Genomic DNA, 72089 nt, shown 5'->3' on the forward strand with positions numbered 1-72089 from the left:
GATGGGGGTGGGCTATATGCTGCAGTTAAGCCACCCCTGGAACACTCACATGCCATATCAGAGGACTAGTTCAAGCCCCAGAGGTTTAAGTCTTGTATGGTTCCTGCCAATACATCCTAGGAGGCAGTAGATGATAACCCAGTAATTGAGTTTCTGCCACAAAGGGAGACCTATATAGAGTCCAGGCCCCTGACTTCAGCCTCTCCCAGTCCTAACTGTTTTGGGCATTTGGGCTGTGAAGCAGAAGGTATAAGATCTTTCCCTAAATCAGCATCTCTTATTCTCTGTCTCTGTTTTTCAAGTAGATGAAAATAAACAAGCATTTGCTTTCCCATGCCATTGGCATGGAGCTGGATTTGAAGTGGAACAGCTCGGATTAGATCTGCCACCCATATGGGATGACAGCAAAGCAAGCAGAGACTTAACCTACTACACCACAGGGCAGTCTCCAATAAATCTTGAAAAACATTCAAACCTAAGTAGCTGTTGCAAATAGTCCATGGATTGTGTGCACTAAGGACCCCTGAACCTATGCCAAGGCATGACCTCCATTTTGTTTCATCATTACCACTTTAATTTTCCAGGCTTCGTTTAACTTTCAGGCACGCTTCTGCATATTTTTTTCTGTTCTTTCTCTACCCTTGCTAGCAGGTCAGTGTGAACCATTAAATTTTAACCCAGTCTCTTAAATTAATTTGGTACCTTTTTTAAAAAAGAGGACCAATATATGTTCCACATCTGAGTGCTGTTATTTCTTCTACTGGCTTTAGGCCAGACCTTCGTTGTTTTATCCTAATATGCTTCTTTATAATTTTCTCTGTAAGTTCTTTGTAAGACACCAACATGATGATTCCAAGCCTAACAGCCTAGTCATTGTTTTACAATTCACACTGACTCCCACTTTCTATTTATGGTTTTACATCAGTAGATATCCTCCCAGTGTCGAGTTAGGGTCTGAGAAGCGTTCCTTCCTGTCATAGTCATGTAGCTCCTTCCTTCAGCAGAGGTAGACAATGTTTAGCCCGCTGGCCTTATCGGGTCTGCCAAATCATTTCATTTGGCTCTGACAAGATTTTATTGAAATTCAATAAATCTGTAGCAGGCTAACTTTTACGTTGATAATTTGGTGTGTCTAGTACTGATGTTCTAAATATTCAAATGACTCTCGCCAGAAAAGAGCACCCACTTCAGCTTCATCTTCCTTTACAAAACAAACTCTTCTTCCAGTTACACATATTCACAGCCTATAAATCTGAAGCCCCTCTAACTGCAGACACTATGGCACTATCTCTCCAATCCTCCAGGACTCATCCATCAAATCATTTCACATCTTATGTAATCACCAATTACAGCTGCCCAAATGATATAGGGAAGGGCCCTCAATTTCTCTTATCATTGACATTCACTCTAGCAGTTTCAGAGTGCATGTCTTGACTGATTATCGTGAGGCAGCTTTCCTTGGCTTCGGAAGCTAGTCTCATCACTGAGATCTTGGCTTTGTTGAATAATGTCGTATCTCAATAGCCCCTTTGACCTACTGATATCTACAATATCCACTGTCTTCTAGATCTGTGTTTAGCAACATATAGATTGTTTTTATATATTTCTTTCATGTATTGCTAGCCACAAACTTTCTAACTTTTATCCTAAGGAAACACAAATTTCCTTCAATCTTTTCCCTACCAAATTTCTATGTTTAGTTCTTGTTATTTTAATTTCTTATTCTATTATCTGACTGCTTGTATTTTCGTTGGTTTTTGAGAGTACACTCCCATTCTATCTAAACAAACATTTTGCCCTGAGACACATTTTCCAGGCACAAATCTTTTTAATGATATATTTGCCTTTGGACTTATCATAGTATCACTGCTTTTTTTGTCTCTTAAAATAATGATAGGGCTGGCGCCGAGCTCACTAGGCTAATCCTCCGCCTAGCGGCGCCGGCACACCGGTTTCTAGTCCCAGTTGGGGTGCCGGATTCTGTCCCGGTTGCTCCTCTTCCAGGCCAGCTCTCTGCTGTGGCCAGGGAGTGCAGTGGAGGATGGCCCAGGTGCTTGGGCCCTGCACCCCATGGGAGACCAGGAAAAGCACCTGGCTCCTGGCTCCTGCCATCGGATCAGTGCGGTGCGCCGGCCGAAGCGCGCCGGCCGCGGCGGCCATTGGAGGGTGAACCAACAGCAAAGGAAGACCTTTCTCTCTGTCTCTCTCTCTCACTGTCCACTCTGCCTGTCAAAAAATAAAAAAAAAAAAAAAATGATAGCACATCACGTATATTCTGTCTACAGAAACCCCTATGTTTACTTATAATTTTATTTACAAAATTTACCTCCATTTTGAAAATCAACTTGCTATCTCAGTCCTTAAATTATAATCCCACAGTCAAAGTACTCATAACTAGGAATTTAGAATCTATTTCAGAGTCGGAGAGGAAGAGAGTAGGAAAGAGAAAAAGGGAATAATCCAAGAATCTGTCATTGGACACACAATCATAAATTCAGTCCCACCATGATTTTCAACTGGCTCAAGATGCAGTTAAAATTATGATAAGAGAAACAGATTTAACACAGAAACTCTGCTGTTTCCTACTTTGTGAGACTCATGACAGGTTACACAGAGAGAGGAGTGAGGGAGTCTGTCAGAGAGCTCTCATCTGAGCATCATTACCAAGTGCCCACAAGGGCTGAGGCTGGTCTGAGCCAAAGCCAGGAACCCAACTCCAGCTTCCCATGTGATTGGTAGGAGCTCATTTCTTTGAGCATTAATTGTAGACTCTCAGAAATATCTATATTTGTATATCTTTATCTATAGCATATATGAGGGAACTTCACAAAGCTCGTGAAAAAATTTAATTAAAAGAACTATATTTGGCTGAAAAAATGTTTTCAAATCCTTTCATAAATGTTTCATTATATATAATATATATGTATATACATACATATAGATTTAAGGATCCTATGCATGGTTTTCGAAATGCTTTGCACCAAAATAAACTTATCATTTGATTCTATTTGCCACAAACTCTTTGAAGTACCCTTGAATACACACACTTATATATGTAATCTCATGTATTTCACCCATATATATATTTGCATATATGTATTATTATGTATATTTCACTTGTATCTGTGCTGTTTACTGCAACTTAATGTTCCAATGATAGAATGGTAACTGTGACTATTTCTCCGCTGCTGGAGCCAAAGCGAAATCAAGTGTCTGCAGAATATCGACTTTGAAAATTATCATGATCTGACAGCCTAGATTTCAGCTGAAACAAAAACCAAAATTGTCATAGTTTCTTGCGTGTATTTGTCTCCCATGCTCTGAATAAATTCAGACTCTCTGCTATGTCCCATGGCTTCCAAACTGATACAAATACTCACCACTGTTTCAACGAATGATTTTGTATTGCACAGGATGGCATAGCAGCAGTTTAAGTTGCCACTTGCATCACTGAATTTCAAATCAGAGAACTGGTTCATGTCAGCATCTGTTTCCAATTCAGCTCCCGGTTAATGCTCTGGGGAAAGCACTGGATAATGGTCCCACTACTGGGGTCCCTCCCCCATGCATGGAAGACCCAGATGGTGTTCTAGAATCCTAGCTTCAGTCTGGCCCAGCTCCAGCATTGTGGTCATTTGAGAAGTGCACCAGAGAATAGAAGACCTCTCTCTCTCTCTCTCTCTCTCTCTGTCACTCTGCCTGCCACTCTGCCTTTCAAATAAAGAAATATTTAGAAAAAACATATTTTTAAAGATGTATTTATTTGAGAGTCAGAGTTACACAGAAAGAGAGAAGGAGATGCAGAGAGAGAGAGAGAGAGAAAGGTCTTCTTTCCTCCCTAATTGGCCACAACAGCAGGAACTATTGCCAATCTGAAGCCAGGAACTAGTAGCTTTTTCCAGGACTCCCACTCAGGACTAAATAATAGAATAAAACCTGAGAATTATCTCACTGAGTATGTGAGATTATTGAGTCATATTATCTGATACACTACGCAAGATCTATACTACTATAAGGCTTAATTTGAGATGGGAAAGAGAACAGAATGTAAATTTATCCTCAAAATCTATATGATATCTTTAGAATTAATGTATGTCCTTATTTGATCCATTTCAGTGGTTCTTATGTTCAACCTGTTAATTATTCATTTATGGTCTTATACTATTCCTTAAAGTTTAACATATACTACTTTCCTGTAAATCTTTGATTCAGATTCGTTATGTCTGAGAGGGGTTTGGGTTTCTGCATTTTTAAGGAACTTCATATCCTTAGACCACTGTGACTACCATAGCCTTAGAGTGCATAGGATACTGACAGGAACTATGCTACTGACTTAAAATAATGGAGAGCAAGATGTAACCCATATGCTACAGATTACTTTCCCTTCATGGCAGCCACTTCTTTTTTTAAGTTCATCGCTTTAAATTTTAATTATTTATTGTATTTATTTGAAAGTCAGAGAGAGAGAAAGAAATATCCCCTCCATCGGTTCACTCTTCAAATGCCCACAGCAGCTGGGACTGGTCCAGGACAAAGCCAAGAACTGGGAACTCAATCCAGGTTTCCCACGTGTGTGACAGGGATTGACACACTAGAACGAACACCTTGTTCCTCTTATGATGAGCATTGGAAGTAACCTGGAATCAGATTCAGACAGGGGCAGGGGGCAACCCAAATGGTGTCTTAGCTGCTCTAACAAATGACAACCCAGTCCCTGACTTTTGAGTTCCATGAGAAAAAGTGTAAAAATACTAGAAATTGAAAGAAGACTACAGTCCATACCATGGAGTTAAATTTATAGACAAGAGGAAAATTCAAGCTATCCTGCATAACAGTAAAATTTGGAGAACATGTTAATTCCACAATGTTTCTTTTCATCTCTTCCTGACAGGAAGAGTTGTCTATCTAGTTGGTCAGAGGACAAGACATTAATTCATTGGACTACACTTTGAGAATTGGAAGATTTTTATTTTGTTTCATTTTGCCTTAGGAAACCATGCCCATGTTCAACCTTCTGCCTTTTATGTAAAAAACCATACTTTTTGTTCTACTCTTCTTTTTAGTATTAGAGGGGAAGCTCCCTGTTACTTCTCTCAAACACTTAGGAAAATTTTATTGGTAGAAGCAGATTCACCCCTTACCTGAAAATTGACTAACTTTCCAGATAGAACAAAGTGTAGAAGATAGAGAAAACAGACTGTGTTTTCCTCTGGAAGGCATTACTTTGCAGGAAGGACCACTCTTCAATCTAAACAAACACCATCTTCTCTTTACACATAATAGAAAATTTCTGTTTTTGTTTATGAATATGTTTATGTAGGAGAATGCAGGCAAAAGAAGCCATCTCTTCATTATTGTCTTAACTGAAATGAAATCTCTGAAAAAAAAGAGGTGTTATAATTCAGGAACTGAAATACCTCAAAAAACACCTAACAGTTCTTTCTCACAATTTTGTCTGTGGCGGTCAAACTACCTCAGTTGTTTCTTATACATTCTCCATATAACTGGATTGAATTGATTTCTGCCAAATAATCCTCATAATCCATTTATTAGTTATATAATACTGTAGTTTATAATCCTATTTCAGCTCTTGATAATGTAATTTGGATTCACATATTGGCTGACTTGGTGAAATCTTTACATAAATTAGTAAGGAAAGGAACATAAGTAAGATGCTTTCTGGGTCACTATAGACTTGAAATTTTTGCTTCAGTCAAAGAATTGTCTAAAAATCGAGAAAGATGTTTACCTTTGCTTTCCTTTTTATGTGATGTAAAATAATAAAGGAATAACATGTATTAACCTGAGAACCATTGTTGTTCTGCATTTTGGATGCCTACATCCCTCCATCTGGATAGTGTTGTGATTTTTTTTTCGTTCTTGAAATATAATATAGACATATGGTGAAGGTATAGTTCAATTTGTATCACAGAAGTCATATTGAAAAACTTCATGGCAAATTATGCTAAAAAATCTATGCATGAGCTTCAAAAGTATCTTGAACCAAATAAAACTTGTCTTTTACTTTTATTTCCTATGAACTTTTCAAAGTATTAGCATTGTTTTCAGAAAAAGAATTACTTATTTTGTTTTGTAGAATCATGTATTACTTTATGTTGATGATGTTTACCTTGATTGGCTATTAACACTTGTCACTCTTATAATTACTATTTTTATCATTATTTTCTGATGGCCTGGTTTGTGTATTTGAAGAAAGACTACATATCCGCTAGACCTGAAAGCGTATCCATTGACCTTATTTGTTTGATACAATGCCATTTATCCTTTTGGTAGCTTCAAGTTCACTCTCAATATACCTAGTTGCACTATTGTATTTTAAATTAAATTATTTTTAAACACTGAGACATCATTTTTCATAATGTTCCTTGGTTTACTGTCCCACATCTCTTGATTTCATGAATTTATCCTTTTTAAAAAAGCAGTTTTGAGTATGAAATATAATTTGGGTATAAAATGTAACCCTCTAAAATCCTGTTGAAGAGTGAACCTCCAAATGCCCAGTATCTCCCCACTGATAAAATCTACTTGCATTTTTTGTATTCTCTCTCTCTCTCTTTCTCTCTCTATTTATCTAAAATATATCTGTAATAATTAAATCACTATATTACACATACACACACACACACATATATATATATACATACACATATTTACATTTGGGGTTACTTCATAACTTTTGTGGAAAGTGGAATGGAAGAATAAGTTTATTTCAGTGCAAAGATTTAGAAATTCCTGCTTCATTTTTTGGAGGATCGCTTGTATAAATGAATTTTAATTTTTGTTGCACTGAAATAAACTTATCTTTGATGCCATTTTCCATGAACTCTTATGTCCATACACACACGCACACACACACACACACATATATGTGTTTAAAATTATCGTTAATATGAAGTATTCCTCACATCAGCCAGCCTGTTTTGTGTGGGGTTTGACCTAGCAGTTAAAACGTCAATTGAGATGCTTGCACCTGTGTCTATTGTAGCACCTGGATTTGATGCCTGACTCTGGCTCCAGACTACAATTTCCTGTTTGTTCAAATCCTCAGAAACGGAACCCATGGGCCAGCATTGTGGCTCACTTGGTTAATCCTCTGCCTGCGGTGCCGGCATCCCATATGAGTACCGGGTTCTGGTCCCGGTCACTCCTCTTCTAGCCCAGCTCTCTGCTGTGGCCCAGGAAAGCAATGAAGGATGGCCCAGGTGCTTGGGCCCTGCAACCACATGGGAGACCAGGAGGAAGTACCTGGCTCCTGGCTCCTGGCTTCGGTTCGGCACAGCACCGGCCGTAGCAGCCATTTGGGGGGTAAACCAACGGAAGGAAGACCTTTCTCTCTGTCTCTCTCTCACTGTCTAACTCTGTCTGTCAAATAAAAAATAAAAAAATAAAAGAAAGAAACAGCACCCATGTCTCAACTGACTGGGATCTTGGCACCCCTGAAGGGAGGTTACTGATGCCATAAACAGGAGTGTCAATTTGTAAAGTCAACAACAGGAGTCACTGTGCACTTACTCCTCATGTAGGATGTCTGTCCTTAATGTGTTGTACATTGAGATTTAATGCTATAACGAGTACTCAAACAGTATATTTCACTTTGTGTTTCTATGGGGGTGCAAACTGTTGAAATCTTTACTTAATGTATACTAAACTGATCTTCTGTAAAAAAAAAAATTATCAATTCCCAACTTGACTCTCACTGGGATTAAACATGACAATAGGTCTGATCTGATTTCATCATCATTTAAAAAATCATCTATTATTTTTCACTTTATGTTTCTGTGTGTGAGCAAACTGTTGAAATCTTTACTTAATGTATGCTAAACTGATCTTCTGTATATAAAGAGAATCGAAAATGAATCTTGATGTGAACAGAAGGGAAGAGGGAGTTGGAAAGGGGAGGGTTGCGGGTGGGAGGCACGTTATTGGGGGGAAGCCATTGTAATCCATAAGCTGTACTTTGGAAATTTATATTCATTAAATAAAAGTTAAAAAAATAAAAAATCCAATAAAGAAAGTCTATATCAATTTCAATTTTTAAAATCTACATTTTATTATCTTTAATTACTGACTTTCTATTTTTTGTTTGATCTTACAGTTTTATCAAACTCTATGTTTGTAGATCAATTATTTCAACTCATGTTCAAACATTCTAGCTAGTCATTGTGTAGCAGTCAGTCTCAGTTTTATAATTCCTAAATTGAAGGCTATGACAATTAAAGCACATTGAAAGCATAGTCTGTGTAAGATAGTGTGCTTAGAACTTCATTAGATTTCACCATTTAAATGTTTTCTTCCCTTAATAGTTCTTAGTGTTAAATAAAACACATTTTCATGGGCAATGTTCTGCATTATAGCTAATGATAAATTATTAAAAGGAAAGTTTCTCATGCATCATAACCAAGAATCCCGTTTACTAGTGTTACAGGATTACAACATAGTGAGCCAGTTTTCTTTCATACTGGATCTCAGATCATTCATACTGAAATAAATTTATATTTTAAGAAACTATATAAATATAAGAGTGGGAATAAGAGAGGGAGGAGATGTACAATTTGGGACATGCTCAATCGGACTTGCCCCAAATGGTGGAGTTAATAACGTGCCAGGGGATTGAAATACAATCCCATCAAGGTGGCATGTACCAATTCCATCTCGCTAGTCCAAGGGATCAATTTCAGTTCACAATTGATCACACTGATAGGTCTAAGAGTCAAAGGGATCACACAAACAAGACTAGTATCTGCTAATACTAACTGATAGAATCAAAAAGCGAGAGAACAATCCAACATGGGAAGCAGGATACACAGCAGACTCATAGAATGGCAGATGTCCTAAACAGCACTCTGGCCTCAGAATCAGCCCTTAAGGCATTTGGATCTGGCTGAAAAGCCCATGAGAGTATTTTAGGCATGGAAAACCAAGACACTCTGGCAAAAATAAAAAAAGACCTAAATGAAAGATCTCTACGAGTGAGATCCCAGTGGAAAGAACGGGCCATCAAAGAAGGAGGTAGTTTACTCTGAAGGGAGGAGAGAACTTCCACTTTGACTAAGACCCTGTTGGAATAAGATCGAAGTCAGCAAACTCAAAAGGCTTCCATAGCCTTGGCAACTCATGACTAGAGCCTAGGTCGATTACTGACACTATAAACAAGAGTGTCAATTTGTAAAGTCAACAACAGGAGTCACTGTGTACTTACTCCTCATGTGAGATCTGTCCTTAGTGTGTTGTCTAATGTGAGGTAATGCTATAACTATTACTGAAACAGTATTTTACACTTTGTGTTTCTGTGTTGGTGCAAACTGATGAAATCTTTACTTAATATATACTGAATCGATCTTCTGTATATAAAGAGAATGGAAAATGAATCTTGATGTGAATGGAATGGGAGAGGGAGTGGGAGATGGGAGGGGTGCGAGTGGGAGGGGAGTTATGGGGGGGGAGCCATTGTAATCCATAAACTGTACTTTGGAAATTTATATTTACTAAATAAAAGCTAAAAAAAGAAACTATATAAAAGGAACAGGAAAAATATTAAATAAAAAAGTAAAGTTGGCACATGAAGAAACTCATCCTCTGGCTAAAGACTTAAGGTAAAGGGAAATTGTAAATAAGATAAAAAATGCAGGCTACATCACCCATTTATAATTACTCAGGCTTCTTAACAGAAAGAGACAATGAAAGTATAGGGACAGCATTGGAAAATAAGAAATCTGTCTACAGAGCTCTCTTGGTGTTCACACAGGAAAATTAAACTGGAGAGAAAGCAGGGAGAATGGCGAATGGCAGGGGAGCAGCCTCTTTGTGCTACAAGACCAATGTTAGAAGACAAATGTACCTGGATTAAGTTCTGATTCAATGAGTAGTGTGGTGAACTGAGAAATTTTATTTTGAAAAAAATTGTAATAATTTATCATATTTTTATTTGCAATGCAGAGTTATGGGGAGAGAGAGAGACAGAGAATAGAGAGAATGAATCTTCTATCCACTGGTTTACTCCTCAAATGTCTGCAACAAACAGGGCAGGTTAGGCCAAGCTGAAGCCAGGAGCCAGGAGCTTCAGCTGGGTCCTCGACTTGGGTTTAGGAGCCCAAGGACTTGGGCCATCATCCGCTGCTTTCCCAGGCACATTAGCAGGGAGCTGCATAGGAAATGGAGTGTCTGCGACATGAAGCAGTGCTGGCACCACTGAAGGTGCTACCAAACAGTGTCAGACCTGAAAACTCATCTTTCTAGAGATGTAAAAACCTGGTGATAGCATTGTGGTGAGTCCTGGCTGCTATACTTAACAGTCCAGCTCCTTGCTAATTCATCCAGGGAGAGCATCAGTACTTGGAGTCCCTGCCAATCATGTGAGAGACCCAGGTGGAGTTCCTTGCTCTTGGTTTTGGCCATGGCCAAGCCTTGGTTGTTGTGGCCATTTGAGGAGTGAGCCAGCAGACAGAAGGTCTCTCTCTAACTCTCTCTCTCTTCATATATATATGTATATATTTTATATATACATATATAAAACTGCATTTCAAATATATATAGAAATAATATATATAATAAAATAAAATAAAATATATAAATCTTTAAAACTGTAGAGAAGTAAAAGCTAAGAAAGGAAATGTGTAATAATTAAATTACAAAGTTTGCTAGAAGAACTGACTAGAAGGATAATTACCACAAATGAATGAATGAACGAATGTGGCATGGACATTGGCAGTGGTGACTTTTTGCTTTGTTTGCCGTTAGTCCATCCCTCCTTTGATCAAAATACTCTGAATTTCCTCTACCAATCTCAGACTTTGTGACTCAGATAAAAGTCTAGTCTTGCAGAGACCTGACTATTCCTTTATCAAGCCATTCGTCATTTGTGTTTTTTTTTTTTGCGGCATAATTGACCCAAAGTGAATATAGACAAATGAAAGCCTTCCCTCCTTCCTCACATCCTTGCCTCTTCAAATGAGTCACACAGGGGAAGTCAGAGTGAAGGGAGTAATTCTGTAATGAAATCAGTTCAGTTTCTATGAGCTTTTCCATTGGTGAATCAATAAAATTCATTTTGTATCAAATTTTCTGCCCCTTGCAATGTAGTGAATCACTACAGAACTCAAGATACTATATCTCAAGAAGCTGTGCAAGAGAGGCTGGAGGGGGTGGGTGTTATAGTGCAGCAAGTTAGGCTGTTCCATGTGACAACCTGCCTGATAGTAAGTCCTGCCTTTGCTTCCAATCCAGTGTTTGTTAATGTGTACACTGGGAAACAGCAGATGATGACACAAGTACCTGGATCCCTGCCACACACATGGGAAACCCACATAAAGTTTCTGGATTCTACTTGTGTTAGTCCCGACTGTTGCAGGCATTTGGGGAGTGAATCTGTGGATGGAAAAATCTCTATCTCTCTAACTCTGCCTTTTTGTCTCTGCTGCTCAAAAATATAAAACACAGAAACTTTAAAAAAAGAAACTGTGCATTACGAGAGTGTAGTAATCCAGTTACTGTGGGAAGAAATAGCTACATCCTGTGCAAACGGGTGCTCTCAGAAGCTCGGATCCCTTGGTCAGCTCTGGTTCTGTTTCTTCTGTTTTTCTCATGTTGCAACCCTGAGAATGTATCTGGAGATTTACTTCCAAACAGAAGACATATTTCTCTTCTCTCAACAATCTAAAAATTTAGTCTTGCTGTTTTGGCTTCAAATGCATAAAATCCATCATTTTTTCAAAGGTTGTACTATTATGATTAGTAAGATTGAACTTATAATTAATCAGCATCACACAATTCAAATGACTTTCCAATAAGTCTTCAGTTGAGGAGGAATGATTCAGAAGAAAAATAAATGTCATTAAAAATAAGAAGGAATAGAGACTAGACAAAAATAAAGTTAAATGAACCCAGAAACAACATCTCCTATGCCCAACTTCTGTGTATATCCTCTTTCTCTATGGAAACATTTTCAAAAATGGCATCACTAATATGCAGTTGCACTGTGCTCAGCCAAAAATGTATTCACCATATACAAAAAAAAGCATGGCAGAGTATCATCTAGTAAACATACCCTATACTAAGGTTAGGTATTGTATAATATAAGTGCCATAGGGAGAAGATTTGATGTGACTTATCCCAAGACAGAAATATAAGGCTTTGTTAAGTATTCTTAGATGCCACCATTGTAATGTATAGACACATGAAGAGGACATCCAAATAAAATGAAAACTATCCGCACATCTAAAGAAAGAGAAATGATCTTTAGCAAGATACAGAAGGGCATAAAGTCCATTAGTTTAAAAAAATGGCGTATTTTTCATAAAACAAAATAAGCATCATACTCCAGCAATGTTTGATGCCACTGAGTATTTCTTCCCAAACTTTCAACCTTCCCCACAGAACCCCATGGCTTTTGATTGCTTGCTTGTTTGTTTTCAGATTTCCTCCTCCTTTCCAGGCCCCTCCTGGTTTCCTGTGCTTTACATCTGCCACACTGTCGCTCCCCGTCTTCGTAGAGGAGCGACACTAAACCCTGCCTAGGCTTCATATCCGAGTCACGGCACCATTATGTCGCTCCCCCCCGTCTTCGTGGAGGAACGACACAGGACCCTGCGTTGTTCTTCTGTCTGCTCGGCCTTCCCCGGGTTTGCTGCTGGTTCTTCCCGGGTTGGCTACCGTCCCTTCCACCTCCGTGGAAGGGCGGTTCCCCCTGCCACATTCCCCACTTCCGCGGGGGAGCGGCACACCGCCGGCCGGCTCTCTCGGGGGCTGCACAGGTGTTCCTTCAGATAGATGTTCCCCTTAGATGTTCCTGGTGCATGTTTTCTCTCTCCTCCTTTATAGTCCTCTTCCACCAATCCCAACTCGGCTGCCCACACGCCGAGTACGCTGCCCTCCTCCAATCAGGAGCAGGATCAGCTCCTGGAGGTCATCACTCAAGTTGGCAAGAGGCAGCTGCGTAGAAGCTGTTTTCTCCTCTCCTAACGCCATATTGTGGGAGAGCAGATGCATAGAATAAGTCTTAATTCCAGTAACTTAGTCTAGTCCGAGTTGCTCCCAGTTGCTCCCCACACACACTCCATATCTTAGTAGTAAAGTCCCTCAAGCTAAATCTTTTCTCCAAAATATATTGGATCTAAGAATGAATGGTGAATCCTTAAAATATTTACATCAAAATCAGAATAAGGAAGATAAACTCAGTCTTTACAACTACACATATTAGGCATCCTAGCAATCAAATAAATCACAGAATAAAAATGAAACATAAATACTAAAACTACAATTTTTGAAAATTTCATTTTTAAAATTTATTTATTTAAATGTGCATGTTTATTTATAAAATTATACATATATTTACAATTACAAATATAAGCTATAAATACAGTTTTTAACTTTTTTTAACTTTTATTTAATGAATATAAATTTCCAAAGTACAGCTTATGGATTACAATGGCTTTCCCCCCCATATTTTCCCTCCCACCCCCAACCCTCCCCTGCCCCTCTCCCTCCCCCCTTCCATTCACATCAAGGTTCATTTTCGATTCTCTTTATATACAGAAGATCAGTTTAGCATATATTCAGTAAAGATTTCAACAGTTTGCACCCACACAGAAACACAAAGTGCAAAATACTGTTTGAGTACAGGTTATAGCATTAAATCACATTGTACAGCACATTAAGGACAGAGATCCTACATGAGGAGTAAGTGCACAGTGACTCCTGTTGTTGACTTAACAATTTGACACTCTTGCTTATGGCGTCAGTAATCTCCCTAGGCTCTAGTCATGAGTTGCCAAGGCTATGGAAGCCTTTTGAGTTCGCCGACTTCGATCTTACTCCGACAGGGTCATAGTCAAAGTGGAAGTTCTCTCCTCCCTTCAGAGAAAGGTACCTCCTTCTTTGATGACCTGTTCTTTTCACTGGGAACTCACTCGCGGAGATCTTTCATTTAGGTGGTTTTTTTTTTTTTTTTTTTTTGCCAGAGTGTTTTGGCTTTCCATGCCTGTAATACTCTCATGGGCTTTTCAGCCAGATCCGCGTGCCTTAAGGGCTGCAGACTTTCCCCAAAATCCCAAAACACAAGCTGAAAAAGTCATTAAAAATAATAAGCAAGCTAAAAACTGTAGAAGTCAGGACTGTGGGTTAAGCACCTATTGCATGCCATGCCTGGGCCAGGCCAAAGCCAGAAGACCTGCATGGTTTCTGTGGCCATTAGGAAAGTGGAGCAGCAGATTGGAAAATCTCCCTCTCTTTTTGTAACTCCATCTTTCAAATTAATAAATAAATCTTTTTTAAAAAATTTAGAATTTATTTTTTTTGTCTTAAGAAAGGGACTTTATTGGCTCATAAAACGTTAAAGTCCCGAACTAGGAAAAGCTTAGGCACAGCTGGATTGAGTGCCGCCAGAAAAAATGACATCAGAACTTAGTTCTTGTTCTACTTCTGCTGGCTTCCAAGTCTCTTCTCAGACAGATTCTCTATAGCTGGTACAAATTCAGGCTTACAAGGTCCTTGATTCTTGGAGTCTCCATAAAGCCCGTTTAATAGTAGTTCCAGAACTTCTGTTGAGGGCTCTCCTTAGCCTGGCTAAAGTCAGAAGCCCATTCATCAATTGTTGTGGCTTGGAAGCTGCAGGACTTAGGAGGCTGAGCCTGGTCATGGTTTCACCTAAGCCACAGGGAATGGGTTCCCCTCAAAAAATAAGAGATCTGTTTCCACAAGATGGGGAAAGATGCTGAACAAAGAGAAACAACAGATATCCATACGTAACCCAACAGAAAAGCCAGTAAAGGATACAAACGATCTCTAGTAAAATTATAAATGACCAACAAACATCAAAATAACCCAAAATTCATCATTAATCAAGTAAATGTAAAATAAAGGATTCTTTTTTCTTTTTTGTCCAACAGATAGAGACTATCAAGTATAGAAAAAGCTATATGGGGAAATCAGCACTTTCTACACACATTTTAATTTGAAAATAAAACTTATGAAGGCCTTTGGGACAGTGAACATGGGTCTATCAGGGAGCAAACCCCAGGACTCCAACCTACAGATACACACATGAACAAAGATCCCCATCAAGACGTTTACACTGGCAATGTAAGAGCAAGAGGAAAAACGGAGGAGGAACACTTAAATAATAGCATTTTCAACGTATCCAACCACCAAAGAAATTTAAAGACCTCACTATCTGTCCCTCTCCCCAAAAGAACAAGCTGCAGAAAAATTCATAATCTTATTTACGTAAAATCATGTATAAGTATATGCTTTCTAATATGGAAATGCCTGAAAAGGAACTAAATGGACATAAACTAAATTATCAGAAATGGGCTGCAGTTGGAAGCCCTGGGGAAAACAGTCTCTTTGCTCTTAACTTGTGTATCAACCAGTTTAAGTTTTGTTCTCATTTCATAATTTAAATAAAATTGCAAAAGCAACTCACAACAGGAAATGCACATGACACGACTATGAGAAATGTTCCTTGTAATAATTAGTGAAAAGATGGTAAATTTTCCCATTCCGATTGGCAAATATTTTTAAGGATTCAACCTTGGTGAAGAATATAGGTAAACAGGCACTTTTACTCTCTATGGAGTTGTAAATTATTACAACATTTTTTGATAGCATTTCTCAATGTCAAATGTATACTCACTGGGCCAGCTCTGTGGTGCAGATTAATCCTCTGCCTGTGGTGCCAGCATTCCATATGGCACAGGTTCTAGTCTCGGCTGCTTCTCTTCCTATCCAGTTTTCTGCTGATGACCTGAGAAAGCAATAGAGATCCAAAAGAGACTTCTGGCTCCTCGCTTCAGGTCAGCCTAGCCCCGGCCATTGCGGCTATTTGGAGAGTGAACCGTGGATGGAAGACCTCTCTCTCTCTGTCTCTCCCTCTCACTGTCTATAACTCTACCTCTTAAATAAATAGTCTTTTTAAAAATGTATATCCTCTGACCTAATAGATACATTTCTAGCTATGCATTCTACAAAAATACCCATAGAGGCAGAAAAATATGTACATAGGAATGTTAACTATAGGTTTATCCAGAAAAACCTTAATTATCTACCAATATAGGGATGCTTAGAATATATTCATGTGATGGAATACTACACAACCATGAAAAACAATGTGTATCTCAATGTATGGTTAGAAGGCAAACCCCAGTGCAGTACTTGTAAAATGGGGATATATATCTATCTCATATGATGGCTGAGGAATAAGAGTAAATCCATGGTAAAAACAACAACAACAACAACAACAACAACAATAACAAAACTTCAAACAGTGCCTGTATACAGCAACCAAGAGAGTCAGAAGTAATAAATTAGATAGATAGATAGATAGATAGATAGATGCCTAAATCTGGAAGAACAAATCAAATTCAAACCTTTGGATAGAACTTTTTCATTTATTTCTGTACTCTAAAAAATTCAAGTGAACATATTTGAAAGCTTACATTCTTAACCATAAAAAGGACAAATTTACTAGCCAAAGTTTAAGAGCCATCACTCATGGCATAGTTTAAAAAACAAACAAAAACTATCTCTGGAGTCCATAGAACTACATTTGGGTTTTAACTCTTGCTGGACAAATGCAAGTCACATGGTTTCTCAATGTTGCTTCCTAGTCTACAAATTCTAAGTGAGATAGGTATAGCTGTATAATCCTAATTTGGACGTGCATTTTAATTTCAATACATGTAACCTTCCCCTCAATTTACACAAATGTGACATACTGCTAAATGACCAAATGCCAACCAGGTGTTAATGTGGAGAGCTTAAATTCCAAAAACTAAAACAATAATAATAATAATTTAGTAGCCACCAGCAAAATGCTCAGTGGCTACTGGGAAGGTATCAGCAGCCTGCACATCCAAGGTAAGTGCTATTGCTTGGCAACTGCAACAGTACCACTTTATCAAAATTTCTTGTTATCAGAAAATATAAAACTTGGGAGTGAAAATTAAATTTTCATGAGAAAAAATGTTTGCAGAACATATCAGAAAATTTATCTATTTGTCTATCCAACTATTTACTTATCCATTATTATGTATGCACTTTTGCCAAATATATAATAATCCAGGTATTCAATAGAAAAATTGAAATAATATTTGATGGATGCAGCATAGACAATATTCAAATTGACTGGAAGATCAGGAAAGTTACTCAAATTCAATAGCTTTTAGGCAATGGAAGTTAAAATTGCTATGTCAGGCCACTATATGTCAACAAATGGACTAAACATAAAAATAAACAAATAAACCAACAAAATAAAGATACATCACATAATTGCTGAGGCTGTGAAATGATTTAAACAGCCATATGCAATAGAATGTGAGTAAATAAAATATGGTTACTTTGGAATTCTAACATGCTACATCCCTAGAACAGACCATACGCGTAACTTCTAATCCAGGAATTCTACCAGTTTTTATGTATATAATTGATTTAATACCCCCTTAGTCTTTAGCTGTGTATCCACTTTGTATATTTTGTCTTCTTGTTATTTAATAATAAATACACATCAAACTATAAATTTGCTCAAGCACACAGTCTAGCTGCATCTTACATATCTATCCATCACTGTTTGAACTTACTTTATGAAAAATTGGTCCTCACAGAATGCAGCAGATTTTTAGGACATAACACCATCTTGTAGGGTACTATAGGAAATGACAGACACAGGATCTTTGGCCTTTGTTCAAACACACAGAATGTACAACACCAAGAATAAACTCTAACATAAAATATTTACTCTGGGTGATGATGTGTCGATGTAAGTTCATCAGCTGTGGCAAATGTATTATCCTGTAGAAGATGCTGACAGGGAGGTTTGGCAAGTATGGAAGCAGGGGTATATGCCATAACTTGATGTCCCTCTTAGTGTTGCTAAAAACCTAAAAATAAATAAAGTCTGTATAGTAACACACATGCTCGCACAAGAGCAAAATGTATGAAGCCAGTTCAACAGTTATCTTTCCTTCATTTTATGTATTTTAACCTTGTCCTTTGCTCAGTATGTTTAATTGCTTTTCTATTAAATGCATGATGCAGACTGCTATACTTTCATTTGAGAGAGCATCTTTCCAAATTGTCTTTGCTGATGTTTATAACTAAATTATAATTATTTAGTATTGCAAATAGCCACTCAGGACACCCACACACCATACTAAAATGGCTGGGGTTGAGTTCTACTTCTTGGTTTTTTTTTTTAAAGATTTATTTATTTACTTGAAAATCAGAGTTACACAGAGAGAAGGAGAGGCAGAGAGAGAGAGAGAGAGAGAAAGAGAGAGAGAGAGGGAGAGGTCTTCCATCCTCTAGTTCACTCTGGCCGCAATGGCCTGAGCCGTGCCAATTCAAAGCCAGGAGCCAGGAGCTTTCTCTGGGTCTTCCCATGTGGGTACAGGGGTCCAAGGACTTTAGGCCATCTTCTGCTTTTCCAGACCATAGCAGAGAGCTGGATTGGAAGAGCAGCAGCCGGGACTCAAACTTGCGCCCATATGGGATGCCAGCACTGCAGACGGCGGCTTTACCCTCTTGTCACAGCGCCAGCCCTGAGTTTCATTTCTGACTCTCCTTGCTTCCTGTTAATGCACCTGAGAAGAAGCACATCATGGCTCAAGTACTTGGGTCTCTGCTCTAAATGAGGGAAACTCAGAGGGAGCTCCTGGATCCAGGTTTTAGCCTGGCCTAGAGCTGGCTTTGCAAGCATCTGGAGAGTAAAGCAGCAGATGGAAGACACCCTTCTATTTCTCTCTCTCTCTTTCTCTCTCTCTCTCTCTCTCTCTCTCTCTCTCTCTCTCTCTCCACCCTTCTCTTTCTCAGTCTCATTCTGCCTTTCAAATAGATTAAAAATAATGAAATGAAAAAATACTTTAATGTTAGTATTTTCATTTCCTTCCTTATGGTTTAAAATTATCAAAATAATTTAGCAGTCATTTATTATTAATCTTTTCATGCCACTTTAAAAAAAAAACGGGGAATTGCTTTTTATTTTAGAATAATAACAGTTCCCGCTAAATAAATATCCTCAAGGAGCAACAATTTTTGAAAGTTTTTATTGTGGTTAAATACGCACACAGTTATCATCTCAACCATTTTTCAGCACAGGGTTCTTTGGTGTTAAGTTTGTTCACGTTGTTGTGCAACCAGAGACTTTATGCTGAGGCATTACAATTTATTGCATAATATGTTTCCTTAGATTTTACTTTTTCTTCTTATTTTATCTGGTCTTGGATTTCAATTCACATTTACTTATTTTATCTTCTTGTAAGCCATTTCAAATCTTTGTCAAATGAACCGGGATGTAAGCATGCATAATGATTGGCAAGTGCCACAGGAAGTAACAGAATTTAGCAGGCATAGCCAGGAGGGGGTTTTATATAATTTTGCTGCTCACCATGGTCTGGTCCCTGGTGGAGAAGGCTCTGGAGATGAAGTTTTCATCCATGGAGGGCTCCACTTCTTCCTCCCACAGACTGGCAGCCGTCATCCCATGGGGGCAGAGATTTTATAGGCCTCAGGCCCACATGAGTACAAGTCCACATTGGGAAAAACCTTCCTAATTACTAGGGATTTTAGGATGATGAGCCTAAATGTTTATTTAGACCATTATTTTAGTTATTACTAAAGGTAATATTAACTATCTGTATACATTATTTAAATGTACAAGTTTTGTGTTAGTTGTAAGGATTTTCATGATGTCTCAAAATAGCATTGATCTGAGTTTTAAACCATTTAAGTTTACTTAAAATCAATTGAGTATGAAAATGGAAATTCTGTTACTGGAGAAAATGGATCATCTACTTCTATGAAGACAGTATTTCTTTTCTAAGCATCTGTTCTATTTTGTTAATATGCTTCATTTATCAATTTTAAGTGAAAGGTGAGCTAATTTTCTACCATAATATAATAATACAATGTCTTATGTTTTATTTATTATTTTGAATTTATTAAGTGATTAATCATTTCACAATTGGTAGGATAGTCATCTTCTTATCGGCACTTTATTTATATGTTATATTTATTTTTTACTCTTCTGCCACATATATTTTATCTTTTTGTTCTCTGGTTTTATATTCTCTTGTATTGATACTAGCCTGAAGAAGAAACAGTAGAAATGATATAGCCTATTATTTTCACATTATTGAAAATCAGAGATGATTACATGTTCATCATCAGAAACAACTTTGCTGTTTCTCAGAAGAAACTTATTTCAACTTAATTTTTTGAAGGGTATAACAAAACTTTATGAGAAATGGCTTCATGCTTCAAATGTCTCAAAGAAATAGAAATTTACAGAAAGTCTAGCTAAATTATGTGCTGAGGAGACTATATAAATATTTAAACATCTAAAACTGCTTTGTTTTATTGTTGAATGGTGTCTATTAAATCTCCTCATTTTCCCCAACTTCTTGGCCTGACCTAATGAACCAGGAAATACATTCTTTCATCCAGTTTTCAGGCTGCAGAGAGAGATACACCCTTCTAGAGTGTCAGAATCAGAAGCAAAGGCATCAACCACACCTTGGTGTGCACCTGGTGCCATGAGACTCTACAGCACTCATTTAGTGAATATGGCTTGGAAAATACCAGCTCTGCATAGTTCTTGCAGTTGGATTCTGTAGCCTACAAGAAAACCCAAGAACATGCTGCATTTGAGTTTGAAAAATTGCATTGTAGGATGCATGTATATGTCTAAACTTAAGGAATTTGTGTTTAGTAGATATTCTTTTTTTTTTAACTTTTATTTAATGAATATAAATTTCCAAAGTACGATTTATGGATTACAATGGTTTCCCCCACATACCGTCCCTCCCACCCAAAACCCTCCCCTTTCCCACTCCCTCTCCCCTTCCATTCACATCAAGATTCATTTTCGATTATCTTAATATACAGAAGATCAGCTTAGTATAAATTAAGTAAGGATTTCAACAGTTTGCTCCCACACAGAAACATAAAGTGAAAAATAATAGATGATTTTTTTTAAATGATGATGAAATCAGATCAGACCTATTGTCATGTTTAATCCCAGTGAGAGTCAAGTTGGGAGTTGATAATTTCTTTCTTTCTTTCTTTTTTTTTTTTTTTTTAACAGAGGATCAGTTTAGTGTACATTAAGTAAAGATTTCAACAGTTTGCACCCCCATAGAAACACATTAAATCTCAATGTACAGCACATTAAGGACAGAGATCCTACATGAGGAGTAAGTGCACAGTGACTCCTGTTGTTGACTTTACCAATTGACACTCCTGTCTATGGCATCAGTAGTCTCCCTATGCTCCAGTCATGAGTTTCCAAAGCTATGGAAGCCATCTGAGTTCTCCGATTCTTATCTTGTTTAGACAAGGTCATAGTCAAAGTGGAGGTTCTCTCCTCCCTTCAGAGAAAGGTACCTCCTTCTTTGAAGACCTGTTCTTTCCAATGGGATCTCACTCGCAGAGATCTTTTGCCAGAGTGTCTTGGCTTTCCATGCCTGAAATACTCTCATGGGCTTTTCAGCCAGATCCGAATGCCTTTAGGGCTGATTCTGAGGCCAGAGTGCTATTTAGGACATCTGCCATTCTATGAGTCTGCTGAGTATCTCACTTCCCATGTTGGATCACTCTCCCCTTTATTTATTCTATCGGTTAGTATTAGCAGGTACTAGACTTGTTTATGTGTTCCCTTTGACTCTTAGTCCTTTCATTATGATCAATTGTGAACTGAAATTGATCACTTGGACTAGTGAGATGGCATTGGTACATGCCACCTTGATGGGATTGAATTGGAATCCCCTGCTATGTTTCTAACTCTACCATTTGGGGCAAGTCAGCTTGAGCATGTCCCAAATTATACATCTCTTCCCTCTCTTATTCCCACTCTTATGTTTAACAGGGATCACATTTCAGTTAATTTTTAACACTTAAGAATAACTGTGTATTAATTACAGAATTAAACTAGTCATATTAAGTAGAACAGACAAAAAAAATACTAAGAGGGATAATATATTAAGTTGTTCATTAACAGTCAGGGCTATGCTGATCAAGTCACTGTTTCCCATAGTGTCTATTTCACTTCAGGAGGTTTCCTTTTTGGTGTTCAGTCAGTTGTCACCGATCAGGGAGAACATATGGTATTTGTCCCTTTGGGACTGGCTTATTTGTCTACGGCCATACCACCCTGAACGCGCCCGATCTCGTCTGTTTAGTAGATATTCTAAAACCCCTGAAAATAATGTGTTAAAGATCCTTAACAGAATTTGGATTTGTCAGCTTCCCCATGTGTTCCTTTTCATGTTAAAACTATAGAGTTTGAAGCAATATTTTAGCTGCTGAGAGGTCCTGACTACCATTCTCATTTTCCATGTTTTTTTTTAAATGTAATGCATCTCTTATCTCTTTAATATTGTCTTCTTGAATTTTTGACCACTTAAGTGTTATTTGTGTTTAATCTTTTTCACATTGTGTGATTTTTCTTTACTCTTGCAGTCCTAGATATTTATGAATAGAAAATCAGCATGTTTCATTTTTAATTTATATCTTGAATTAATTAAGATTTATATAATCTCAAAATATTTTAATTTTAATGTACATTTAATTGCCTTTATTCTTTTTATTTCCCTGAAACTCAGAACTCCTGGGAGGATCTGGACATGACGTTAGCAATTTTCTATTTACAGGGGCCAACATTTGATCCAGAGATTCATACCTTTTGTGATGCCTACATTTAATGCTGGAGTGCCTGGGTTTCAGTAGTGCCTCCACCTCTGACTTCTGCTTCCTGACAATGCACATTATGGGAGACAGCGGGTGATGCTTCGATACATGTGTTTCTCACATCCACATGAGAGACTGGGACTGAGTTTGCAGCTCCCTGCATCAGAAGGGCCTACCCCACACCGGGCACTGTGGGTGTTTGGGGAAAGAGAGGAAAGAACCAGCTGATAGTCTCTCTCTCTCTCTCTCTCTCTCTCTCTCTTCCTCTCTCTTCCTCTCTGTCTCTCTCTCCATCCCTCTCTCTCTCTCCTTTTTCCTCTCCCTCTTCGTGTTTCTTTGTCTTTAATATAAATGCTTTTATAAAATATAAATAAATAATTTTAGTAGTATACACACAAATTGAGACATTTTCGTCTTTTCTTCTCCAAATATCCTCCAGTAGCCTCTTTCTCAGAGGTTATCCATTAACAACTTAAGCTGTATTTATTTCACCTTTTTTCTATATACATATATACATATATCTTAAAATATGCATAGGTTAATCTGCATATATGCTCCATTTATTATTGTAAGTTTCTTTGTGCAAAGCTAATTATTTTGTATATATTCTGAAACGCAAAGCTATTATAGCACTATTTCTACATGAACAAATTCAGAAATGACTTATCCTTTTCATAACCAGGATAGCATTTTGCAGTTAGAGTGAAAAATGATGTATTAGCTACTCCCATGCTGAAGAATATTGTGTTGGTCAGAGTTCTCCAAGAAAATCTGTAGTATAAGTCAGTCTGAGTCCAAAGGCTTTGGAAACAAGGGAGTTGATGGTTTGAACCCTATTCTGCCTGCATAGGATGAGCTTCCAGCTCAAATAGGGGGGGCAAGGAAAAGGTAAAATTTCTTTTTCATCCTACTTTTGGTTCTAATCTGTCCCTCAGTAGACTGAATGATTTCATTACATCGACAAAGGCAATATCCTGTACTGAGTGCCCCATTCAAATGATAATCTCACCCACAAACACTCTATCAGGATCATTCAGAAATAATGTTTAATTTTGGTACCCTGTGACCCAAGCAAGGTGACACTTTACAATTAATCACCATATTTAAAGTTGATCCTCTTTTTAGGGTTACAACAAAAATACTGAGAAAATGCTTACTGTATGTGCTTTTTAGCATATTCATGTGATTCTTTCTGATGATACTAAATGTGATAATGTGGCCTGAAAATATGAATATTTCAAAGTCTGTTAAATAATTGCAAACAATGGATCTAGGGCTCCAATGCAAGCCTAAACAAAATTCCAGACATCGGCACCTAATTTAAAATCTATTTATGGAAATTCAAAGTACATATACTAATTAGAAAAAAAAAAAAAACCTCCCTAAAAAGGAGTAAAAGATTAAAATTAACTTTAAGGCCGGCGCTGCGACTCACTAGGCTAATCCTCCACCTGTGGCACCAGCACCCCGGGTTCTAGTCCCGGTTGGGGCGTAGGATTCTGTCCCGGTTGCCCCTCTTCCAGGTCAGCTCTCTGCTGTGGCCCGGGAGGGCACTGGAGGATGGCCCAAGTGCTTGGGCCCTGCACCTGCTTGGGAGACCAGGAGGAAGCACCTGGCTCCTGGCTTCGGATCGGCAGGCGCGCCGGCTGGCCTTAGCGGCCATTTAGGGGTTGAACCAATGGAAGGAAGACCTTTCTCTCTGTCTCTCTCTCTCTCACTGTCTAACTCTGCCTGTTAAAAAAAATTAACTTTAAGTCTTTCCAAATAGCCAGTGCAAGAGTGAAATTAGTGACAGGACTGGTGTGTATATCAATTGATTTTCAAAATGAAACCCAATGCAAGTCAATGAGGAAAAAAAATTCAACAAATAGTACTAGAAAACTATAACTACATTAAGAAAAAAAGCAACACTTCCTTCGTGTCACATACAGTAGTTATTCAAAGTAGATCAAAACAGCAACAACAACTGTAAAATAGAAAAATCTCTAAGGAAATATAGGAGAGTACCTTAATGATCTTTCTCATACTAATAAAGGAAAGTATTAATCATAAAGGAAAAGTATGTTAAATTGTGTTTCATTAAATTTAAAATATTCTTGTCACCAAAAAGCACTGTTAAGTAAATGAACAAGTAAGCAAAACAGAAGGAATATATTTGCAACACATATATCTGAAATGGACATCTTCCTCCTATTTATCTTAGTAGAATCTCTCTTTTTAAAACTTTATTTAATTACTATACATTTTGAAAGTACAACTTTTGGATTATAGCAGTTTTCTCCCCCTATAACCACCCTCCAAGCCACAACCATCCCATCTCCTACTCCTTCTCCCATCCCATTCTTCATTAAGCTTCATTTTTAATTATTTTTATATACAGATCAACTTAGTATGTACTAAGTAAAGATTTCAAAAGTATAAAGTACTGTTTGAGTACTACTTTTACCGTTAATTCGCATAGTACAACATATTAAGGACAGAGATCCTACATGAGGAGTAAGTGCACAGTGACTCCTGTTGTTGATTTAACAATTGACTGTTATTTATTACATCAGTAATCACCCGAGGCTCTTGAACTGAGATTCAGATAAAATTTGAAATTTAGAGATTCTAGCTGCCAAGAGGAAATTTCAAATTTTCTCTGAATCTCAGTTCTCCCTAAAATTTAGATATCAGTGCTTCTTGGGCTTCCTTACATTTCAACAATAAGAAAACTCATGTTTAACTCAAGTTCAAAATGGCTGCAGAGTCTAGATATTAGTAGTAAACATAAATTAAACTGAAATTTCATTGTCTTTTCCCCTTTCCCCAACAAATTCTCTGAGGAACAGATAGAAACTCTCTTAAATGTTTATGCACAAAGGTGTTTCTTTAAAATTAATTAAGGAAACTTGTAATTGAAAAAAGTTTAATTGTCCACCAGTAAAATACATATGAAGGATAAAAAAGAAGTGGATTGTCAGAAAATTGGATTCAGGAGCAGCTCAGGACTCAAACTCAGACATTTTTATATGCCATGCAGGAATCCCAAGTAGCACCTCAAACACTAGGCCAAAATGTCTGCTCCTGTAAATAAAATATTTGCAACTTAATATCCAAATTCACTCATGAGGTTTTAGTTTCTGGGAACTAAGCCAAGCTTCAAATTAGTTTTTAATTTCATTTTCCATGTATTTTTTCAGGTACTTACACAGAGATTGCTGCATTAAGGACACTACACAAATAATTGATTCTGAAAAACAGAAACTTTCTCAACGATTTATGTGAAGAGAAGTGATTCTTTATAATTACCTAAGGAAACTACAAGTTGGAGGAAATCTAATTTCACAGCAATAAAGTAAACATAACACTAATTGATATTTATTGAGCAATGACTCCGTTACATGTACTCATAAGCTTTGAAATACAATTAACTCATTGTACAACCTAAACCCACAAAGAAATTACTTTAATTAAAACTATTTTGCATATGAGGAATACATAATATATGGGGTTATGACTAGCTAAATTATTTCATTAATGAGAAATGATGGCGAATTTTTAGAAAGTATTACCATCGTGACTACCTTCCTTAGCTCCATCACATCTCTCTCTATGGCCCGATCCATGTAGGAGGCTGACTCAAAGCTACTGTGTCAATGGCTTCATTAGTCTAGCTTCTCTTTGCTTAAGCCACTATGAGCACCTGCTAGAGACTGGAAGCAGGAAAGTAAGTGAGGTCAGGATCTAAATTTCTAGGCTCTGGTCTTCTGGTGTTGCTGTGAGCTGACATCTCCAGATCAAGGGCTCATCTCATGTCAAGCTGTTCCCGCGATGGAGGCGCTTGGTCTCTGTTTCCACGAAGCGTTCCTGCCTCTAACTATAAAGGTCTAAAGTTCTTTCATAGCCTCAAGTATTGTTCAGCTCATGACTAAAAGCTTACATATTTAATGTCCAATTTTTTGGAGAGAGGAACAAATGAACATTCATTTTAACAAATATTTACAAGTACCTCCAGCCTTTTGGGAATTACTCTAGACATTGAAGATACAGTAGAAAATATAGTGAATGAAGTCTTTGTTGTTAGGGAAATTAAAAATAAATAGTGACATTCCAAAAATAAATGAAATATGTATGTAATACTCCAAGTGATGAAAGCATCTGTGAAAAGGGAGACAAGCATGTTTGTTATGATAGAGACAAAGGCATGAAGCCATTTCCATTTCAATATCAGGTGCTCAGGCAAATAACATGTGATAAAGAAAACTTGAGCCAGTGTGATTAGAAGGAAGGAGTGAATGAGCAACTGTCACCTGTGTAACACCTAAGGCATAATGAGCCAAAGCCAACTTTAATACCCAGCTTCATATGTTTGTTGTTTAGCTTGGAGGCAAGTATGGCTACGTGGGGTATGACAGCGCTTCTGCATACTGTTTTAATAATTCCTATTATTTTAAACTATTACCTATTTTGTTTATGACATAAAATCTAAACCAACTTGTTCATATAAATGTTAGATGTTAGACATTGTGGTTCCTGGTCCATTTTTGCTGCTCTCTACATGATGTAACCTAAAAAATCACCACCTGTGCTTTTCTAGCGTTTCTGTTCATCTTTATTTTAGAAGTTAGATGATATAATTTATCACCTCTTTCTATGAATATGAGAATAAGCAAAATTATTATGTAGCATTGGACTCTAGACAGCCTTCCTATGTCAATCAATATTTTTATCTTAGTACACTTAAAATTTCTTAGAATTCTCCACTTTCCTTTTGAGACTTGATTCAAACACAGATTTATATAAATTATAATTCTTCACAACATAAACTATATGACAGGTTAAAATTCAAATGATAGTGACAGCAAATTTGAAATTGTAATCCATAATGCTGAATCATTATGTTTGGCAAATATGGATCCTAAATGAAAGGTATTCTGTTTTATAGTTTAATATCTCTATTTTTTCTTTGGTCAATGTACAACATCTAATAGTAAATGAACATTTATTAACATAATATACAATCATAAAGTTTTTTTTTACTGGTTGCAGGTGACATAATGTTTCACTTTCCTTATGATCTCTATGTTTTCTATATTTCTTATAAAAATATAAACACAATGTCAAAACAGGAATTGTGTACTGATGTAAGAAAACAACAAAATTGCTAAAATAAAAATCTATAGAATGAAAGAATTTTATAAAATTTTACTTTATCATTCTCAGGACTATTTGCAACATTGTCTATTATTTTAATTACTTTGAAATAACATTTAATCTAAAATTAACATTTATAAATTCACATTTGAAAATCACTTAGATTATGTTTTCTGCATTACAGGTACAGAGCTGCTTTTTTTTTTTATTAACCATAAATTTTAAAAAGATTCCTTAATGTAGCATTCAGACACAGTAAGCTCTTTCCCAATATTCTAGCCCGAGTAAATCTTTTAAAACTCAGTCAAGACCAGAGCTATTTGTCCTCTCACAAACTAATTTGAGCTAGCACTTTCAGCTCTGCTTACCACAGAGATTTGATAGCCAAAGACAAATTTTATAGCAGGTTTCAAACAAGAAAAGCTTGACTGCTCTTGGTGAGATTGATGAAAAGTCACTGGTCTAGTATTCTTGAGTCGTTGTGGTCTAGTAGTATTGATAAAAAATTCCTATATAGATAAGTGCCATATTCAATAATAAACAATAAAATAAATCAACTGCAGTATGTGGTTCTGAAATATATTTTGATTTTGTTCTTAAGATGTTGAGCTCATTTATTTCTGTATGTTTTGCAGAGGTAGATCTAATTCACAACTTTTTATTTTTAAGAAATTTGCACAGTGTGTTGCAGATTCTTGAAGATTCTCCAGATATTTTTTTCTAAAGTATAATCTAAGGACATAACATTTTGAAATAATATAACTAGCTAACTATATAATTTCTACTAAAATTAGTATAAATATATCACACACTATGAATTTTATAATACCATCAAAGGAAATAATAATGTTAGGCAAAAATATGACTTTTGTTTGGGAATCAACTTCAATGTTTAGGAAGATCATTTTATTGGTACTTTGTAAATGTGGAGAAATTTTTATATCTATGTTAGATAAAGTACATCATTTAATAACTTGGAATATACCACTCATGGAACATGTAGGAACTGTTATGTTGCATGACTATACAAACGTATATCAATAAATATTATTAATCTTTTAGAAATAAAATTAGTAACTGATATTTGATATTATTGAAAGTTAACATTAGTGAAAATGTTTCTCTGTAGTCATCAGCAAAAAGTTGACTATATGCCATAAAACAAAGTGTATTTTATTTTTATAAAGATTCATTTATACATTGGAAAGCAGAGTTAGAACGAAAGAGGGAGCGACAAAGGGAGAGAGAGAGAGAGAGAGATCCTCTATCTGCTGGTTCACTCCCCAGATGGCTGTAACAGCCAGAGCTGGGTTGATCCAGAGCCAGGAGTCAAGAGTTTCTTCCAATTTTCCCAAATTGTTTCAGGGACTCAAGCACTTGGGCCATCCTTTGCTGCTTTCCCAGGCCAATAACAGGGAGCTGGACCAGAAGTGGAGCATCTGGGAATCGAACTGATACCCATATGGGATGCCAGTGCTGCACTCTGGCTTTACTCAATATGTCACAGCATTGGCCCAAAAATTTTATTTCTAAATGAGCTGTTTAGTTCTCTCTATAAAATGAATTCATTGAACAAACTTATTGAGAATTATTTTGAAATGTTTCCACAGTTACAGAGAATAACAGGACAAATTATAAATGAACATTAAAGAAACACTACATAAACAATTTTTATTTTCATGGAATTTATACTTATTGTGAAAAAAAACATGGATTAAATCATTTAATTAATCATATCAAATATTCTTGGGGCCAGCACTGAGGCATAGTAGTTTAAGCATCCACTTGTGGCGCCAGCATTCCATATGGGAGGCAGTCCAAGACCCGGCCAATTCACTTTCAATCCAGCTCCCTGCTAATGGCCTGAGACATCCCTGGAAGAATGGCCAAAGTGCTAGGGCCTCTGCACCGATGTGGGAGACCTTGAAGAAGCTCCTGGCTCCTGGTTTCGGATCTGTCCAGCTCCAGCCATTGCAGTCATTTAGGGAGTGAAACAGCAGATGGAAGACCCCTCTTTCTGTCTCTCCCTCTCTCTGTCTGTAACTTTGCCTTTCAAGTAAATAAATAAATCTTTAAAAAATATGTTCTTAAGGGGAGATGAAATACAGTACAAGAATATGTAACAGGATTATCTTCTCTGGTTAGAAGACTGAGCAATATTTTATATGAAATGACATTAAATTCAAAGTAAAATTAATTAGACAGTATTTTACTCACTCAATTTATTTGAAAATGTGAGTCTATTAATAACAATTACAAAAGAGCTGCTTGTACATGTGACTAAAAGTGAGTGAATCACAAGGTTTAGTTACTATAAGAAGACAATGTTGAATAACCATTGACAAGATCAGGATCACCTGGAGAGAGTAAACACTTGCATAACAGATCCAAATATACCCAAAATATAACTGGTTTATTCAACTGAAGATTCATTTAATTGCTATGGCACACATTTGTTAAGCACCTCATCTTATAGCTCTCTTCAAGCAAATATTACAAAAGAAAAAAACAGTAGATGAGTAACAAATACATTATGCTTTAAAGTGTTATAACAGAATATTTAAAAAGTTAATGGAAAATTGAATTTAAAAATAACTTATAATCTTAGTGGAAAAAAGTGTTAAAATTCATGCATGCAAGGAATCTTTTTGAGTTTTCACAAAGAAATGTGTATAATGACAAATTCATGCATGAATATAAAAATTTTTACACTGGGGCCAGCACTGTGGTATAGCAGATAAAGCTGCCACCTACAGTGCCAGCATCTCATATGGGTGCTGGTTAGAGACCCATCTGATCCAATTCCAATCCAGCTCTCTGCTATGGCCTGGGGAATCAGAAGATGGCCCAACTCCTTGGGCCCCTGCACCCACGTGGTAGACTTGGAAGAAGATCCAGGCTCCTTGCTTCTGGTTCCTGGCTTCAGATAAGCTGCAGCTCCAGCTGTTGCAGCTATTTGGGGAGTGAACCAGTGAATGGAAAACCTCTCTCTCTCTCTCTCTCTCTCTCTCTCTCTCTCTTTCTCTGTCTCTTTCTGTCTATGCCTCCCTGTAAATCTGCTTTCAAATAAATAAATAAAACTTTAAAAATTGCAGCACAATAAATATCTTAATCATATTTTCAGTTACTTATGGAGGGAGATGGAGAGACAAAGAGAGAGAGATTTTCCACCCACTGGTTCACTATACAGTGGCCGTAAGAGCTGGAGTTGGGCTACAGAAACTGGGAGCCAAGATCCATCGTCGTCTTCCATTTGTGTGGCAGGGACCCAAGTACTTGGGTCGTCTTCTGCTTCCTTCCCAGCACAATATCAGGAAACTGCCTTCCCAAGATCATTATCAGAAACTAGACGGGTAGCACAGAGCAGTAGGCCGGATTGAAACTGGCACTGTGATATGGGGTGCTGGCTTCAGAAGTACAGTTGAATCTGCTATGCCACAACATCAGACCCTCAAGGAAATTTTTGAAGAATGCTCATTTATTATCTTAAAATAATTATGGCAGGTTTTAGAGGATTAACAGTCATGAGGAGAGAGTTGCGCAATTTGCACAGAGTTGCCAGCCACAGAGAATATGAGTATTGAGAAAATACAGGATCATAAGGAAATCAGTTTGCATATAACTTGGAAAGCCATGTAACAGAAAATGAGAAAATCCATTACAAAGTACTGAGGCAGACATGCACCTGGTTTATGCGTGGACTGGCAAGGAGACCATGTGGTCAGAAGGAAGGATGTAAAGGAAGAGTGGAAATGCAGTCAGGGAAATAATAAGCCAGAAAAGCTAAGGTACAAGGGGACAATTTAAGGACTGAGGGAAAAAGGAACCACTTAATAGTGATAAGGAGAAAAATAGCATGACCTGAAATAGATAAATATATTATTTATTTAGCTCGAGTGTAGGGGTTGGAGTGCAATTAGGAAACCCTATTGGTAGACTCACTGCCATCCAAATGGAAGAGGTTGACTACTTGAACTAGGAGCTTAGTAGCTGAGATGGTGAGAAATGGTCAGATTCTGAACCTAATTTGATGTTGGAGATGGAAAGATTCTTGCTGAAATAGATATAAAGAGTGAAAAAACAAAAATTCAAAATCAAATTTTTTTGTCTTAGTGATTGAAAGATAAAGTTGCTCTAAATTATAAGAAGGCTGCAAAAGTTCTATCCCAACACTTGTATCTGGACAGAGAGGGACCAGAAGGAAACAGATGAAGAACTAGACTATAATTTTTGTGAGAGGTGATGAGAAACAGGAGGGCTTCATAATTAATGACAACTAGATCAAGGATGAGGACATAGGAAAGCATAGACGAGTTTGTGAGGAGGCGAGTTCAAGGGTTTGAGGAGTCAGAGTATCTAAAGGGAACATCCATACATTAACTGAGATCTCCAAACAAAAGATATAATCAATGTTGGAGAAATGTATAAGATTCAGCAGTTAACCTCACAAAGAAATTCCGTGAAGATTACCAAAGTGTGAGTTGATGACAGTAATAATGATCAGCAGCACATCATATAATCTGATGACATCTGATTCAAAACGAGCGGTCTCAAAAGAGGTAGGAGGGAAATGGTTTCAAACTAACAGTAAGGAACAAGCCTAATGCCCACTTGCTTCCTGGGTGACAGTAAGCCATAACCTGAAAGGGTTGATCTCAATGCAGTGTCTTCAGAGAAACAGCAGGTGTGTGCTAGAATGAGAAAGTGCAGAGCAATTGAAAGCTGATGAGGATATAAGTGAGTTTTCTCAGGGAGGATTGTGAATTCAAGAGAACAGAATGAGTGTTGTATGGAGTGGCTACTTGGGCATAGTTGCACAAATAATTGAGTTATCTGAAACAAAAATTTAACTGGATGTGCCGTATTTTGTGTGGAAATCGTATATGTACTCCAAAGAAATACATACAAATGTACACCAAGAGTCAGAATTTGTACAATAATGTTTCTAGTATTTTTGGAGTTGGAAATAGCCCAGTATCCATCAATAGTGGAGTGTAAAAGGTAAAATGTGATAGTTATTGAGTGTGCAAAGCTTTATTGTTTAGTGCAGTAGTGAGGATAGTCTGGGTGTTTGACATTTCTTTGTGGTAAACAACAAACACAGAAAAGATAGAATGGAAAGGGAGAGTGGAGATGTCAATGAACCCAGGAAGCTTGGGAAAGCTGTGATTTAACTTATTTGGCTTTTTGATGGCAGGAATAAAGCTGAGAGGAGGTAGCTCTTAGACTCAGGGTATAAGTTCACTTTGACATATTGGGAAGTAAGCCTATATACATTCAACTCAGGAGTCTTGCCTTGAAGATTTTTGATAGATTCAGGTTTATGAAGATGCAAGTGTCACTCTGAGAACACAGGCTCCCTCTTAACCTCTGATAAGGATTTGAAAGACTTACATCAACATTTAAATCTGGAGCATTGGTTAGTTCTGTCCCTTGTCGGAAGAATGGTGAGCTTACTATTAATATACTCTTATATCCTTGACCGCTTTTTAAACTATATTAGAACATCTGGGGAATTTTTCTTTTACACTGTTAATAAGATTCTTTTAAGAATCCCTTCCCTTTGTCAACAGTAGAATAGGTTAGGGCTTTAATTTTAAGTCATCATTCCTCCTCTGAGTCACTGATATTTATAAAATCTCATAGATGGATCACATCACTTACAGAAGGAAACTATATGTCATTAGGATTCGCAGATGTATAGCAGCAATTGTATCAGTTATGTATTCCTTTCAATCTAGATAGGTTTAAAATTTCACTTCAGCAACCATGAATTTCCCAGATTACTTTATATTCAAATTTAATCAAGCAGATCATTCCACTTATATGTGTAGATATTTCCATGGCTTGAGTTAAATATTGTTCATGATATTAGATAACAAAATTGTTAACCAACTATGATTATAAACTTTAATTTTATGTGTTGAAAGTCAGAGAGACTGAGAGAGAGAGAGAGAGAGAGAGTTCCCATTTTCTGTTTCCTTCCCCAAATACTCATAACAACTGTGGCTATGCCAGGCCTAAGCCTAGATGGGGAACTCAATCTCTGTGTCCCATTCGGTTGCCAGGGATCCAGCTACTTAAGCAATCATCTGCTGCCTCCTAGTTGGTACATTTGCTAGAAATGGAAATTGGGAGAAGAGCTAGAACTCAAACCACAGCACTCAAATATGGGTATCAGGTATGTTGGCATTGCAGGTGCTGGCTTAACCAGTTACCCCACAACCTCTACCATAATACTTCAGTATTCTGCCCTCATTAAAGACCAAAGCACGGGGGCTGCCTGATCTTACATGATGAACCCCAGTATCCATAAGCCAAAATAAAGTTTTTTCCTTGAAAAGCAGTTTGTGTCAGGTACTTTGTTGCAGTGATAAAAAGCTGACTAATACAACAATGATATTTGTTATTTGTAGTATCTACCAGGATATTCAAATGGATATTTAGGTATAATTATGGATATATCTTTCAATATAGATTCTTATATGTCAAAAAAGATATCAAATCATGGATATAATATTTCAGGGTTACATAAGGCTACCGTATTTCAAACATTTAGTTAAATGAATGGCACCTCCTGAAATTTTCCCACAGATTTTCCCCATCTGGAGAACCCTCTAGCCCTCTCTAGGCTTTTTCTCAGTCCATGGAAGGAAAGGAAAAAAAAAACACCTAAAATACTAGTGAAATCTAGACCCACGGTGGACAGGCCCAATTAATGACTTAGATTTAATCATGAGCATAGTATACTAGAGAGCTGGCATTTGATCTCCTAGTCAAGACACCCATGTCCCACACTGAAGTATCTGCGCTTGATTCTCAGCTACAGATTCCTGCGAATGCAGATCCTTGGAGGCATGGCTTTGGTTTTAGCCACTGATATCCTGCTACCCACTTCAGAGACCTGGGTTGAGTTTCCAGATCATTTTTTTGGCCTCAGCCTGTGCACCCTCCTTGTTGACATTTGGAGAGTGAACCAATGGATGGGTGCATGCTCACTCTCTCTTTCTCACCTACTCCCTCACATAATTAAAAATAAAAAACCTTAACAGTTAATGAATGCTATTCCTTGATTAGAATGGAATATAATTGAAAGAGCTGCAAGACATTCCATCTCTGGGGAAAGTCCACAGGAAAACTGAAAGTCAAGAGAACAGAGAAAAGAAGTCTGCTGGAGGACCCTAAATTCTCTAACATCTCTAAATGAAGCAAATATGAAATAGAGAAAAAGATCCCTTTCCAGATCAACATAGATCTTCACACTGGAGATCTATGTACACTGATATCTGTCACACATTACGACTCAGGGTTTCAACAAAGTTTCCAAGGCATGCCATAACTTAAGAAACCTCTGAACAGACAAATAAATGATTGGGACTAAACTCACATATTACACAGATATTGTCAAAAAAAAAAACAGAAAAGAATATTGAAAATAATTCTGACCAATATATCAAGGGTTTAAATGAAAAAAGACCCCAGAACCAAAGACAATTAAAGCAAAAATAGACAAGAAGCTAAGAAGTTTCTGTAGTATAAAGGAAACACTCTACAAACTGAAGAGGCAACCGACAGAATGGGAAAAAATATTTACAAATTATGCATCTGAAAAAGGATTAATAACCAGGATATATATAATGAGCTCAAGAAACTCAAAAATAGTAAAAAAGGAGTCTAGTAAAGAAATGGGCAAAGGGCACAAGCAACTTTTAAAAGATGAAAAGCCAAAGCAAAGGAAATCAGCATATGAAAGAGTTGTTTGCACAGCCATGCTTCTAGTAGCTCAATTCACAATAGTTAAGATATGGAGGAGTGCAGTGGAGGATGGCCCAGGTGCTTGGGCCCTGCACCCCATGGGAGACCAGGAAAAGCACCTGGCTCCTGGCTCCTGCCATCGGATCAGCGCGGTGCGCCGGCCGCAGCGCGCCTGCCGCGGCGGCCTTTGGAGGGTGAACCAACGACAAAGGAAGACCTTTCTCTCTGTCTCTCTCTCTCACTGTCCACTCTGCCTGTAAAAAAAAAAAAAAAAAAAAAAAGATATGGAATCAACTTGGGTGTCCATTAACTAACAACTGGGTGAAGAAAACATGGTACATATACTAGATAGAGTACTACTCTTCCATAACAAAAAATGAAATCCTTTCTTTGCAACAAAATGTATGTAAGTGGAAACCCATAAAGACAAATATGACAGATTTTACCTGATTGGTTGTAGCCAATACATACAATACAAAATAAAAATGTGTATCTAGCTAAACTGACATCCTGTCGTTTATGTTATGTTTATGTTGTTTATGTAACTCTTTTGATTAAATGTGTTTTGTCTTTTTATAATAAATGTATTTATTTAGTCTGTATTATAGTAAATATTATTTCTTAAGATTATTTTTATACTAAATACTTATTATTGTTTATGTAAACTAAATATTATTTAGTTAGAATATGTTTTTTAAAAAGAGGGAATGTAATTAGCAATATGAAAGTTTTAAGAGTAAAAAATTAGTAACATTGTAATTGAAATGAAGAATGTCTTTGAGGAGCTCACCAGTTGATATGACCCAGTCAATTAAAAATATGCAAATAGAAATATCCTACAATGAAGTTCAAATAGGAAAAAATAATAAAAATATATTGCATAATATCCAAAAGTCTAGAACAATTACACAGGAATATTATATGCATAATAATCATATAAGAAGCAGGTGATTGTCACAGAAGTTAAGATACTGCTTTGGACACTGGCATCCCCCACTGAAGTTCCTGGATTTAATCTTTGATTCCACACCTGATTACAGCTTTCTGCTAATTCACATCCTGAGAGCAGCAGATGAAGAATCAGGTTTTGGAATCCTGCCACCCATGTGGGAGACACATACTGACTCCTGGTTTCCAGGGCATTTGATGAGTGCATTAGCAGATGTGATCTCTCTCTCTCTCTCCCTCTCCCTCTCCCTGTCCCTCTCCCTCTCTCTCTCTCTCTCTCTCTCTCAAAAGGCAGAAAGAGAGAAAGAAAATAGAGCATGAGAAAAATGCGAAAAGATTATTTGCTGAAAATATCCTATAGTTAATTACAAACATCCAACCTCACATACATGGGAACACCAAGAAGGATCAATGTCAAAACTTCTACATGTAAGCATAACATTGAAACTGCAGAACAAGAGATAGAAAAACATCTTGAAAGAAGCAGAGAAGAAATAAAGCCTCTTACCTAGGAGAAATAAAATCAAAGTATATTGTTCTACATATCACTGTTGAAGGTCAAAACACTGTTTATCTAAAGTGATAACGTGATTTGGAATAGTTTTACTCAATTCGTCATCTTAATGTGGAACTTCTTAAGTTTAAATTTGATTCTGAATCCCCAATGACTGAGCTGATGAAATTTGGAAGAAAAGTGCTTATGAAGTATAGCAACAATAAATGTATTACAACACTAGGGACCTCAGTCAGTATGTAAGATTTAAGAAATAGTCTGTTTGTCTCCTTTTCGTAATCCATTAAGATTGCTACTCCTGGTCATCCCACTGCTCATTACAAGGATATGCATTTAAAAGTGAGAAACTTTTCTTCTGAACCTGTATTCAGCAGAAGAGTTTCCCCTTTTTACTTTTCCCAGATTCTCATGAACATTTCAATCTCCTTCTCTTTGTGCAAAATGCAAGCATATGTGTACACATACACATACACATTCACACACACACACACACACACACACACACACCTGACAAGCATGATGCCCTTCCCCACTCTCAAGTCTCATCTCTTCATCAGGCATAATTGCTTCATGAAACTCAAAGCATCAAAATGTACACCCATCTCTTCTATATCCCTGATGAATTCTTGTCAATGGGCTAAGACAACTACATAAAATCCTGCATGAGGAACATCTTCAGGGTGTTATTAATTTTCCTTTCAGATGCTGAAACATAAAGTTAGAAAAATACAACTCAGGAAATTGTCCATTTTATTTATTTAAATATTTAAATTTTAAGGCTTGTCCATTGTATTTATTTATTTATTCTGAGATCTTCCTCCATCTGGCAGAACAAAAGAAATTAATACAATCAAGTTTTCCATTCCATTCATATTCCTCTGCCTGTCAGAAGCATATGCTTAAAGAATTGCAGAGCTGATAAAATTGAAAGGGTTATTGACTCCAAACCCCTTATTTCACACATGAAGAATCAAAGCCTCAAAGAAGTTAAAGGACTTTTCAAGGTCATATAAAAATTTAATCCCAGAAATTTCTCAGGGAATTGCCTTTCTTACATCAATTCATACATTTATACTTGCAGAATTTTCTTAATAAACTATCAAAATGGTTTGTCAATATTTTATATGACTAAATAATTATGTTCTTAAGAGAAGTTAAAACAGTATAAAGTGACAAATTATTTCAGTCGTTAAACAGCTTGTTACTAAAAAAAAATTACTGTGCTACTGTGCCATATCAAAATTCAATTGTAGGGTATGTTGAGCTTATGAAATGATAAATTACAAGATAATTTAGACAATTTTGAATTATCCCAGGCTTTATTTGTTTTACTTGCTTCAAAGTGAAACAGAACAAAGTCTATATTTCAATTCTGTTCAAATCTATATCAGTGACACTAACATTTCAATAACGCATTATAACACTGGAAAACCACAGATATCATGTGGCCACAACTACTGTTTGACAAGTACAGCGGCACACTTACCCTGAAGGATGCGTTCCAAGACCCTCAGCGGGTACACGAAAATGCAGAATGGCGCCAAACTCTGCATATACTAAATTCTCTTCTGTATGTGTACACCTAGGATATGGCTTAATTTATGAATTAGGCACAGTAAGATTTAACAATAATAATAAAATAAAGTGATTTCAGCAATATATTATAATACAAGCTATCTAAACAGCATGAATTATTAGTATCTGTTATTTTCTTTTTGATATCTTTGGAATGCCATTGACTACAAGCAATTGAAAGAAGAGAAAAACAAAATTGTGGGTAATAGAAAACTACTGTAAATGGCTGTCATTTTAAGAGAGATGAGATTACTAAGGTAGGATAAATGTGCTGATACTAAAAAGGATGAAAAGAATGGACAATATAATTCTATGGGGCTTTTATATGGAAGCATTACAAATAGCAAATATGTCTTAATTAGGCAATTTGTCATTTTAGCAATGCAGTTCTGGGTTAAGGTTATTATTAAGGATTCTCTTTTTAGCCACTCTTAAAATTAAAACTATGAACAACATAGACCCTATTTATGAGATGCAAAAATTAATTTCATATTCACTAACATTCAACAATACAAAAAAATAAAGACAAAACTGGAGGATATATAATATGGAAGTATAAAATATTTGTTCAAATAAAGCTAAGAATTATTTCAATAATAAATCTGAATAAGATAAAAAATAACGTCAGGTTAATTGTGAAAATGATCTATGCTAACACATGGTGACATACGCAGAATTCCCTGCATATATAAAAATTAGTAGGAATTATATGAGCTAAATTCTTAGATACTATGAATTAAGAAATTGGTTAAATACTTTAGATGCATTGTCTTCTATGATTCAAGCTGTTTTGTTTTTCCAAGTGCACTTATAAAGAAGTTGACTTAGGAGGCTGAGCAACTTGAAAATTTTCAGAGCTGAGAGCTAGCAAAAAGACTTGCCAGGAATTGAAGCCTTGTTGTCTGACTCCAAAGCCCCCTCTGCACTATTATGCTATACTGCAGAATCACATCACAGACACTCAGTAAATTCAAATATTTCTTCTCTTTCTCTAATCTAATAATTACATATAATGTAGAAATCTTATAAATATGCCATTGACAAAATCTTTACTAAAGAATAATTTATTGAAATTATTTGATGGATTTGGAAATACCATAAGATCAAGTGATTTATGTGTGTTTTAAATGAGAATTTATATATATATACATTTATAATTTAAATATATATTATAAATATATATACATATATATGTGGCTTTTATATAAATACTGTATCTCTTAGAAAAAAGCTTACCAAGGAAATGAAAGAAAATATAATACATGCATACATACAAAAGTGAAACCTTCAAAGCAAAAGAACAAGATAGAGAAGGAAGGTGGGCAAGAGAACAGAAATACCATCTCCAAGAAATTAGATACAGCTGAATGGTAGAATTAATACATTTTTAAAAATTTCCATTAAGTATTAAAATTCAATATTTATTTTCTAGAAATTTTCTTATGAAAATTTTAATTCTTTAATAGTACCTTTCCTGCATTAAAAATAAAGGGTTATGGAACATTTTGATAATTTATATTATCTGCAATGAACCCTGAAGAATCTTGTAGCAAACTGTAACAAAAGATAATTTGTAATTACTTGAAGAAAATTAAATATGTGGAAAATTAATGAGCTCCATTGGAGAGTGGCAAAAGCTAAAAATAAAAATACATTTAAAAATAAAATTATGCAAAGTAGGAATGAATAGTGTTCCAAACTTTAGAATGGAAATCTAGAAGCTTTTTTTAATTTGTTTTTAATTTATATAACTGGCATATATGAAAGAATGTACTAATACTCTAAATAATATTAACAGTAGTATAATAACCAGAATATATAAAGAGAGAAGAAACCCCACAAAAACAAAACAAACAATCCAGTTAAGAAATGGGCAAAGCACTTAAACAGATATTTTTCAAAAGAGGAAATCCAAATGGCCAACAGACACATGAAAAAATGTTCAGGATAACTAACCTTCAGGGAAATGCAAATCAAAACCACAATAAGGTTTCAGCTCATCCCAGTGAAATGACTTTCATACAGAAATCAACAAACAACAAATGCTGGGGAAGATGTGGGGAAAAGGGCACACTAATGCACTGTTGGTGGTAATGCAAACTGGTAAAGCCACTATGGAAGTCAGTTTGGAGATACCTCAGAAATCTGAATATATCCCTACCATATGACCCAGCCATCCTGCTCCTCAGGAATTACCCAAAGGAAATTAAATCATGAAATTAAAGAGCTATCTTTACCTCCATGTTTATCGTAGCTCAATTCCCAATAGCTAAGACATGGACTCAACCTAAATGCCCATCAACTGAAGACTGTATAAAGAAATTATGGGATATGTACCCTATGGAATACTACACAGCAATTAAAAAAAAAATGAAATCTGGTCACTTGCTTCAAAATGGAAGAATCTGTAAAACATCATACTGAGTGAAATAAGTCAATCCCAAAGGGACAAATATCATATGTTCTCCCTGATCTGTGGCAACTGAGTACCTAAATGGAAACCTGTAAAAGTGAAACTGACACTATGAGAAACAATGACTTGTTCAGCCTTTGTCTTGACTGTCAAGGAACAGCTTACTGTTTTATTCTTTTTAGTATTTTCTTTTACTACTAATACTATTGGTTGGACGCTTTAATAAACACAGAAATATTCTTAGGTGTTTAAATCCCATTGAAAATTGATCCCTGTAAAAAATAATAGAGGGAATAAGAGAGGGAAGAAAGGTACAGTTCAGAATATGTTCACATGGACTTACTCCTAAGGGTAAAGTTAATAATTTGCCATGGGACTCCAAATTCCATTAACATGGTAGGCACTAATGCCATCTTACATATTAAAGTGATCTTATTTTTTTCTTTCTTTTTTTTTTTTTTTTAATTTGGCAGGTAGAGTTATAGACAGTGAGAGAGAGACAGAGAGAAAGGTCTCCCGTCCGCTGGTTCACTCCCTTAATGGCCGCTATGGCTGGCACTGTGCTAATCCGAAGCCAGGAGCCCAGTGCTTCCTCCCGGTCTCCCGTGTGGGTACAGGGACACAAGCACTTGGGCCATTCTCCGCTGCCCTCCTGGGCCACAGAAGAAAGCTGGACTGGAAGAGAAGCAACCGGGATTAGAACCTGGGGTGCCAGTGCCGCAGGCAGAAGATTAGCCGAGTGAACCATGGTGCCAGCTAAAGTGATCTTATTAAGTTTGTAAATGATCATATAGATAGGATTAAGTGTCAAAGGGATCAAATAAATGAGACCAAGTGCCTGCTAATAACAATATATAGAATTAAAAAGTAGAGAATGATCCTACATGGGAAGCAGGCCATCTGGCAGACTCATAGAATGACAAAGGCCCTAAATAGCACTCTGACCTCAGAATCAGCCCTTAAGGCATTTGGATCTGGCTGAAACCCCATGAGAGCATTTCAGGCATGGAAAGCTAAGACACTTTGGCAAAAAATGATCTACATGGGGATCCCTATGAGTGAGATCCCAATAGAAAGAAGGGGTCATCAAGGAAGGATGTACTTTTTCTCTGAAGGGAGGAGAGAAATTCCACTTTGTTTATGGCCCTTTCTACATACTGATGGGGTTTGTGGACCCCAAAGTCTTCCATAGCCTTGGCAGCTAATGACAAGAGCCTTAGATGATCACTGATGTCATAAATCAGAGTGTCAGTTGTTAAATCAATAACAGGAGTCACTTGCTTCACATTTAGCCCCTCTGTCCTTAATGAGTTGTACAATGAGAATTAATGGTAAAGCTTGTCTTCACATGACTATAATTTGTGTATCTGTGTCTGTTCAAGTGTTGAAATCTTTACTTAGTATAGAGTTGATCTACTATATATATAAAGAGAATTAAAAATGAATCTTAATGAAGAATGGGATGGGAGAGGGAGTAGGAGGTATAACAGTTTGAGTGTGGGAGGGTAGGTATGGGGGGAAGAGCTGCTATATTCCTAAGGCTGTATGTATGAAATTTATATTTATTAAATAAAAGCATTTGAAAAATCAAATACATAAGTAAATCTTTAAAAAAAGAAAAATTATAGCAGCCCCAACTCCAGAATTCTCAAAGCAGTTCCCATGATACAGCAAACCAAAATATAAATTACAGAAAATTAGGTATCCCTGGCTTGGTAACAGAAAAAGATAGGGGAACAAAGCAGCCCTATTCTTTCTATGTCTCTCATATCCTTAAGCCCTAGATACTCACGACTCTGCTAAATATGAATAATATTAGAATAGTAATAGTCAAAAACTGACCTTAAGAGACATTATCATCCTTCAAAGATCCTTATGATTCAAAATAGCACAAAACTCAGCACCTCTTTCATTTAAAAAAAAGTGGAGACATTTGCAAGAAAAGACTAAAATATTCTTAGAGCTGTCTGGTAAGCAGGTCTTAATCCTTCCACATAGTTGGATACTCTCACATGCACAGGAGATCACTGGGAACTCCATTACTCATTCTCCATCTGGCTCTTCTTAGATATTACAGGAGACTAAGTGGCTCCGTTTCTATGACTGTAGTGGTAACCTGGAGACTGGAGCAGGATCTGGGCTGTGGACCTTCAGAATTGCTGCAGGATGTTTGGGACTCTTTTTTTCTTAAGATTTATTTAATATTTATTTGAAAGTCAGAGTTACTCAAAGAGAGAAGGAAGGCAGAGAGAGAGCGGTCTTCCATCCACTGGTTCCCTTCCCAATCAGCCACAAGGGCTGGAGCTGCGCTGATCTGAAGCCTAGAGCTGGGAGCTTCTTTTGGGTTTCCCATGTAGGTACAGGGGCCCAAGGACTTGGGCCATCTTCTACTGCTTTCCCTGGCCATAGCAGAGAGCTGGATTGGAAGTGGAGCAGAGGAGACCTGAACTGGTTCCCATATAGGATGCCAGCACTTCAGATGGTGGCTTTATTCGCTATCCCACAGCACTGGTCCCCATCTCCATAGCTTCCGGTAATCTGGTGATGGACTCTTTCCAGCCTCTCATCTTTCTCTTCCTTCTCTTCATGGGACGTCATCCATGTCCTTTTTAGAACACTAACTCGAGGCTCCAGTGGCTCAGCTCCCTCCAGCATCTAGCCTTTCTGTAGCCGAGGCAGAATGTTATCACAGATGCTCTCACTGTGCAGTAGTTATCAATAAAGTTGACTATCTGCATTAGTTCAAACTCCTCCTCTTTTCAGCTCTGTCTCTGGATTTTTCGACAGTTGTTATGCAAAGGCTCCAAGTACTTGGAGCAATCAATTACTGTACCTGGCAGCCTCATGTAAGGTGCCCCAACATATGAACATACTTGAAATCCTCATTTTTGCTAAACTCTACAATATCCGTCACAGGTTGAATTTGAAGCACTTTCAGGTTATGCATAGAGAGAGACTTGGTTTTAGGTTTCCACCATAGATACACCATTCATAAAACTTAACTCCATGGCTTTATCAAGCACCAGATCAGCTGGAGGCCAAAATAATTCTCTTTCCATGACTTGGACTCATAGATTCAAGTCAGAACCATGTGCACCCTTCACCGTAAGGTTTGCCATTTTAGAACACCTTCAGTAGTACTTCAGTCATGGCCTTTAGACCAGCAATATAAGTTAAAACTTTATTATGGTCAGAAGTTTCCACTGTTTTCTTGGTGAATGATTAAATTCCTGGTAAAAATTTATTGAATAATAAATCAAGATGCATTTACTGAGACAAGTTATGTTGTTTCTAAACTCTAGCTCTAAGAGTATTATCTGTTAATCTGGAAATAAGTCACTATGAGTAGATACAGCTGTCTTACCTAACCTTTCCTACAAGAGGTTTTTTTCTATAATATATATTTTGTCATTACAACGTGTGATAAATATAGCACAGTATTAATATTTTCAACAAAACACATACTATTAAATTGAAATAACTTGAGTAAAGTGCCTACAAATAGTTTGCAATAGTAGTGTATCAGATGAAATTTAATCAAAGAACAATTTAAATATATTGAGTTTCGTAGTTACTCTGAAAAATAACATTTAACTTTCACTGGGAATATCCAATTAATAAAATTAGCAAGATAATCATAAACAATTTTTAATATCACTTCATTTTCTCTTAGCTTCTTTTCTTCCATGTATATTTATAACATACAGAACATCATGCTGGATTTTGGATACTGCCTTTGTATGGTTCCAGTCAGCTCCACTTTTTCCTCCAATTGACTAAACCACAAGTAAACTGAACTTAAAATAGAAGTTTGTGTATTTAACAGACATAAAGGAATGCAATTTAACTCATTTAAAGATTATAATCTTTGTTAGAATTTGAGATATTTTATGCAATAATTCATGCCAGAAGGTGGCACCAAAAGACTCAGCTTCAAAATCTCTTTATTAAGAAGTGCATAAGATCATTCTATATTTGGATTTCTAAATGCAGGATAATAGCATTGCAAATGTGGATTAAGATGATAAAGGCAATGCATCCGTTTTATGGTTGTATGTACATTGGGAAGAAATGTCTTTTTTGTATTCATACATGGCATTACAGAAATAATTCCAACAGTATGATCATTTTTACAAATATTTATGTATTTCTGAGCCCCTTAAAATAGATCCATTTAAATAGTTACGTAAGATTCCACATCCCAAGGAAAAGTGTCTTGTCCACTTCTCATCAAAGTATCTTTCTGATGCCTTATGATTTATTATTATGCCATGAAGTCAGGCATTTTAGTTAGTTTCTTTGCTTGAAAATTAGATCTAATTCCACATTATGTACAAATTCGCAAGTCCATCTCATCAGTGTTATAAATGATATTGCTAATTTTTATTTGTTTTTCTTTGGGGCAGCGGTTAAGATCCATTATTGTAGCTCAAGTTCCAACATTAGAATGACTGAGTTTAAATTATATTGGGTCATTTAGTAATTACAATGGGTTATTGTGTGATTTTGGGTAACTGGAAAATTATCTTTCTATCACAACTGTGATCTCTTTCTCTCTAAATTTGATTTTTTTTTCATTTTATGTATTCATTTATTTATTTGACTGGCAGAGTGGACAGTGAGACAGAGAGAGACGGAGAGAAAGGTGTTCCTTTTCTGTTGGTTCACCCCCCAGTGGCCACTGCGGCCAGCGCTCTGCGGCCGGCGCACTGCGCTGATCCGAAGCCAGGAACTAGGTGCTTCCTCCTGGTCTCCCATGTGGGTGCAGAGCCCAAGGACCTGGGCCATCCTCCACTGCACTTCTGGGCCACAGCAGAGAGCTGGACTGAAGAGGAGCAACCAGGACAGAATCCGGCGCCCAGACCGGGACTAGAACCAGGGTTACAGCGCCACACGCGGAGGATTAGCTTATTGAGCCACAGCACCAGCTCTAAATTTGATTTTTAAAGTTACTTTATAATATGGGTTCAGTGAACTAAATTAAAATATACACAATAAATGCTCAAGGTAATTCCTTGCAATTTCTAAGTACTCAGGAAAATAAAATCTATCAAAAATGTAACTTCAAAAAGAGCTTTGGCATCCAAGAGTTATCATGATATATTCCCTTAAATTTATGTATTCAAATGACAAAACTCCTTGATTAAGAATCATAGAAGGAAATGTCTGATTAACTTAGAATAGAAATCTCCACTGAATTTTAGCTTTTCACACAGATTGTTATAAACACTAAGGTTTAACTATTGTAACTCACTTCAACAAGGAACTTTTTGAAGATATTTATATTTGAGCATTTCTTTATAAAATAGACACTCAGAAAATATATGATTAAAATAAGTAATTAATCAATGATAATGCTTACAAATATTTTAGAACTACCCAATTTATATTAAGTAGAGTAGAAGAAACTTTTGTCAAAGAAATATTACTTATTAATGAGTTTCATATATGAAATGAGTGATATTGTAATTGAGTCATAATATATATAACTATATATGCATATACTAATCTATGTTACTATGGATACATGACATGTTTATACTGGGAACACAAAAATTCTGATATAATAGATATACAAGATTCTATTTCATTTTCTCTGTAAAATTGCAGCTATTCTAAATAATGAAAATCATAACTAAACCCCAGAGCTTTCTTAATTAACCACTATTTGAAAAAGAAAGGCCTATAGATGGCTCCATAAAGACATATCTTAAAAATAATAAAATTTAGGTAAGAAAAAACAACAAAATATATTATCATTACAAAACATCCAAAGAATTATTTCTATAGCAAGAGCACAATGATTTATAACTTAAGCGAGGTATAATCTCTTCACTCTTTCTCTCTGAGAAATTTCTATATTCAACACACTTTATTACCATACCATAGAAAACCATATGTCATTGCTGATTATTGCATTATTATAAATCAGGGTTAAGATTTTATATTTATATTATAATAAGATTTTATTCATAAAACAATAAGATTTGAATTGGTGTTAGGCTAATCTCAAGAAGTATAGAGATTCAACTCAGATAAATATTCCAAATTTCATGGACTTTTGAAATCTTGCAATGGGTACATCATTTTATTTCCCTGTTATAAATAACAAGAGGCTTGCACACTTGCACATATAATTGTTTGGAATACATTTTTGTATTATCTGTTAGATGTTTTGTGTGTCATCATAGTTTCATAACTTTCTTCATATATTACCAATCAGTACTTCCTCTATTTCTGTATTATACTTGTTCTCTTTGTAGTGAGTTTTTTGGGAGATTTATATCTCAACAACTGCCATTTCATTCATCATGTATGTAGCTGTAATCTTAACACAGCTGCAGAAGGTTTTTAAGGTTTTTTTTTGTTGTTGAAAGTTATTTTCAAAATAAAATGTGTCTTGCTTTACTAATAAATTTCCAATGTTTGTCTTAGATGACAGATTCCTAAGGTCCTAGTTGGATTTTATTTGTTATATAGTATTCTTGTTTCACTCTTACTTTAAAAATATCAAAATATTATGTTAATATAAATTGTGTGTAGGGATTTCCTAGGTGTAGAGACATGTAATAAGTTTTAAATAAACAAATGCCAATTTGCACAACTGCTACATTAAATAGAGATACTTAACCCCATTTAATAGATTAAACCATGTAAAACAGAATGAATGGATTTAATAACATAAAGATAATGAGAAAATAGGCAAAGAATTTAGGATTACAACTGTGTAATATCAAAAGAGAAATAATAGCATTAAAATATCTTGATCTAGAAAGTGTTACTTTATTCTCTTTCCAAATACATATTCTTGTTTATGAATTTGGTTTATAAAGGAGGTATCCATATACTGTTATCTAGTTTGTTCTACATTTAGTATGGGGGTTCAATAGTCATAGACCTTTTATAACCATGCTCTATGTAAAACTGAAAGGAGGAGCAGAAGTAAGGGAAACAGTGCATTAAGGTATTTAGTTAGATAGTCTGACATAATACCCCATTATATTAGTTGTAAGTCAGACCTAAAGAGTTGTATAGTGGCTGCATTGCAGTGTGGTAGATAAAGCAACTGTTGGCAACACCAGCACTCAGAGTCTTGGCTGCTCCACTTGGAATCCAGCTCTCTGATGACGTGCCTGGGAAAGCAGCAGAGAATGGTCCAAGTCCGTGGGATTGTGCACACAAGCACTTGTTGAACTAACTTCCTCACCCAACCTGAAATGATAGGCCAATGTGACAAATGGTAGGCCTATCTGTTACAAATTATTCTGTATCAGTTGCCTTAAATATTGCATTTATTGATGGTTAAGGTTCTGCCCACTTTTTGTATTCTATCAACTCAAATTTTATATAATTTACTTAAGATGAACTAAATTCATAAAATGTTCAATTGAAAATACAGAACAACTGCATCCCTTCAAAATATTCTCATGTCCTTTTCCTGTGTAACCTTCCCTGTATACCTCAGCAACATACGAAAATAAATAATTTCATTTGAAATACAGGCAAAATATTTTTACACTTACCAAAAAGAAAAACCATAGGAATGAGCAACAAATGCATGAATATATTATCAAGTTTTTGGATCATCAGATAAATACAAATAAAAATAAAATAAAATGCATGTTAGAATTGCCAGAATGAAAACAAGTAATGATCCCAGATTTGGAGATAATGAGGAATTTAGCCATTTCAATATTGTGGATATTTAAATATGTCAAATTACTTTTCTATCTATCCCATCTATGAATTATGTGTCACATGTCTAGTCATATTTCTGGAAAAAATAATTTTACTTTCGTCATTCAGGTATATAGTCTGAAGGAAAAGCTTAAAATCAACCATGTTTTGGTGTTTGCCTTTGTCTTTTTATTTGAAGTGTTTTATATGAAATTGCAGGGCAACTAAAAGGGTATACCAATGTGTATATAAGCATAAATCAGGTAGTTTCATAGATAGTAGATGCCAAAATAGTAATACAATGAAACTTACCCTACTCTTAGGGGAAGAAAGTCAAGGAGTGTCTTAATTATTGTTTTGGTTTTTGTTTAAGATTTATTTATTAGCAAGGCAGAGTCACAGAGAGATAAGGAGAGACAGAGAGCTTCCATCCTCTGGTTGACTCCCCATGTGACTGCAACACAAATGCTGGGCTAGGCCTAACCCAGGAGCCAGGAGCTCTATACAGGTCTCCCATGTGGCTGTATAGGCCCAAACACTTGGGCCATCCTCAGCTGCTTTCCCAGCCACATTACCAGGGAGCTTCACTTCTTCTATTTAAAAATAGAATTCTTCAGTTGTAATTTATTACCCATTTGTCTTTTCCTTAAGAGAAGTTAATGTTTAGCTTCACATTTTATTCATGACTTCTGAAATTTGTCAAAAAATATTTGTCAAAATTCTTCCAAATAATTGAGCCAAAATGCAATGAATTCTTTGTCTAATAGAAATGCAATTGATTTTTCCCAAACACCTTAAACATCTATGAATAATACACAGCCAATCTACTTTCATTAAACATGCAAAGATGGTACACATACATGCATAGTTTTTTCTCTGTGAATAATAGCTGCCATTTTAATACAGCTTTATTGAGATATATTCGCATACTATAAAATTCACTTTTTTTTTTTTTTTTTTGACAGGCAGAGTGGACAGTGAGAGAGAGAGAGACAGAGAGAAAGGTCTTCCTTTGCCATTGGTTCACCCTCCAATGGCCGGCGCACTGCGGCCGGCGCACCGCGCTGATCCGATGGCAGGAGCCAGGTGCCTCTCCTGGTCTCCCACGGGGTGCAGGGCCCAAGCACTTGGGCCATCCTCCACTGCACTCCCTGGCCACAGCAGAGAGCTGGCCTGGAAGAGGGGCAACTGGGACAGAATCCGGCGCCCTGACCGGGACTAGAACCCCGTGTGCCAGCGCCGCAAGATGGAGGATTAGCTTAGTGAGCCGCAGCGCCAGCCTATAAAATTCACTTTTAACAAGCACAAGCCATTGGTTTTAGCATACACATACATGTAACCTTTATCAATGTCAATTTTAATCAAGTTACTTGTTTCAGAAAGAAATGACACATCCTTAAGTGATCAATCCCATAGTCCACAATCACACATCCTTATCTGTAATCAACCAGTAGTCTAGTCTGTTTCCATAAACTTCCTATTCTGAATTTTAACATGAAAAGAGACATATAGTATGCGATCTGCTGTGATTGACTTCTTTAACTTACCATTTTCTTCAAGGCTTGTTCAAATTGAAGCATAGATTAGCATTTTATCCCCACTTATTCCTTAGTAGTATACCATTGCATAAATATATACATTGAATAAATTAACATATATAATTTTTGTTATCAACTTTTCAATTTGTTATTAATATTCTGCGATAAGTTTGAATTTTATCCTACAATGGGCTGTATTATACTATTGGACTCAGTTAACAAGAGTATCCACTTATACAGTCCAGAAAATTTTAATTCTGATCCATTGCTCTGGTATTTAAGAAGGTATTTTATGCTTCCTTTAATGTACCTAAATTATGCTTAAGTATATGTAGATACACTTGGATATTGGTAATAATATAACTTAATTCTCTATTTTGAAAACTTGCATAAAATGGTAATAGACTTAGTTTTGGGTTCTCTATGCTGTTGCTGATAGAATCTTGTATAAGTTAGGTAGTTCTATAATTACTACATAAATGATAATTGGGGGAATGACAATTCATTTTTCCTCAATTTTTCTTACTAGTCTTGACTCTGCCTTTTTATATACATAATCAATCCAAGTTTCCAAAATGCATGCTGAGATTTAGACAAAGATTGGTTTAAATTAGTAAAATAATTTTGAGTAATATTTCCGCAGTATTAACCTACAATCAATGAAAATGGTGTAGACTCAGTTTAGATAACTTTTCTTTAATAGTGATTTGTAGTTTTCCCTGAAAAAAATGACTATCATGGTTTTGAGACTATGGGAACAACATATGTCAACGTTAAACTCAATAACTATTTTTATTCTTGTCATTGCTGTAAATTAGTTCAATGTCATGGGAACTTTTAAATTTTGTAAATAACTAGAGGCTCTGACCAAAACATTTTTCAAATCAGTTCTGGCCCATACTCTTCCTATAGATATCTTAAGAGGCCACAGTTTGTACAGAATTGTACCAAATTACCTATATTGATATACTAACTCACAGAAATATGTATCTTTACTTTAAAATTATATTTCAAGTGTTCTTTTATCAAAAACATTTAAGAACACTTATTTTTTTTCCTGATGTCTAATATCATCCTGAATGCTTACAAATACAAACTGGATGACACATGCTAAATTAAGGTATGTACTCTATATCTAGGACCAAAGACCCAAATAGGAAACACTCAGCATCTGAACGATGAATCGGAGTTAACTCCCATTGAATGCTCTGTATTGAACAATTAATTGTGAGCATGTGCTCATCGCTTTTTTTTTTTTTTTACCGTTTTTTTCCTTATTTACTTTTACTTTGCTTTTAAACTCAGTAATCAACATTTTATAACCATGGTATTCTCAAATTTGTTTAATTTTTCAAAGATCATTTCAAAAGCTGGAAAAATTTTGTTGTAAAAATCCTCACTGATAAAAAAAGCCTCTATCTAATTTTCCAACCATTAACTATGGTAAACTATATATATATATATATATATATATAAACTATATATATTTTTCTTTCTCAATATTGAGTCTTGTTAAGGATTAATATTGCTTATAGCCTTGTCTGTACTCTTGAGGAACAGTGGTTTTTCTACTTACTACCTGTTGAATTCTTTATATACTAGAGTGTTAAAATTATGATCATAAAGCAAATTGAAAGTATGTCCTTAAGGCATGCGGATCTGGCTGAAAAGCCCATGAAACTATTTCAGGCATGGAAAGCCAAGACACTCTGGGGAGAAAAAAAAAAAAAAAAAAAAAAAAAAAAAAAAAAAAAAAAAAAAAAAAAAAAAACTAAATGAAAGATCTCCACGAGTGAGATCGCAGTGGAAAGAACAGGTCATCAAAGAAATCAAAGAAGGAGGTACCTTTCTCTGAAGGGAGGAGAGAACTTCCACTTTGACCATGGCCTTGTCTAAATATGATCAGAGTCAGTGAACTCAGGGGGCTTCCATAGCGTTGGCAGCTCATGACAAGAGCCTAGGGTGATTACTGAGGCCATAAACAAGAGTGTCAATTTGTTAAGTTAACAACAGGAGTCACTGTGCACTTACTCCTCATGTAGGATCTTTGTCCTTAGTGTGCTGTACATTGAGATTTAATGCTATAACTAGTACTCAAACAGTATTTTTCACTTTATGTTTCTGTGTGGGAGCAAACTGTTGAAATCTTTACTTAATGTATGCTAAACTGATCTTCTGTATATAAAGAGAATCGAAAATGAATCCTCATGTGAATGGAAGGGGAGAGGGAGTGGGAAAGGGGAGGGTTGTGGGTGGGAGGGACATTATGGGGGGGAAGCCATTGTAATCCATAAGCTGTACTTTGGAAATTTATATTCATTAAATAAAAGTTAAAAAAAAAAAAGAAAATGTTGAAGAACATGAAGGCAAACAGCCTGATTAAAAAAAAAATGAAGGACTGAAAAAAAAAAGTATGTCATGGGCAGACTCTGTGGCACAGCAGGTTAGGCATAGGGAGATTACTGATGCCATAGACAGGAGTGTCAATTGGTAAAGTCAACAACAGGAGTCACTGTGCACTTACTCCTCATGTAGGATCTCTGTCCTTAATGTGCTGTGTATTGAGATTTAATGCTATAACGAGTACCCAAACAATATATTTCACTTTGTGTTTCTATGTGGGTGCAAACTGTTGAAATCTTTACTTAATGTATACTAAACTGATCCTCTGAAAAAAAAAAAAAAAAAAAAAAAAAAAAAAAAAAAAAGAAAGAAAGAAATTATCAACTCCCAACTTGACTCTCACTGGGATTAAACATGACAATAGGTCTGATCTGATTTCATCATCATTTAAAAAAAATCATCTATTATTTTTCACTTTATGTTTCTGTGTGGGAGCAAACTGTTGAAATCCTTACTTAATGTATACTAAGCTTATCTTCTGTATATTAAGATAATCGAAAATGAATCTTGATGTGAATGGAAGGGGAGAGGTAGTGGGAAAGGGGAGGGTTGTGGGTGGGAAGGACGGTATGGGGGGGAAGCCATTGTAATCCATAAGTCGTACTTTGGAAATTTATGTTCATTAAATAAAAGTTAAAAAAAAAGAAAATAATCAGATTCCACTAGAAAGGGGGAAGGATGGCCGGCGCCGTGGCTCAATAGGCTAATCCTCCACCTTGCGGCGCCGGCACACCGGGTTCTAGTCCCGGTTGGGGCGCCGGATTCTGTCCCAGTTGCCCCTCTTCCAGGCCAGCTCTCTGCTATGGCCAGGGAGTGCAGTGGAGGATGGCCCAGGTGCTTGGGCCCTGCACCCCATGGGAGACCAGGAAAAAGCACCTGGCTCCTGGCTCCTGCCAGGATCAGCGCGGTGCGCCGGCTGCAGCGGCGGCCATTGGAGGGTGAACCAGCGGCAAAGGAAGACCTTTCTCTCTCTGTCTCTCTCTCTCACTGTCCACTCTGCCTGTCAAAAAAAAAAAATAAATAAATAAATAAATAAATAAATAAAATAGAAAGGGGGAAGGTGGGAAGGACGGTATGGGGGGGAAGCCATTGTAATCCATAAATCGTACTTTGGAAATTTATATTCATTAAATAAAAGTTAAAAAAAAAAGTAGAAAAACACTTTCAACAGAGGAAAACATTTGGAGTTTTGTCAGATGAGTGATTAAAATCCTGGACATTCCATTGGTGAATATGTATCTACTAGAAAGTTTCTTTAGTACATAAAGAACACCAGAAAATACCTTTGCTTACATATAAGAAAATTAAACTAAATTGAATTACAAATATAAGAGGAGATGACTGACCAATTAATGAGATAGAATTTTGTAAATAAAGGAGCAATTGGAAGAAAGCAGAGATTATAAATGTTGTTAATTTAATAGCTATCTGCTTCAAATAAAATAAGGGATATTTTAGATAATACTCATACCTTCATTCAATAAATATTTTATAGCAATCTTAAGTAGAGAAATAGCTTAGTTATGAAGAACAATTGCTTTTGTAGGGAAATTTGAAGTTCATATTATGCAGGAGAATATGTACATGGAGATCATACTGTGGTTAAGATAAACCACTCAGTATGTGATTAATATGCATGAGAGAGCTGTAACCAGAACTCATGGCGTTCAGGTCGAAGTTGTAGAGTGCTCAATCTTCCCACTGTTATTTCTTTCTAACCATGTTACTCCTTTCACTTCGCAAAAGGATGGCAATCCAATCATTTTTTAGAAACTTAATTAACTTTATTTTATTTTTTTGCCAAAGAAACATAAGTACAATTTTAGGAATATAGTGATTCCTCCCACCATACCCACTCTCCCACCCCAATTCCCACCCCTCCACTGCTCTCTCCCATTCCCAGTCCCATTCTCCACTAAGATCCATTTTCAATTAATTTTATACACAGAAGAACGATTAAGTAAAGATTGCAACAATTTGCACAAAAAGAAAAAAACATAAAAGAAACTGTTCCTCAACAGTCGAGATAAGGGCTATTCGAAGTCATTGTTTCTTGAAATTCAATTCACTTCTTTTTTGTTTTTGTTTTTTTTTTTTTTAGTAATTTAATTAACTTTAAAGAAGCACCCAAGAATGATACACCTTTTGTGAGTACTTAGATACAATTAAAATACAATTCATTAAGGACATGGGAACTTAGTGCACAGTGACTCTTGTTGTAATTTAACAATTAAAACGCTTATGTATGAGGTCAGTGATCACCCAAGGCTCTTGACATGAGCTGCCTAGGCTATGGAAGCCTTCTGGATCCACAAACTCCTTTCAGTATTTAGATAAGGCCATAATCAAAGTAGAATTTCTCTCCTCCCTGTCATAGAGAAAAGTACCTCCTTCTTTGATGACCACTTCTTACCACTAGGGTCTCACCCACTGAGGTCATTCATGTAGGACATTTTTGCCACAGAGTCTTGGCTTTCAATGGCTGAACTGCTCTTGTGGGCTTTTCAGCCAAACCAGAATGCCTTAAAGACTGATTCTGAGGTCAAAGTCTAACTTAAAGCAATTGTCATTCTATGAGCCTGACATGTAGATTACTTCTAAGGTTGGAGCATTCATTCCTTTTTAATTCTACCTATTATTATTACCAGGCACTTAATCCTATCCATATGATCATTTTGACACTTAAGATAGTACAGCTTTTTTGTTATTATTTTTTCATAATTCTTTACTTAACAAAGAGTTATACATATGTATCTAAAGTCAATTAAAATAGACTCATTAAAAAAATAAGAGAGGGAACAAGAGAGGAGGAAGAGGACTGGGAGTAGGTATTGGAGAGCAGGCATGGTAGGAAGAATCAACATGTTCCTAAAGTCGTAATTATTAAATGCATAAAGTTTTTAACTGTAAAGCTGTATAGTTCTACATACATTCCTAAGGACTTACTTCTAAGGGTACAATTTAGAAACATGCCATGGGACACCACTTCCCTGTAAGCTGGGTGGTAAAAATACCATCCAATCACTGTTAATTTTTGTGAAAGCTAACAAATAATTTCAAGGATTGGATGCTTAAAAGTATATATTTCTGCATAATTAAAGATTAATAAAACTTAATTAAAGATTAATTAAAACTTCACTATAGCATGTGGCCACCAAGTTTATTGGAAAGAATTTGACTACAAGGAATCTTACATTTGAATACAAGGATACTTTAAAATGGTAGAAATTGTGGGAATAAAGAGTTGCCCAAAACAATTTGCAGAATTAATGCAATACGAATCATTTTGATACCATCATATGAGACATTCTTCACATATCTACAGAAAAAAAAGTGATCTCAAAATTCATATGGAAATCAAATAGAACCTAACAGCTAAAGCAACATTAAAAAATAACAACCACACAATGCCAAATTTCAAGACATATTACAGGACAAAAATAATCAAAGTATCCTGGTTCTCCACAAAAATAGACATATGGACCAATGGAAAAGAAAACAGAGCAACAGAAACTAATTCATACATCTACAAACAGCAAATCGTTGATGAGCATACTAAAACAACTCCCTGTAGAAAGGACAGTTTTTTGATTAATAGTGTTGGGAAAATTGGATCTCCACATGGAACAAGTCTCCTATCTTACACTGTACACAAAACTCAACTCATAATGGATCAAGTATCTAAACCTAAGACCTAACATCATCAAATTACTAGAAGAACACATATGGGAAACATTGCAAGACATTGGCCCAGGCAAAGACTTCTTAGATAAGACCCTAGAAGCACATGTAATAAAAGCAAAAATAGATAACTTGGATTTCATCAAGCTTTGAAGCTTCTACACAGCAAAGGAAACACTCAACAAAGTAAAAATATTTGCAAACTATACAACTGATAAAGGATTAATATCCAGCATCTACAAAAAACTCAAAAAAAAAAAAAAAAAAACTAGCAAAACCATCAAGTTAGGAAATGTGTAAAGGATAGGAGCAGTCATATTTCAAAGGATGATTTTCAATTAGCCAACAGACACATGAAAAAATGCTCAGAATCACTAGCAAAGGATGTCTAAGATCTCTATATGAAAATTACAAAACACTAATGAAAGAAATAGAAAAAGACATTAAAAATGGGTAAATCTTCCAGGATCATGGATTGGAAGATTAACAACATCAAAATGTCCATAATAAAAAGGGCTTCCATAGCGTTGGCAGCTCATGACAAGAGCCTAGGGTGATTACTGATGCCATAAACAAGAGTGTCAATTTGTTAAGTCAACAACAGGAGTCACTGTGCACTTACTCCTCATGTAGGATCTTTGTCCTTAGTGTGCTGTACATTGAGATTTAATGCTATAACTAGTACTCAAACAGTATTTTTCACTTTATGTTTCTGTGTGGGAGCAAACTGTTGTAATCTTTACTTAATGTATGCTAAACTGATCTTCTGTATATAAAGAGAATCGAAAATGAATCTTGATATGAATGGAAGAGGAGAGGGAGTGGGAAAGGGGAAGGTTGTGGGTGGGAGGGATGTTATGTGGGGGAAGCCATTGTAATCCATAAGCTGTACTTTGGAAATTTATATTCATTAAATAAAAGTTACAAAAAAATTTAAAAAAAGCAATTTGCAAATTCAATGCAATTACAATCAAAATACCAATGAGATCCTTTGTGGATCTAGAAAACATAATGCTAAAATCCATGTGGAATTACAGGACTGGTGCTGTGGCACAGTGGGTTAATGCTGTGGCCTGAAGCGCCAGCATCCCATATGGGTGCCAGTTCTAGTCCCAGCTACTCCTCTTCCAATCCAGCTCTCTGCTATGGCCTGGGATAGCAGTAAAAGATGGCCCAAGTCCTTAGGTCCCTGCACCCATGTGGAAGACTAGGAAGAAGCTCCTGGCTCCGGGCTTCAGATTGGCACAGTTCTAGCCATTCCAGATGGTTGGGGAGTGAACCAGCGGATGGAAGCTCCCTCTCTCTGTCTCTACCACTCTCAGTAACTCTGTTTTTCAAATAAAATAAAAATGTTTTTTTAAAAAATTCATATGGAGGCCGGCGCCGCGGCTCACTAGGCTAATCCTCCGCCTAGCGGCGCTGGCACACCGGGTTCTAGTCCCGGTCGGGGCGCCGGATTCTGTCCCGGTTGCCCCTCTTCCAGGCCAGCCCTCTGCTGTGGCCAGGGAGTGCAGTGGAGGATGGCCCAGGTGCTTGGGCCCTGCACCCCATGGGAGACCAGGAAAAGCACCTGGCTCCTGGCTCCTGCCATCGGATCAGCGCGGTGCGCCGGCCGCAGCGCGCCGGCCGGGGCGGCCATTGGAGGGTGAACCAACGGCAAAGGAAGACCTTTCTCTCTGTCTCTCTCTCTCACTGTCCACTCTGCCTGTCAAAAAAAAAAAAAAAAAAAAAAAAAAATTCATATGGAATTACAAGAGACATCCAATAGCTAAACCTATCTTTTACAACAACAAAATAAAAGCTGGAAGCATCATTATACTTGATTTTATACTACAGGGCAGTTACAATCAAAAATGCCTGCTACTGGCACAAAAACATATTTGTAGACCATTGGAACAGAATAGAAGCCCCAGACATTAATCCATGAACCTACAACCACCTTAACTTTTTTTCTTTTTTTTTTTTTTTTTTCTGACAGGCAGAGTTGGATAGTAAGAGAGAGAGAGACAGAGAAAAAAGTATTCCTTTTTCCCTTGGTTCACCCCCCAAAGTGGCCGACACAGCCGGCGCTGCACCGATCCGAAGCCAGGAGCCAGGTGCTTCCTCCTGGTCTCCCATGAGGGGCGGGGGGGGTGGGGGACATCCTCCACTGCATTCCCAGGCTACAGCAGAGAGCTGGATAGGAAGAGGAGCAACCAGCACAATCTGGAGCCCCAGCCAGGGCTAGAACCCAAGGTGCCGGCACCACAGGTGGAGGATTAACCAAGTGAGCCACGGTGCCGGCCCAACTTATTTTTGACAAAGGAGTAGCTAAAATCAAGCCCTGGAGCAAAGACAGTTTCTTTAACAAATGGTGCAAGGGAAACTGGATCTCCAAGTGCAAAATTATGAATCTAGACAAGTGTTTTAAACCTTTCAGAATAATCCATTCAAAATGGAAAAAGACCTAAATCTATGACCCAATACCATCAAATTATTAGAGAACATTGGGGAAACTCTGCAAGACATTAGCATAGGCAATGATTTATTGGAAAAGTCTACAGAAGCAAAGGCAATCAAAGCCAAAATTGACAATTGTGATTACATCAAGCTGAGAAGCTTCTGCATTGCAAAAGAAACACTCAGCAATGTGAAGAGGCAACTGACAGAATGGGAGAAAATATTTGCAAAATATGCAACTGATAAAGGATTAACATCCAGCATATATAAAGAGCTCAAGAGGTGGGTGCAATGGCTCACTTGGCTAATCCTCTGCCTGTGGCGCCAGCACCCCAGGTTCTAGTCTCAGTTGGGATGGTGGATTCTGTCCTGGTTGCTCCTCTTCCAGTCCAGCTCTCTGCTGTGGTCCAGGAAGGCAGTGGAGGATGGCCCAAGTGCTTGGGCTGCACCCACATGGAAGACCAGGAGGAAGTGCCTGGCTCCTGGCTTCGGATCGGTGCAGTGTGCCGGCCGCAGTGCGCTGACCGTAGCAGCCATTTGGGAGGTGAACCTACGGAAGGAAGACCTCTCTCTCTGTCTCTCTCTCTCTCTCTCTCTCTCTCACTGTCTGACTCTGCCTGTCAAAAAAAGGAACTCAAGAAATACAATGACAACAAAACAAACAATCCCATTAAGGAATAGGCAAAGGATTGAATAGGGATTTTTCAAGAGAGGAATGGCCAACAGACACCTGAGAAAATTCTCAGCTTCACTAGCCATCAGGGAAATGCAAATCAAAACCAGTGAGGTTTCCCCTCACTTCAATTAGAATGGATCTCATACAGAAATCAACAAATGACTAATGCTGGTGAGGATGTGGGGAAAAGGGTACCCTGTCAAATTTTGGTGGGAATGTTACCTGGTGTAGCCATCATTGAAGAAAGTATGGAGATACTTCAAAAATCTGAATATAGACCTACCAGAGGATCCAGCCACCCTACTCCAAAAATTTCACCAAACCAAAAGGAGTCAGTATATGAGAGAGTTATCTGTATCCCCATGTTCATTAAAGCATGTTTTAAATGTCCTTATTTATATATACTTATGTCTTAAATAGTTTGCATATATAAAATGAAATATTATTTTAAAGGGCTAATGTTTAATGTGTCATTGATAATTTAAGTAGGCTTTTTGGTGGCCTCGTTTTACTCCCATCATGTTTTTGTTTTATTTATTTTTTATAATTGAGGTTATCAGAAATATTAATGTATTAAAATTAAGTTGAAGTCAGCACATTTTATACACATTGAAGACTCTGATGAGACAACAGGATACACAACCAAGTTTTCAGTTCTGAAGAAGCTAGAAATAGTGGTAAATCGCCTTCATAATAGGATTAGAATCCAATGATACTTACAAGCTAGAAGCAAAAAAAAAGAAAAAACAGAAGAGTCAGAGATAAATAACTTAACTACACAAAGGAGCAGTATTATGTAACTAAATGTTCCCTCTGGTAAAGGAAATTATGTTTAGCATCAGATTTTATATCTATCTATCTATTATTGATCAATCTATCATGTATCTATCTATTCATCCATCCATCTATGTGCATATATTGCAGAAACTATCTCTTTATAGTATAACAAGATTTCCTTGTAAGATAAGCATCTCAAAAATTACTGTGAGATTTTACATTGGGCACTATTTAAGTTGCCACCTAGAAGGCCAGCACCCCATATCAGTGCACCTAGGTCCAACTCCTGGCTTGGCTCCTGATCCAAATTCCTGCTAATCCACACTCTGTGGGGCAGCCTGTGATGGCAAAAGTACTTGTGTCCTTTCCACTTATGTAGAAGTCCATCTCTTGGCTTTGGCCTGACTTTCTCTGACTATTGCAGGCAGTTAGGGTGTGGACCAGAGTATTAAAAATCTCTCTCCCTCTATCTTTCTCTCTGTCTCTCTGATTTTCAACTAAGATTAAAATATGTACATAAAATATTTTAAAATATAATAAAACAATAAAACCTCAAATATTCACCATTTAAATTAAAAATTTTAGGGGCCAGAGTGTGGCATAGCAGGTAAAGCAACTGCCTGCGACAATAGCATTCCTTATGGGCTGCTGCTCCACTTCCAGTCTACCTCCCTGCTGATGGCCTAGAGAAAGCAGCAGAAGATGTCCAAATATTTTGTGTCCTGGCCACCCACAAGAGAGACCTGGAATAAACTTCCAGCTCCTGACTTTGGCCTGGCCCTGCACTGGCTCTTGCAGCTATCTGGGGAGTGAATTAGCAGGTAGAAGATCTCTCTTTCTGTGTCTCCTTCTCTCTCTGTAACTCCTCTGACTTTCAAATAAATAAATAATTTTAAAAATAGATAAATATTGTCCATCCTCATGCACTTTTATTACTATAAACGTCTGTATTCCTTTACCCAACATAATAATTTCCCTATGAACAGCATTTTATTATAATTGTTACAAAAATAAAAATAATATGCAATGGTGAAGTTATTGATGAATGTCTGTTAATGAAACGGAGATAATGAATTTCTTGATTTTGAAGGTATCATAAAGGAATAATATGAAGGGATATTTGAAAAATTCTCAGAGGAATAATAACTATAGATAGGCATAAAACCTATCTATTTTTGGAATATTCTATTTAATCCAGATATTTTGATGTCTGTTTATTTTAATGTGAGAAAATTACAGTATATATTAAAATAGAATAGTATCTCTCTATTTTTTGAAAACTGTTAACTAAGCTTAACAGACAAAAATCCCCAGAGTAAATCCCTTGTCAAACACAAGAATATTTCTTATGTTTCCCATTTCTTACCTCTTTCTGTGTGAACAACATGTAAACATCAGAGTTCATCTCATAATTGTGTATTTTCATTCCAAAACATAATTAACAATTGCCAAGATCTAAAAATGATGTTTCCCTTAAGAAATTACTGTGATAGAAGCACACCACACTTTTATAGCAAAAATGCAAAATAGACAATGAAGGATTATAAGCTGTTTATAAAAAGTAATCATTTACACAAAGAAATAATTTTAAACCTTTCACAAAATTATGTTAGTCTCAATGTAACTATGTACACATTAAACTTTCTGCTCAATAATATTTTAATTTCTGTTCAAATCAATAAATACCAAGAGTATTCCTTATTCCCGTGATCTCTACTTCCATCATTGGAGCTTTACCATTATTATCTATATTTCTACAAAGAACCTTGATAACAGATAAGGAAAAGAATGAAAGAGTTGTTCCATATAATGAATGGTGAAATTTAGTGAACTTCAGTCCCTTGGAGGACTCATTGGAAACTCCATACTTAGACCTATATGTTCAAAAATTGAAGTATTTATAATACATCAATGATTAATACTTGTTGGCGGCTTCTATGGGGATGATTTTGACATAAAAGTGTCCTAAATATGACCACAATTTTAAGTATGTATCCCAGATAGATTCTGTGCTTCAATAATGTCACTAACAGGTGTCAGGATCTTTCCATCTGTCAGCCTTCATCTTCAGTACTTCAATTTATACCACAAGATTAATAACAGAGTACTAACCACTAATTCAAAATCACACCAAGAAGAATAAGGAAAAGGGTAAGGATAAGAATTTGCTAGCTAATTATCACTCTTCCTCAAAGACACAGCTAAAGACTATAATATGTACTTGACTACTTGGCAAAGAGAAAGTGAGGAAGGAAAGAAAAGGAAAATATGAAAGGGCTTATCTTAATAGCCAAATATCCTCCTATCACTACTTCTACCAAAATAGTTTTACTAAAGGAAAAGAATAGAATGGGTTTTCAATAGGTAATTAGCGATCTCTGCCAAATTTTCCATGAAGAGAAACCTCCAAATGTCCACAGATAACATTTAGTTGAAAATTTTTGGAAGCAAGATCCTAATTCCATAATGTTCTTTCATAATTCTTTTCAAATTTGTTCATATTATTTGTTCAACATTTTTGAATGCAAATGTTGAGGTTTTAATAATATATAATTTAGCATTCTATATATACCATGATGAAAAATGTTCATTTCAATTCAAATAAGAATAATAAGTCCTTGAATAATGAGCATGACCAATTTGAAATGACCTTTTATAAAATGATTTTATGTAGTCAATAGTAATTTTAGGGAAATAATTGCATTTATTTCTGTTATAAGAGAACGTTAAACTTAGCCTTTAATGTTTGAGTTTAATGTTCTTACCAAGGAAATACTATAGAAATGATGTATTTCCTTCTACAATACAGTATAATTATCTAAATTGCTATAATAGTATTTATTTTCTTAATTTTATGTTCCACATCTAAGGTTGCATGCAGTTGGCACAGATGTGCTTATTTATATGTGGTTATTTTTTAAAAAATACTTGTTTTATTAATGAAAATTTTTATTATCATCATAGCTTTATATATTTTCTGATCTTTCTAGTTCTATTAGAAGTTTCTCCTATGAAAAAGCAAACCTCCCTTTTGGAACATGAACAAATTAGAGTCAGGACTTGCAAATGTATAATGCCTCCAATAAAAGGAGCATGCACAAGGATGTCACAAAGATAGCTGACTGTCTCACTTCTCTGGCCATCCGCTACTCCAGTTGTGACTCCTGTAATCAAAATCATCCACCTCACTGTGAACTACCTGAAATACAGGAAGAGCAGGTATTCATAAAGAAATAAATAAGTGATAAGAAAAGAATAGTGGGCAACAAAGGGAAAAAAATTGAAAAGTTTTAATAAAATATACTAATTTTGTTTTAATTTCAGTTCTTACAATTCTTACAAACCATTATTTTAATTTCTATGGTATCCTCAGGAAGAACTGAGTGCATTAATAAACCACAGCTTAACCTTTTTAATTGGATAATGAAATCCAAGCAAGAAAACAATATTGGAATATTTTCCTTCTTATACGATGTTCAGAATATCACAATATTTTCAAAAGTAAGTCAAGTAGCTGAGGATATTACAGCTTACTAACAGAGAATCAAAGAAGTCTGCAATGCTGCCAAAATAGTTTGCTAGGACTTAAAGAGGCAATGGGAGAAAAGAAGCTGCTAAATGAATAGCCCTGAATATTCAGTTACTTGACTCAATCCCTGTCTGAGGTGTGTTTGTGAAATAGCCATCAGTTTCCAAAGACATGAACAGAGCAGCTGCTAGAAAGCATTGACTGGTTTTTGCACCTGCTAAGTTAATCTCAACATGTGCATTTTGCTGCCTTTTTGCTATAACAAGGAAGTATTCTACTATCTTGGTAACTGGTTAGTCATTCTCCAAATCCATAGCTCTACCTTTTTTTCTCTATTTCTCACTCTTCAGTTGCTGCTTTTGCTGCTTGATTTCCACGTGTAGCTGATAATTCCAAGCATATTTTTACTTCTGCTTTTTCAGTAAAGATGTTAGGTGTAAAAGTCTGCTGCTTAAATGTAAGTCACTTATGGAAAATTAAATTGAAAAGTTCATGGAGAATATGCTTGTAAAAGCACTGAAATGTCTCATGCTGTCACCCTGTCTCACTTTGGTTTTCATTCTGAATGAAATTTCCCTTCATGGTTTTTGATTACACATTCAATTGTAATTCTCCTTCAACACAGAACCCCTCATTGACTTTGGAGATTGCTCATCTGAGGAATATAGAAAGAACATGCAGACTAATGAAGATTTGCAATGTAATAGGAAAGCAAATATATAAAAAGAAAAATATCTCTTAAACAAATTATAGATTTAGGGAATATTTTATTCTTAAACTTTACCAGGCAGTAAAAACAAAGGAATTTATACTAATTTGTGGCAATTTGTTTTTTATGTGATAGTTAGATATACAAATACTGACAAGACTCAGATATTCAATCATAATGAACAGATTCAGCCATTCAATAGAATTCTATTTGGAATTTATTATTACTTTTCTTTATACAACCTTTAGTCTGCTTGTTAAAACAATGATTAATTTCCTTTTTCTAATAATTTGGCTCATTTATTGTCCAGGAAGATAATAATTCTATTAATCTATAGTGATTAAAAGACAATGCTGGAAAAATAAAGCTAGGTTGTATTTATCACTCAGTTTATCTGACTTCACAGGAAAATAATTATTTTCACAAAATGGCAGCAACTGAAAATAGCTTGCTTTCATTATACATACAGACAGGAATTTTACAAATGGTTCCTCTCACAAAATACGTGACTTGAACATTTTAGGCAATTCTTGTTCTTAGTTGTTCACGCTTCCACATCAGTTTTCCATCTGTGATATTAAATCAAATTATAGTCCTGAGAGAACAGTATGGAAAATCTTCAACCCAGAGGGAAAAAAAAGAACTACTGCTTCTGAGAACTTTGTAGTAAGTCGAATCTTATTTTAGAGGCAAGAAACCACCATTTACTTTTATAACTCTACATTAATTTATATCGCATAGTAGTGGGAAGATACGTATAAGCTTGTCATAACTCGAAATCATTGCATATTTAAGGAAATATATTATTTATACATTTATCATATTCAGAAATTAGACTGAAGACAGTACAATGCTTTTAGTTAAATGCCCTTTCTTCAACAAAGCACAGTTTAAAGCCAGGACTAATTTGGTAAATCTAAGCATTTGCAAGTCTATATCTGGATATAGCTCCTGGACTTTGCTGAGTATTCCAATTCATATGTATACTACCCTGGCACTGTTGCTCAACCTTGACTGAACATTAGAATGACCTGGGGAATTCTTAAGGATTCAGAAATCAATTAAATGTCTATCTTTTAGGGAGTTACCCATAGGGCAGTATTTATAATGCTTCTCCGGTGATCATAATGTTCAGCCAGAGAGGGAAACCACTGTACTATAAAATATCCTGGAAGTGTCATAACCAAGGTCTTTCTGTTCTATCTCTATTCAACATCAGCAAATTCATCTGTCAAGTGCGTCGTGAGGGAACTCTAAATTGAAACTGGTAGGCTAAGATGCATGAACTTTTATTCCTCCTGCAGGTGAAACCCTCTTTCTGTGAAGATGTAGAAAATGACTCCCACTCTCAGTGCCTTACAGTTTCCTCAAATCCTAAATAACTTTTTTAAAGTCTCATTTATTTATTCATCTATTTATTTATATTTTCATTTATTTGAAAGGCAGAGGGAGAGAGGCAGAGGAGAGAGATATGCCATTTACTCACTGACTCCTCAAATATCCACAACAGCAGGGACTGGGTCAGGTCAAAACCAGGATCCTGAAATTCAATCTGGGTCTCCCACATGGGTTTGAAGGACCCAATTACTTGGACCATTATCTGCTGCCATCCATAGAGCAAATTAATGAGAAACTATGATCGGAAGATGAGCTAGGTCTAAAGCCCAGGCACTCCCACATGAGATATGTGCATCCCAAGCAGCATTTTAAAAACTATATCAAATGCTCACCCCAAGAGATTTATTTTGAACAAATGTTCAATAATTGTTATAGTTATAGAAATATATCCTATAGCAAGTATTTTATCTTTCTTCCATATTCTATTTTTCTATATCACAGCATAAATCATTTAAATTATATATCTTCACCACTAAGACTATAATTGTTTTTAATGAATTGATTAGAATTATTTGTCTTTATAAAGTAGCATAGTATACTGAACAGTATATACTTTCTGTGAGGCAGTATAGAAAATGAATTAAGATGTATTATGAGTTGGTATCCCATTTTTTAAACTGGATAGTCACAGATAAATTTATTTCTGTGAAATCATCTTCTTGACTATGAAATATATGTGACAAATGATCTCACTCGAAAACTATTTGAATTAAATGAGATATTAGTTACGGAGTGCTTACCATAGACTTCGTGTGAAACATGCTTTTGTGGTTTCATCCATTTCATTTTTTTTTTTTTTGACAGACAGAGTGGACAGTGAGAGAGAGAGAGAGAGAGAGAGACAGAGAAAAAGGTCTTCCTTTTCCGTTGGTTCACCCCACAATGGCCGCTGTGTCCAGCGTACTGCACCCGGTGCACCGCACCGATCTGAAGCCAGGAGCCAGGTGCTTCTCATGGTCTCCTATGCGGGTGCAGGACCCAAGGACTTGGGCCATCCTGCACTGCACTCCTGGGTCACAGCAGAGAGCTGGACTGGAAGAGGAGCAACCAGGACAGAATCCGGCACCCCGACGGGAACTACAACCCAGGGTGCCGGCACTGCAGGTGGAGGATTAGCCTATTGGGCCCCAGTGCCTGCCGGATTCATCCATTTATGTAACAAGTATTTGAGTTCTACTGTACAACAGTCACTTTTTTAGAACCCCAAGGTGAACTATCTTAATGTCAGTCCTCAGAGTGTTACCAGTCGGTTTCCTTGAATATACAGAACCATTAGGAGATAGAGGAGAGAAAAAGAAAAGAAAGAAAGAGAGGAAATTTGCAGGGGGAATTGGCTTCTGTGATCATGGAGAATAAGAAGTCTCATGATAGGCTGTCTGAAAACTGAAGACCCTGGGATATCAGTGATCTGGCTCAGTCCAACTCCCAGCCTTGCAAGCAGTGGAGATGATGATACAAATCTCAGCCCAAAATTAAAGGCTTAAGACCCTGGGAGGCCACTGGTGCAAGTCTCAGAGTCCAAAGGCCAAAGAACCAGGAGTTGTGATGTCCAAGGACAGAGGAACAAAGGTATTACAGCTCTAAGAAAAACAGTAAAATAAACTTTATTTTATCTTTTTGTTCTATTCAGGTCCTTGGCCAATTAATAGTGCCTGCTAACATTAAAGGAAGATCTTCTTACTGATTAAATATTAATCATTTCTGTAAATACCATCATAGATTTACCCAAAAATAACATGTACCAGATATCTAGGTATCTTTTATTCTGCTCAACTTGATGTCTAAACCCATAGTGTTTACTTTCTCTTGAGTGACACCAGCAATAATAAAAGCTGCAATCAGGTAGGTAGATAGAGATAGAGATATTTCATGAAAAAATATAGGTAAAATAGTAGTGACAGAGGATGTTATATTAGATACATTGGTTAATAAAGGACTTGTTGGAGAAAAGGCATACTAAAAAAAATAGCGAAACCAAGGAGGAAGTGATGCATGCATAGAAGACAATTCAAGGAAGGGAGAAAGATAATATAAAAGATCTTCCATTTGAATGGAGAATCCTGCAACAGCAGGAAAGACTGGCCTGAAGTATCCCTGGCCTTGTTTTTGGAGGACAATAACAAAGGAAACAAGTGTGTTCAGAATGGGGGCTATTTTCAGACCATGAAATATTACACCGAAGTCACCAAAAGGAACCCGTGAGATTCCAAATGATACAGCAACCCAGCTGCCTCCTATACCAAACGCCGAGTCTCTTGAGTAGGTATTTTGCTAGTTCAGGTGAGAAATTATGGTGATTTGAGTTAGAATGTGATAGGCTAAGGCGAGAAGAAGTCAGATTAAGGATATTTATCGAAGGCAAATGAAACAGAATATTCTGATAGGTTTGATGCAAATTATGATAACAGTGAGGAATCTGAAATATATCTAAAATGTATTCTTTGATCATATGAATAAATTTACTGTGATGAGTTAGAATTATTTTGTGCAATATGACATTTTTAATGTTTTAAAAAGCAAGATTTCTATCAACAATGATGTCATATTGAAAAACAAAAATGGGAAGAAGATGCTGAACAAGTTGAATAACTGAGTCTAATTCAAAGTTATAGTTGAATTTAAATACTTAATTTTGGTAATAGTAGTTATTTATGTAATTATTCAGAGAATGCTTGATTTTAGCAGCATTTATTTATTATCCAACTATTATTGAAATAAAAATTTGTAAAACCTATATAAAGTTGCGCATTATTAAAGTTAATTGAAACTATAACAAACTATCAATAATTTGTTAAGCACAGCAAACAAAATTGTCCCACTTTCTAAGTGGGTTGGCTGAATAGTTTTATCCTGACAAGTTCAATTTATTATTTAAAATTGATTAAAATAATGTCAATTTTAAAATAAAATATTTATTAATTTAAATATATTATTGAAGTACCATACAGAGACATAAAACTCTTTTGAAATTGAAAATTTGAGTGATATTTTGTTTATGTAAGGATATGACAAATTACCAAGATTACTGATAAAAGAGAATATATACTGATGGTAATATATAGCCCATAGGAAGCCCATATTTTCACTTCTGATATGGGACTAGGAGTTCTCCATTAGTTCATTAGACATTATATTTTTATAATCATACATTTATCACATATATGTAATCAAAACAGCATTAAATGTTCGAGATGTAGTTAAGAATTTGCCATTATTCTTAGTCTATTCAGCTGCTCAGACTGCCACAACAAAATGCCATAGACTTATCACTTGAGGAAGACAAATTTATTCTCTCAAAACAAATGAGGTTGGAACGTCAGATTCAGTTTCCAACAGATTTCCTTTACAAGTAAAGTAACTCTTTGCAACTTGCAAATGATTCCCTTTTCTGAAGTCATCTAGTGGCCTTTCCTCACCATGTGCTTGTATGTGAACAATATGAGCTCTATGTGTCTTTTCTCTAAGGACTCTGGTCCTACTTGATCAGGAACCTACTCTAATAACCTGACTTAATTAATTCCTGTACACCCCATCTTCAAGTATAGTCACAACATACATTATGGAGGCTTCCACATATGAATTTTGGGGATAAATAATTCAGTCCACAGCATTTTTTCAAACTTGTCCTCCAAACTTCATGCCCTATATGGATTTAAAATACTTGTATCCTACTCCAAAGTGCCCAAAATTCTTAGATCTGGAGTCTAAAATTCAAAGTCTCATCTATGTATATCTAAATCAGATATGGATGAGAATTGACATGCATTTCATCTTAAGGAAAAATTTCTCACCAATTGTGAGCCTCTGAAGCCAGACAATGTTTTTTGCTATCAAAATCCAAGGCTTTGGATACCCAAAATCCAGAATTAGATGTTCCTGTTTCAATGGAGAAAAATGAAAACAAAGAACAGGTGATTAATTAGTTCCAAACATACTCAAAATCCATCAAGGCAAAGCTCACTGGATCAATGATTCTCAAGAATAAGCCTGTTTGGTTTGATGGTCTCACTTGTGGACCCAGCTTGGGCAGAGAGGCCATTCCCACTGTGGGAGGTTAGATCTCTTTTATCTGCAAAGAGCATTCCTGAGGCACCATATCCTCAGCTTTATCAGGGTCTTCCCACTCATCCTCACTCCAGTTCTTAGGATTGCATTCTTTCACAATTAATGTCTTCAATTAATGGTAAATAAATAGCTTGCAATGTTGGGATTTCAACAGGCACTGGAATTCAGTGAGTTGCAGGATTAATTTGCAGATTTAATTCTCAGCTACTTCAGGTCTATAGCTTAAGAAATTCAAGACTTACTGTCTTCTAGCACATGCTAATAGCTTTCTGGCCATTTTTGCAATACTTAAGCTAGAATTTATATTTCTAAGCTCATCCTTTTCTTTATCACCTTTTGTCCAATGACATGGTGAGCACCTAAACAATCAAGACAAACAAACAAAAAAATAACACACATTACTCTTTGCTTCTTATCAGCGATTGATTAGGAATATTCAGTAATGATCTAGAATAAGGCCATTAGCATTTTTTAAATATATTTGACAGGTAAAGTTATAGACAGTGAGAGAGGGAGACAGAGAGGAAGGTCTTCCTTCCATTGGATCATCCCCCAAATGGCCATGACAGCCGGTGCTGGGCCAATCCGAAGCCAGGAGCCAGGTGCTTCCTCCTGGTCTCCCCTGTAGGTGCAGGGGTCCAAGCACTTGGGCCATCCTCCACTGCCCTCCCTGGCCACAGCAGAGAGCTGAACTGGAAGAGGAGCAACTGGGACTAGAATCCAGCACCCATATGGGATGCTGGCACCAAATGCGGAGGATTAACCAAGTGAGCCACAGCACTGGCCCACCATTAGCATTTTTAAATCTAATTAGTTTGAAGAATCAATCCATAAACTGTAGAACTAATTCTTTAGAATTATCCTTAAAATTATTTCCTTTTAAAGCCACTCTATATTTTAATTTGTGTTTGTCTGCTTGTAGTGTTGTAACAAAATGCAACAGACTGTGTGGCTTCACCAAAGTAATTTCTTTTCCTGAGGTTCTGAAGGCTGGGTCATGCAATACAAAAGTTCGGCCATGTTTGGTTCCTTGTAAGGGTTGTCTTTCTCTGTTTAGACTTTTGTGTTTCTATTGTGCATTTGCATTCCCTTTCATTTGCACATGTGCACTGAGATAAGGAAAGAAAGAAAGAGCTATTCCCTAGTATATATTCTTACAAGGATAGTAATCCCATTTGATAATTGTCCTACTCTTTTAACCTCATTAAACCTTAATTACCTCCATACTGGGACTCTCTTCAAATACAGTTAAGGGGTTTAAGCCTTCAACATGAGAATGTTTACACAATTCAGTATGTAGAATTTTGGAACATAATTGAATAATAATGACTAACCTTTTTGGAAGTGTTATCATCCAAATATCCAAATCTATGAAATAAATATCACCATCATCATCTCATTCTGAAAAGAGAAAAACGTGATCAAAAGAGACTTAGTTATATGTCCAAATTCACACAGCCTTTACAATATGAAATGTGGGTCTAAACTAATATTTCCGACTGAAGCAACCTGTGATTTGAATCACTATGTTACAGTGTGTCTGAGAATGATAATACAAAATAAAAATAAAAGAGAGAAGAGCTATTATTAGTACATTAATCAAGGGATTAAAATTTCTCAGGGCGAGGCTAATCTGAGATTTTTACTATAATTAAAGAATTTGAATGATTTATAAAAGATTTCAACATAAAAATTATATGACTGTTGATTAGAAATATTAACAGGCACATGAAAAAATGTTCAGAATAACTAGCAATCAGGGAACTGCAAATCAAAACCACCATGAGGTTTCACCTCACCCCAGTGAGAATGGCTCACATTCAGAAATCTACCAATAACAGATGCTGGCGAGGATGTGGGGAAAAAGAGACACTAACCCACTGTTGGTGGGAATGCAAACTGGTAAAGCCAATATGGAAATCAGTCTGGAGATTCCTCAGAATCCTGAATATAACCCTACCATACAAACCAGCCATCCCACTCCTTGGAATTTACCCAAAGGAAATTAAATTGGCAAATAAAAGAGCTGTCTGCACATTAATGTTTATTGCAGCTCAATTCACAATAGGTAAGACCTGGAACCAACCCAAATGCCCATCAACAACAGACTGGATAAAGAAAGTATGGGACATGTACTCTGTAGAATACTATACAGCAGACA

At 36.3% G+C, this 72089-nt stretch overlaps 1 pseudogene; it reads right to left on the reverse strand.

Moving 5' to 3' along the window:
• Positions 1-43524: 43524 nt before the first annotated feature.
• On the reverse strand, positions 43525-44127 carry LOC103350814 (pre-mRNA-splicing factor 38A pseudogene; annotated as a pseudogene).
• Between the last annotated feature and the right edge of the window lie 27962 nt (positions 44128-72089).

The sequence above is a fragment of the Oryctolagus cuniculus genome, chromosome 8 (assembly GCF_051225735.1).
Source record: "Oryctolagus cuniculus isolate XC-2025 breed Fujian yellow rabbit chromosome 8, ASM5122573v1, whole genome shotgun sequence".
Lineage (NCBI taxonomy): Eukaryota > Metazoa > Chordata > Mammalia > Lagomorpha > Leporidae > Oryctolagus > Oryctolagus cuniculus.